Raw genomic sequence first — 72,089 nt, 5'->3', positions numbered from 1 at the left:
ATACTCTTGTAAGTATCCTGAACTCCTTGGGTGATTGCAATCATGCTACTAGACCACCAGAGCCTGTCTCTCGTTGACCCCTTCCTGTTTGCTTTGGGTAGTTCTACTCTAACATAGAAAAATCCAACACTTGAAGTGTATGTTTAAGATATATAAATAGTCCTCAGTAACACTGGGAAGAATCTGTTGAAAATAAAAAAAATAGTGTCTGTGGACAAATTATTTTATTTATAGCAAATAAGTTACTGAAATTTAGAATAAAAGTAAATTAGGAAAAAGTGTATTTAAACTGATTTAAACACATTTAGTCATGGTTATGAAAGTTATGTCAAATAAGACTATTAAATACATTTAGTTTTCCAAAATTAATTTTTATCACCAATACATAAACCTTTCTTCTATTATTGTTATATGCCCTCTCTAAACTTGCTTATTTTGTGAAAAATGAATATCAGTATATCCAAACCATAGGCTATTCAATGAAATGAAAAAGCCCTAGAAATCCACCAGACTCTACCTCCCCAGTGCTAGGGTTCCAGGTGCGTGCCACCATATCTAGTATTCTACGTGGGTTCTGGGAATTAAACTCAGGTTCTCATACTTGTGTGGCAAGCACTTTAGTCACTGATCCAGCTCCCCAGCCAAAATTCAGAATTCTGATGAGCTAAAATATTGACTAGATCCTAAAGTCTTCAGTGAAAGACTTTTTACAAATATCCATGAAGCTTTCATGACAACATGCTCCCACATCTTTGCAAAATGTTTTCTATATTATCTCATCTGCTTTCTTTTTAGTTAATAATTTATTCCTCAATTTATCTTTCTTCTCATTTTCGCTGAAAATAGCGAAGAGAAATTAATCCATTCTTTCCACACATTTTTAGCAATCTTGTCAGATAAATGTCCAATTTCACCATTTACAAGTTAACTTTCTATCCAGTAGTAGTAGATGGAATTCAGTTAAATTTTTAACTTGGTGAGAAAGATTTCCTTTTCTCTCATGTCCACTAATATATTTTTTTCCACATAAAACCTTAGGAAAATGTTCTTGGGAATGCATATTTTTTGTCAAAAATATTATCAAGTTAATATGGTATATTAGTCACCTTCTCATTGCTGGGACAAAATGCCTGACAAAAATAAGTGTAAGAGAAGAAGGGTTTATTTTTGCTTACAGTTCAGCTTTTCATGAGTTATCCATGCTGGGCGTGGGACTCTTCATTAGTGGGGCTGCCTATAAGTCACCCAGGGGACTTAGAGTAGTATAACTGTCATGCTTCTGTAAATAACCCCAATAAACTCACTGGCTTCCCAAACTAGACAGGGGCAGAATGTTTTCTTTGGTCTACCATGACTCCACTCCCTCTCCCTACCTCCCATCCTCTCACAGGGTGAACAGATGTTTCTTTATATCTTCTTAGGCAAAGTAACATGACATTATTTGTCTCAGGATTAGAAAAATGAAACTTAAAACATATTTTATACAGAGTACTCTCCTCTCATTTTAAAGAACCATGTAAACCTCACAGATATTTAAACAACGCTACTTTGTAATAATAGCAACATTATCACATGCTCTGGAGTACTGCAAAATTATATCCTTTACTGACTAAAGAGTTACTATCATGAAAGCACAAAAAATAAATCTGTAACTATCTCCCATTTTTAAAATTTGACTCACTTGGCATCCATTATTAATGAGCTCTTTTATTTATATGTTACTTACTGGTGGAAGATACCTAATGAAAAACCTTAACATCCTGGAGTTGGCACTAGTTGCCTTTGACAGGATGAAGGATATAAACATTTGGAGTGGAGGTCAGGTGAAGGTGTGGAAAAGTATGAAACTGGACACAAATGAAGTGTAACTTTCCTAACACAATACTAAGCACACCTCAACACCTGAATAATAATCTCTACAATGGCATAATCTGTTCTTGTGAGTTTCCAAGTGTCATTTTAACTTCTTTGCATTCTCTTCTTTCATAAAAGTATTTAATAATGTAAAGCAAAATTTGGAGCACCCATATCTAGCTCGATACAAAGAAATATAACAAAATTTGCAGCCATCAATGAGAAATTGAAAAGATCCACTGAACACCATTTTAAAGAGTAGTGTTATTGTGATTATAGAAAAACTCAATATGGAAAATACTGATCCTTAATGGTAACTGACCAATAAATTAAAACAGTCAGTTAAGAGTGATCCTATATGCATATTGACTCATTTAAGTCTCAAAACATACCAATCAGGAAACAGTATTATAACTATTTTCATCACATTTTATAGAAAATGAGTCTGAGAAGTCTTACAGCTAACTAGTGACAAAGTGTAATTTAAGTCCAAAAAATCAGGGTTCAAAGGCTGTGTCTCCCTATGGGGCACAACTATAAAGGACTCTTGACTCTTGTGGCTTTGAGCATAATTTCTGTCAGCCTCAGTTTCCCTCTTTACACTACAGGAATGACCTCATAAAGAGCTTTATCACGACTGAATAAAGTAGCTCACTTAGAGTTCTCAGCAGGATGATTATGCTAAGGAAGCAACGTTCTCTCTACTAAATAAGTAGTGTGAAAAACATTAAATGAGGGATAGCCTTACTCTTGTGGAAGGCCTGATGGGCAAAAAGGATCCAATAAATGAGCATGTCTTTTTTGTAAATATATACATATATATAACTTTTATTTATTTGAGAGAGAGAAAGAGAGAAAATAGGCACATTAGGGTCTCTAGCAACAGCAAATGAACAGATGAAAGTGTCACCTTGTTATCTGACTTACATGGGTCCTGAGGTATCAAACCTAGATCCTTTGGCTTTGTAGGCAAGTACCTTAAACACTAAGCTGTCTCTCCAGCCCATAAGTACGTATTTTAACACATGAACATTGTACATCCTAAAATGTGAACAGCTCTTGAAAACACTGTTCTGTACCTCAAAGAAATAATTAAAACAGTTTATATAAACTTAGAAGTTATTGTTCATATGATGTTTCATTGTCTGTTATGGCATTAGTAAAATGCTGCTGAATACATTAGATTTTTTTTTTTTCTGGTGTTCCCCTCACAAATCTGTACAAAGTATATACAGTCATGTTGGTAGCATTGTTAGCCTCCTCCCTGTCCTCCCTCCTCTGTGGGGAACCTCCTTGTTGGGGAATATGGATTGTGCATTGTGGGGTTAGCCATCACTTATGGGTAGGAGGCAATGCCTCTGTGCATAATGACCAAACATGTGGCTCTGACAATCTTTCTGCCCCCTCTTTCACAAATTTCCCTAAGCCTTTGTGTCTCTGGATCTCTGGTTTGGAAGGAGTTGAATGTTCTCTGTTTCCATCTCCTTCACCCTTGTGCTGGTGATACCAGGTTCACCAAGAAAGCAGCACTCATGCTCATTTCCCCAATTACTCTAAGTTTCAGCTGGGACCTTTTGAGGTGTGATGTGCTGGTTCTATCCTTAGGATATGCATCCATCTGAAAAAGAGAAGCAAATTCGCTAATGGAGAGTGAAGTTAGTGCCAGATAAATGGGATAACCATTGTTATTTTACAGAGAATTCTATGGGTGCATGCCCTCTTATAGCCCATGATTGGTGGGAGCTTGATAATGGAAAGTGAGCTCATTCTTTTGATATGGTTCTGACTTGTTTCCCAGTTCCAGTTATGGGTTCTGTTCCACTGAGAAGATCAGTTAGCCAAATCAAGAGTAGTTGGTTTCCCACCATGGCTGTGTGCCACTATTGCACTTGTGTGAGTATCATGTCAGGTTGTTTGCTACTGAGTAGCTTAGACCACAAGTTGCTTGGACAGATGTTGGTCATTTTTCCCCAGTCACTCAAGTCACAACTTCTGGCATTAGATGAGCTAACTGTTTGGGGACTGACTCTCTTCCAGAATCCAGCCAGATTACTCCATGTTCTGTACCAACAGCATATGATGCCCTCAGCAGTAGGGTCTTACAACTAATCTTGGGTGAGGGGGTCATAAAGTACTCTGACAGAAATCTGTCTTCTTTTGAGAAATTTTGAGGGTCTCTCTGAGCAGTAGCTCACTGTGGATGTTAGCCACAAGATGGTACTGGGAGTTATAGGCCAGTGCCAAAATAACAAAGAAGAAAAAGATAGGTAGTATAAAAGAGATAGAAGAGCGAGGGGGAGAGAGAGAGAAACAGGAGATTAAGGTCAGTCTTCATCATACCCTCTCCAGGGCCTTGTGATTCAGGTGTTCCCTCTAAGGACCTGATGAAGGCTCAACCATTTAGTCTGTCTTTTATGATGTAGAATTTTATGGTACCATTGCCATCTGGGTACAGTTTTGTGTCCTCCACGCTCATCCTTACCCTCCCTTCCCGCCCCACCCACCCCACTGTCCAGTCCTCAAGATGCTTATTAGGTATGTCAGCATCTCAGGCAGGTTCAGGTTAGGAGCCATAGATGAGTGAGAATATGTGATGATTATCTTTCTGTGATTGGGTGAATTGAGAATGATCTGTCCAGGTTCAGCCATTTTTCTTCCAAATTTCATTGTGTCATTTTTCCTTCCTGCTGTGTAGAATTCCATCATGCAGATATACCATATCTTGGTTATCCATTCATCTAATGATGGACATGTGGGTTGATTCCAGCTCTTACCTATTATGAATTGAGCAGCTATAAACAAGGTTGAGCAAATCTCTCTGAGCTGAGGCATGGAGCTTTTAGGATAAATGCCCAGTAAGGGAATAACTGGGTCTGTCAGTAACTCTGTAGCCAACCTTTTTAGGAGTCTCCATATTGCTTTCCAAAGTGGTTGTACCATCTCACATTCCCACCAACAGTGGACGAGGATTCCTATTTCTCTACGTTCTCACCAGCACTTATTTTCATATGATTTTTTTAAATGTTTGCTATCCTTACTGGGGTAGGGAGGATCTCGTAGTTGTTTTAATTTGAATTTCCCTGATGATTAGGGATGATAAACATAAGTGTGTGTTTGCCATTTGTATTTCTTCCTCTGAGAACTGCCTGTCCAGTTCTTTACCCCATTTGGTGAGTGCATTGTGTGACTTTTTATTGTTTAGGTTTTTGAGTTCTTTGTAGATTCTAGAAATTAGGACTCTATCAATTGTATACAGTAAAAATTTTCTCCCATTTTGTGGGTAATCTATTGGCTATGCTTACTGTATCTTTGTGAATAAATTTTTCAGCTTCATGAGATCTCAATGGTTGAGTGATTGTTTAAGATCCCAAAATACTGGGGTTTTGTTGAGGAAGTCTTTTCCCATTTCTATATCATGGAAAGTTCCTCCTACTTTTAATTACAGTAATAGCTGAGTTTCCTGTCTTATACTGAGGTGTTTGATCCATTTGGATTTGATTTTTATGCATGGCAAGATGTGTGGATTAAGTTTCAGTTGCATATGGTTATCCAGTTTGCCCAGCACCGTTTTCTGAAGATGCTGTCTTTTTCCCAGCCTATTTTGTTAGAGCTTTTGCCAAATATCAAGTAGCTGTAGTTACTTGACCCAAAGTCTGCATCCTTGACTCTCTTCCCTTGGTCTATACTCCTATTTTTATGTCAGTACCATGCTGTTTTTATTACTACGGCTTTGGAATATAGCTTTAGGCCAGGTATGATGATGCTTCCGGAGGAATTTCTTTGGCTGAGGATGTGCTTGGATATCTAAGGCCTCTGTATTTCCATATGAATTTGGAGATCATTTTGTCTATCTCTGTAAAGAACAATGTTGGGATTTTGATTAGAATTGCATTAAATCTGTATATTGCCTTTGGTAAGATTGCCATTTTCACAATGTTAATTCTGCCTATCCAGGAGGAGCATGGGAAGTCTTTCCATTTTCTCAAGTCCTCCTCAATGCTTTTTTTTTTTTTTTTTTGAATGTTTTTATGTTTTCATTTTGTAGGTCTTTCAAATCCTTGGTTAATGTTTTTCCAAGTTGTTTTACTTTTTTGGTGCTATTGAAAATGGGACATTACTTCTTTTTCTGTATTTTTGTCTTTTGCATATAGAAAGGCTGCTGACTTTTGTGCATTGATTTTGTATCCTGCTACTTTGCTGAAGAAGTTAATCACTTCCAAGAGTTTTGAGATTGAGGCTCTCGGGTCTTTTATTTATAGGATAACACACACACACACACACACACACACACACACACACACACACACACACAAAACATTTGGTTCTAAAAACCTATAGCAAGAAAAGACAGAGATATAACATGATGTCATATGATGGCAAGTGTGATATTTTTTTATAAGGATGTTGTATAGAAAATTCCTCAGGAGGTTCCAGAGACTCAAGAGGTAAAGACTGGGAGAAGTGAAACTTAATAGGTCACAATACCAATCCCCAAGGTTATGGGAGTGGAAAATAACTGTTGAGGAGAGAACTTTGATTAATGTTGTATAGCAATTTTCTCTGTATTGAAACTTCAATTCCCTCCTGTAGGGAGGAGGGAGGCTTAGGAGGCCAACAAGTCTGGGAAAGAGGCTGCAGGACTCCTCCCTAAAATTATATAAAGGGAAAATAAGTGCTTGAGGAGAGACTCTAGGACCAGCCAAGCTGCCTATAGGCTGTGTAGTTTCTGTGACTCATCAACTATGCCAGGGTGGGCTTTTCAGTTAAGTAAATGTCTTTGATTTGTTTGTAAATGCTATGGAGCACTGCAATAATATCTACTTCCCACAAGTGCTCAAATAATTTGTTAATATGCTTCCTATCCTTTTTTGAGAAAATTCCAATACTTTAACTCAGAATAATTAAGTGTCATTAAAGGCATCATATTGAAAAGGTTATGTGCCATTTCTTTTGTTCACCTAGACTCCTGATCTCCAGTGATTAATTAAAAAGGTCTAATTGACTGAAATATACATTTAACTTTGCATCAAATTGTTTCCATTGGACAGATTATTTGTTACCCAAAGCATAAAAGAGATTAACACATATTGCTGTTACATATAAATTTTATTATCAATAGATTAATATAAATTAATCTTTGATAATTTAAACAATGAATTTGCAAAGTGGATAATAGAAATATTTATTATTATCCTTCTGCTCCTCTGACATTTTGATATAACAATTCAGGGAAAAAAATGCCAAGATTAGTGTAATTGGTTTAAGTTGTTTATTTATTATTTTATTTACTTATTTTCAAGCAGAAAGAGAGAAGACAGAAAAAATGGGCTTTCCAGGGGCTCTAGCCACTGCAAACTCACTCCAGATGCATAAGCCATTTTGTGATCTGGCTTTATGTTCATACTGGGTAATCAAACTTGGGTCATTAGGCTTTGCAGGCAAGCATCTTAACTGCTGAGCCATCTCTCCAGGCTGGGTTAAAGTTTTTTTTAAAGAAAGGAATTTATGAGGAAATTGGCTCTGTCAAAGTGAATTTGCAATCAAAAGCAAAGTCCTAAAAAGCTTCATTTACATAAATGTTTACTTTGGTAAATATTAGTGTCCTTTTGGAACAAAGAATTGAAGTTAATATGAGTAATTAATGTAGGAAATTAATATAACTGTATCTTATTGTACCCCACTGAAAAAGACAGCACCAACAAGTTTTCTTATTGTACTGTGAAACTACAAAGTGTTGTTTATGCATGCTATTAAATGATATTCTCCAATTCAGAAGGTAGTTGTAGTGATCTCTTAAAGTGGATATGCCACAAGTAAATTAGCAAAAGAGAGAGCAATTATTTGGCAAACCCAATATATGAAGGATATTAAATTTATGAGAAAAAAAACATGTGAGGTGGTCACACAATGAAAAACAGAACTGAATTTTCTAAGGTTATGAGTAATATACAAAACTTTTAAACTATACCTTAAAGGATCCCTATGAGATGACAATGTAAATGTAGATTCACTCTGATGAAATAGATATGAATTTATTTTGGGTAGAGTGAAGAAAATCTGAGTAGACTGATAATTCATATGTACTGCCAAGGCTTTGGAACCAAAGACCACCAACATACTTACACAGCTGACCAAGTTAGGATGATTATTTGTTATGGAAATACAGAATGCTTATCATAGAGAATTGAGGAACTTTTAAATAAGACAGGAAAAATGAATTATTTTAGGATTAGAGTTTAGTTTTTGGGAAGGTCAAGTGAGACTGCCTTATATTGAATTCTGTCAGAATGCAGAAAACTTTTGGCTGTATCTTAGAAAATCTCATCCATCTACAGCGAACTAGAAGAAGGTTGAAGCCCTAAGTGGTAGAAAGGAATAGTAACTCCAAGAGTTTGCTTTCTTTGGCTTTTACACTGCCCATGTATATTATGACATCATCATAAGCAAGTACATGAACATATGTTACCTCATCTAGTCATTTTGTACGTGTGTATATGTGTTTAGAATACTTTAGATGTGGGAAATCTTTACTTTATAGAATAACAACAAAGCAAAGCCAAATAAAGTGCATACATATTTTTCACCATAACTACAAAATTTTCTCACAAAAATAAAATATGTTAGCCATAAGTATACAAAACATCATTTAAATAATACTTCATGTTTTCTCATTACTATCCTTTTAGTTAAAATTTACTTATCTTCTAGATGCCCATTTTCTTAGATCAGCTATAACCACAGACCCTAAAAAGGACCATATGCTCATCATCCACTTCCTTTTGTCTAATTTATGGAAAACAACCTGGCCAAAGTCAAAGTGCTAAATAATGGCCTGTCATCGTGAATCGGCACAGTCAACCTAAGTGATTTGCTATCTCCTAAGAGACAAAGTTCTGGGCAGATTAAAGGAAATTGTTTCCAGAGGCTTACCTGAGGAAGGCCCACTCCTGGTGTGGGTGGCACCCATGGGGTCCTGGATGAAGGAGGACTCACTTAACTGGCCGCTTCCTGACTGTGGATGCTACATGACTCTCACTGTCATGTTCATGCTCCTACTGCCACAGTCACAGCTCTCTTGTTGCTGCAGTGTGTCCATGTCTCAGTGGACTGTGTATGCAAACTGTGAGCGAAGATACTCCTTTCCTTACTTAACTTTTGTTGGGTATTTTGTAATAGTAATGAGAAAAGTAATTAATACACAGCCCAACAATAAGCGTTAGTGTCAATAATTTAATTCAGCCAGGGAACTGGCAAGAATGAGTTCTAAGTGGCCATAATTGGCATTTTTGGTGAGTCCAGTGGACAGTACACAAATAAGCACAGGGATGGTGGAGGGGGGAGAAATGAGCATGGGAAGATGGAGAAGAGGGTGAAAGAGAGCCCAGCAGAAAGAAGCTAGAAAACAGATTTTTAGGTGGCTTTTTTTTTTTTGTTGTTGTTTCTGAGAACTACCAGTGAGATGTCTCAGTTGCTGAAACCCTAAATCCAAACTACTTTAACTCATCTCCATTCTTTGGAATCCTGGGGACATCTGTGACTTTATAGTGAACTATTCCTTTTTGTACTTTTTTTGTTTTACTTAACCCAGTTTCTGTTAGTATCCTTGAAAAGAAAAAAAAAAAACATAGAATAAATACTAGGAAATGTATTTTAATAGCTTATCTATGTCATTTCACAGGGAAAGGGTAGAATTAAGGATACTAGCTAGCAAACTACAATTTTAATAGTATTCTTACAGTTTCTCTTATTGTGTTTTCTTTGACATGGCCACTTGAAATTTAACTTAGAAGTAGAAGAAGTAGTGAGATCACAGAATGCCACATCAGAGGCACTCCAAGCAGGGGAGGAGCTCACAGTGCTGGATCTGGCTCAGCTCGGGTCAGATCTGCACAGAGGGAGTAAAGAACAAAGATTTCTCTAGGGGGAAAGGACAACCCCTGTGATGACAGCTAGCACAGGAAGAAGCACAGTAGTCCTACAAGCTCATGGAATTAGACTGCCCACAATATAGGTCAGCTGGGAACAGGTTCTTGCTAGGGCCTCACAATAAAAGCACAGACAGGCAACTCATTTACTTTAGCCTGATGACATCCAGAGTAGGGGAACCAGTGGAGCAAACTTGGTATCTTACCTATGGACTTGGGAGATCATAAAGTTGTACTGCTTTAGGCAGTAAATTGTTATAGTAGTAATAAGAAATAAATGCATCATCTTATAGCATTTACCACCCACTGAACCTTTAGATGAGTACTGTCACATAAGAATTCCAGCCAAGCCTAGGCTATCATCAGTCTTCAGAATTACTTGATGTTTAAGCCAGTGATGTTCTGAGTTGTTTTTTAGGTAATAATAAATAATGGACAAGAAATATGTACTGATAATTGGGTCTGTAATATTAGAAATCTAAAGCAAACACCACTGGCTTTTGGATTGAGAAAAAGGAAAATTAAAAAGTAGAGAGGAGAAGTGGACATGGCAGTACACACCATAATCCCTGCAATCAGGAGGTAAAGGCAGGAGGATCAAAAGTTTTGAGTCCAGTCTGAGTTACTTTATATAATGTAAAACTTTGGTGTAGAATGCTACAGTGAAGAATCATGTGGCTAGAAGATACAACTCTATGAGAGTCACAGTGAGAAGACCATCTCTCGGTTAGATGACAGGGACAGTGAGAAGAACACAGGGAGGCACTCAGAGCACAAACGAGTAAAGTACACTAATATGCAGCATTTGAGGAAGCAAACAGGAAAACAGTGATCCAAACTACAGTTACCTTCTCATTGCTGGGACAAAACACCCAACCAGAGCAGCTTATGGGAGTCAAGGCTTTATTTCTGCTTACAGCCTCAAGGAGAAGCCTCATCATGGCAGGTATAGCATGACAAAGAAGAGAGGCCCCACATCTGGTCACATCAGCTGAGAGATTGCAGCAAGAGTGAGCAGGCTACTGAATACCCAGCAGGACGGGACTAAGAAACCTAAAGCCCGCCCCCAGCAACACACCTCCTCCATCAAGGCTCCACCTCCACAAGACTCTACCAGCTGGCAACCAAGCATGAGCCTCAAGCACAAGCATATGAGGCTGCCGCAGATACTTCATATTGAAATCACCAGAAAATCAATGCTCAGGGAGCGGTCAGAAAGCTCTCAATGAGATACTTGACTACATGTACTGTAAAAATCTACATGTAAAATACATATTATAAAAAAGGTTTCTAGAAAATTATCCTAAAGAAAATAATAGCATTATTAATAGCCAAAAGGGCTGGAGAGATGGCTTAGAGGTTAAACGCTTGCCTGTGAAGCCTAAGGACCCCAGTTCGAGGCTCAGTTCCCCAGGTCCCACGTTAGCCAGATGCACAAGGGGTGCACACGTCTGGAGTTCGTTTGCAGAGGCTGGAAGCCCTGGCACGCCCATTCTCTCTCTCTCCCTCTATCTGTCCTTCTCTCTGTGTCTGTCACTCTCAAATAAATAAATAAAAAATTTTTAAAAATTATAAAAAAAAAGAATAGCCAAAAGAAGTTTTAAAACATAAATGTATTACATATTGATTAAATAAATAGTAACAAGGTATATATACTATGTTTAACCATATAGTTATGATTGGGTTCTGGATATTCAACCCCAATATATAACACCTTCTATTTTAGGAAGCAGCAGAACAATACTCTCAAACTTATTCTGTCTCTTGTCCCCTAAAGCAGTATGTAAAATCTGACTGATCTTCCCCAGATGTGGGCCATGTGACTCTCATTCCAAAAGGGTCCTCTAGAAGAAAGGAACTGTTCTCATCACTGTTTAGGAGGATCTGAACAAACAGATTTTGTTAAACACATTTGATCACCAATAGGCCATACCCACTTATACTTTAATCATACAATCATACTGCTACATAGCTGTCCATAAAATACACAGATTTCTCTGTTTTGGTTCTTCAATACTGAAGACGCTCATGTCATAAAATTTGTAATCAGTGTGTGTGTGTGTGTGTGTGTGTGTGTGTATACATACATACATACATATACATATACACACACACTCTTTTCTTTCCTTTTTTTTTTTTTTTTTTTTTGGCTTTTCGAGGTTAAGTCTCACTGTAGCCCAGGCTGGCATGGAGTTCACTATGTAGTCTCAGATGGCCTCAAACTCATGGCGATCCTCCTACCTCTGCCTTGCTAGTGCTAGGACAAAAGGCATGCGCCACCACAGCCAGCTATATTCTTTTCTTAATCTCTTTTGTGTCAGCCATGAATCTTGCAATGAGTGAGAAAACAGCACTATTTCCAGCACTCGGGAGGCTAAAGTAGGAGGATTGCCGTGAGTTCAAGGCAACCTTGAGACTAAGCAGTGAATTTCAGGTCAACCTGGGTTAGAGCAAGACCCTACCTCGAAAAAACACACACAAAATAAAAAGAAAGAAGAAAATAACACTACTCTTTGCTCAGCTGTAAGAGAGTAATCATGTAATCACCTAAATAGTTGGATAATTATTGTTGTGTCTTAGCACTTTTGTTAGTGCTTTCAAAGTTTGCTATTATGTACATATATAAGCCACACTTTTTTTTTTAACATTCTTGAAGACAGCTTCCTCCAGAGTGCCCCAAAATTCTAAATACCAACCCAGCATTCAATAGAGAATTTATAACATAAGACAAACCATTTCCTTTGAATTAGGAGAGAAGCATGAACAGATGATCACATGGGAGCATTCACTTCCTAGATATGTCAAGAGGACTGAGCATTTAGGAAAACACCTGGGTAAAGATCCTGATCAATTCCTCATGCCTAATCCCAGAGTAAGTACTCAGTCAGTGAACACTGAGAGCAAGTACTACACAGAGACGAGTATCAGTCACTAGCACTCAAAACAAGTACTCCTCACAGAGTGAGCACACTCACGCTTGGACAATATTCATTTTTTGATTCACCATTTTGTGGGCATAAGCTAACATACCATTGTTCCCGATTTTCTTTAGTAGTTTACAAAGTTTCCTCACACTCATCACAAAATGAACAGGGTAAAAAATTTTTTAAAAGATGGTTAATCTGATTTTTTACAAAGTGAGCAAAAAAATTTTATGACCTGAGTAGTGTCTTATCCAAACACTATACCCCAGTTATTGCAAAGGTACAGATAACTTCACATAATCAGGCCTCAGTAATTTGAATGTCCATTTAATATAAACACTGTAGCATAGGCATGTTCTTGTTCCTTTACTTCTCCAAGTTACCAATTCTGAACACTTTTAATTTTGGAGTTGTGTACAAGGAACACCTTGAAGGTATTTTTGGCAGGTGCTTAGGCCAGCTTCACTGAATCTATTCATTAGTACAAGGAAACATTTTTCACTGGTTACAGACCAAACTGAAGGTAAAACTCACTTGGTAAACATTCCTGTTTACTTGTCTTGGTAAATTATTTGCTTTATGATTAAAGTATTTTACTATACGTAAATTTCCATGTGCCAAATCACTAACAAATAACACACAGAACCTTGTATGCTAGAGATCATATAAAACGTGAAGTCTTAGTAAATTACAATTTATATAGCTAAAATGCAATGATCGTCTTCATCATCAATACCATAATTTTTTTACTTTTGTGTGAAATAGAAATTTCTCCAAGAAAGTAAGTGTGAATATTGAATTTACTGTTCACTGAGTAAGTACTTTGGTCATGCCTCTTCTGCTAGTCAGGGTTTACCTTAGAAGCAATAGAGAAAGGTAGAAAGAGAGAGATAGGGATTTATTTTAAAGAATTGTCTCATGTGATAATGCAGGTTGTTAAGTATAAAGCTACGAGTGAGAGCTGGGAGTCAGAAGATACATGGTGAGGGACATGCACTGTAAAAATCCCTCTTGTTGAGAGAAAGCCAGACTTCAACTGAGGCCTTCAACTGACTCAACAAGGCCTACTTCAAGTTATGGAGGGCAAATGCTGTACACAATAGCGTCCAAGTTACATGTTAGTAACATACATATAAACTCTTAGAAACTAACATCCATAGCAATGTTTGACCAGAATTATTGTCATTTGATTTTTGAAAATTATTTTTGTATATATTTGCAAGGAAAGAGAGGGGATGGGAGAGGCAGAGAGAGAGTACTGGCATGCCAGGGCCTCTTCCTATTACAAACAAATATCAGATGCCTCTAGCTTACATGGGCACTAAGGAATCAAACCCTGGTCATTAACCTTTATAAGCAACCACCTTTAAACATTGAGCCATCTCTCCATCCCTGCCATTTGATTTTTTAGTAATAGACATTCTGATTGGGGTGAGATGGAATAGTTTTAATTTGCATTTCCCTAATGGCTAAAGATACTGCACATTTTAAAGAATATCAAATGGCCATTTGCATTTCTTCTTTTGAGAACTCTGTTTAGTCAGTCCCATACTACAATTTTGATTGAATTTTTATTTTATTTATAAAAATAAAATTATGAAATTTGTAGAAAATAGATCTGGAAAATATTATGGTAATATTATGTTATTAATATTATGTTAATTATGTTAATTAGGAATCAGAAAGACAAACCATCACATTTTTGTCTCTCTCACACAGATACTAACATCAAATTTTCAGATTTTTATGCAAGTTGGAGTAGGAGTCACATGGACCAGGAAGCTAGAAAAGAGCCACAGAGGGGAGTGAGATGGTAGGGCTCAAGGAGAATGGATGGTCTATATGTAAGCAGTGGGGCAGACTATTGTGGATCAAAGGTTAAAACTGGGTCATAGGAAACATAGAGAGAGAGAAATCAGCAAAAGCAGTTCAGTTTGCAATGGCAACCAAAACAATTAAACATCTTAGAATATTCCTAACCAAAGAAGTAAAAGACCTATACAATAAAAACATCAAAACTGAAAAAAAGAAATGGAAGAAGACGACAAGATAGAAAGACCCCCCATGCTCACGGATGATTAGAATTAATATAATGAAAATGGCCATCCTAATGCAATTCAAATTAAATTCAAATCCTGCAGTAGCTTTTACAGAATTAGAAAAAAATTCCAAAATTCATATGGAAGCACAAGAGCCCTCAAATAGATAAAAGTATCTTCAGCAAGAGGAATACCTCTGGGGCATCAACATACTTGATTTCAAGGCATATTATAAAGCCATAGTAATAAAAACAGCTTGGTACTGGCATAAAAACAGACACATAGATCAATGGATTACAATAGAAGATTCAGATGTAAGTTCCTCCAAATATACTTACCTATCTTTGACAAAGGGGCCAAAATGGACTTTGGAGTAAAGTCAGCATTTTTAACAAATGGTGATGGAAAGTTGGATAGCCGTATATAGAAGAAGGAACCTGGACCCTCTTCTCTCACCTTGCACAAAAATCAACTCCAAATGGATCAAGAACCTCAATTTAAGACCTGAAACTCTAAAACAACTACATTAAAAAATAGAACAGCACTGGAAAGATGGTTCAGTGGTTAAGGTGCTTGCCTGTGAAACTTTAGAAGCTAGGTTAAATTCCCCAATACCCATGTAAATCCAGATGCATAAAGTACTGCATGAATCTGGAGTTTGTTTGCAGTGACTAGAGCCTTGGTTTGCCTATTCTCTCATTCTATTTGCCTTTTTCTCTCTCAAATTGATAAATAAAATCTTTTTTGTTGTTGTTTATTTTTATTTGAGAGTGGCAGACGAGAGAGAAAGAGGGGGAACGAGAGAGAGAGAGAGAATATGGGCACACCAGGGCCTCCAGCCACTGCAAACGAACTCCTTGTGCATCTGGCTAATGTGGGTTCTGGGGAACCAAGCCTCAAACCAGTGTCCTTAGGCTTCACAGGCAAGCGCTTAACTGCTAAGCCATCTCTCCAGCCCGATAAATATAATCTCTTTGAAAAATAGGTAGGACATTCCATTATACTGTCATAGTGAAGGACTTTCTGAACAAGACACCAGCAGTAGAGGCAATTAGACACTCAACCACTAGAATCTCATGGGACTAAAAAAAAGTTAGCTATTTCTGATGATTTTATGAAAGTATATAGTATATACTTTGATCACTTCTTGCTATTTTTTCTTAACCCCTTCCCACTCCTACTAAACCTCACTCTTCTCTCCAATTCCAGTCCCTCTTTCATAATACCCAGAAAAATCAATGGTTCTCTGTTCCTTCCAGATGTTTCTATCCGTTTGTTAAAAAAACAGATGATTGGTATGCATGGATGAGTGTATATTATATTAATCTTTCTCCTGTTTAGACAAATAATCATGCATTATTTAATATTTTGTTTTATCAAAGACAAAAATTAAGACAAAAACTTGTACTGAAAACACACACACTTGTAGATGTAATAAGTTACCATAAAATGCAATCTCAGATGCTCATCCACACCTGAGTCATTCAAGTAAGCAAAATCAAACACAAGCAAGGCATGTCATCTCAGGCTCAGATCCATCACCACCCTGGACATTGCTGGGACTAGGCATTCAATATTAGTTTGTCTTCAGCTTTGCTAAAAACGTGCAGCTGGTAGTGTCCGTCTTGTTTTTCCACTCCTCTAGCCTCTTTTTTCACACTTTGGTTTTCTCCAATTGGGAGTTCTTAGGTAAAGGGATTCCCCTCAGTGGGTAAGACTGACTAGTTAGCTTGTGAATTGCTTGGGGTCATTGGCTCTGATGAGGTGTTTGATAACTGTAATATATGGCTAATAGTAAAAATGGAAAACAATAATTGCATATAACTCTTAACTGTGTTCATTCCTACACAGAGGTTTTGGCTTAATGTACAAAGCATTAATATATTTTGTAATTTTGAGAAAAAACATATTTAGTTAAAATTTAGTTTATTTGATCATACTCAGAAGAATACATTCCCTGAATTTTTAGGTTATGTATTTCAAATGAAGTACTGCTGATTACGTAAATGAGAAAGAAGATTGTTCTCACACAAGGTATCCTCGGGCTGACAGGGCAGCTGTACCACACAGAGAAATCAGTTCATCTTCCACCCCGTGGCTTGCTCATCTACAGGTGCTCTGATGCCCTACTGCTACCTATCTGAACTTCAAGTACAGTAACAAGAAAAGAATTCATAAAAGACACTTCCTATTCTTTTCAGGGTGCTACAAACAGGTGGCAGAGATTAGGTCTCCTCCCATTCTATTTTCTAGTACACAAACTTAGCTACTTTGATGGGAGAAGGGGAGCCTCTTCTTCAGTCTACATGGTCTTATGTCTGTTGCTATGTTAAAAGAGGGGAGACAGGACATAAAAAGCAGAGTTGATCACATATCTAAACCAGTGTAGTAATTGCTTAGCTGTGTGTGTGTGGGGGGGGGGGAGTAATGTGACATGTGACTCCTAAATCTAAATTAATTAAAATTATAACTGTCAACTATTATGGGAAAAAATTCATCTCTACCTATGTGGATTTCCTTTATGACATAAGGCTTACCAAATTCATTTTCATTAGGACATTTTGTAAGTACTGGAAAATTTTTATAACTACAAAATCAATTGTGTGGGTTACTTGACATAAGAAACAATTTCCCCAGAAATCCATATAAGCTATTGCTACAATTGTACTTAAGACAACCACTCCAGACTTAGGAGAATAAAGGAGCAATTATTTATTTTCACTCATAAATGGATAGGCTTACTAAGATGGACTTACTTAGATTGAACTGGGCTCCAAGTTCTGTGTTAGATTCAATACTTTTATGTCTTTCTTGGACCAGTGGAAATAGTGGGCTGCTCCAGACATAGTCTTCATTTGACAGGAACAGAAGCAAAGGATAGGAAGCTCAACTGCTATGTTATTCTTCAGGTTTCCACTCCCATCTTGCATGTAGGCCATTGCTATTCATATGTTTAAGTCTAAAACTGGGAGATGAAGAAACACTTTTGGACCACTTGACAAATAACAGTGGTGCCTATGGGTGTGTGTTATTTAATAGGCTAAATTCATGAATAAAGTATCTCACATCTTGTAAAATCCCATGGACCAAAACAAGTTATAAGATTGAGCTCAACATCAGAGAATAGTAAAGGAAGTGTGGCCTTTTGTTAAGTTTGGTTGGTGTTGGAAGTGAAAGTTACACGGTGACTGATTAAAAGGCAGAGAACTGAAACAAATGATTGTACAAAAGAAAAAAAAAAGCACACCCAAAATGGAGCACCCTTTAAAATATTAATTATTAAGAAATAATCAATTGTCAGACTGGAGACATGACTCAGCTGTCGAAGGTGCTTTGTTACAAAGCCTGATGGCCAGGGTTTGATTCCCCAGTACCCACATAAAGCCAGATGCACAAAGTGACACATATGTCTAGAGTTTGCACTGGCAGGAGGCTCTGGCACACCCGTTCTCTCTCTCTCCTCCTTGCAAATGAATACAAAATATTTTTAAAATTAATCAACTGTCATCTATATATCTAATTTCTACTTGTCATGGAATGCTGTGTTCTGAGCACATATGGTCATTGCCCTCTGAACTGTCACCAGCTATTATTACTCAAAGGTGACCTTTACAAGATTGGACCTATAACATCCCTCATTCAGTGGGGGAAGTGTTCCTAAAGCCATGACCCTCCCTAAGGACTTATAGAGAGTTAATGGTAACTCAGGAAGAGGTCCCATGAGTCTGCCCCACTCCAATGATTTATAGTTAACAGTTACTAAGGGAGAGGGTTCCCAAAGCCATTCTCCTTACCAGAGAGTTGCAGATAATTAATGGTGACTAGAGGGAGGGGCTCACAAGCCTCCCCATTTATAGAAGTTAAAAGTTGTTAGGAGGAGCAGCTCATAAGGTCATGCCACTCCCCAAGAATACATAGACAATTAACAGTTGCTAGACATTTTTTTCCAGTGGTATAACCACTGATAAGTTGCTTATGCTCCTGTAATTATCCCTATATTAAACTAATTGGTTCACTAAACTAGATTGGAGTGCTTTCTTTGGACTTCTGTTGGGGACCTACCTAGATTGAGTATACATTTGTTCCTCACACAGCACCACATAACAAGTGTTTATGTATATACATATGTATGTCTGTATAGTATATATCACTGGTTTTGAGTATATGAGCTCAATATAAAGGAGATTAAGATGGAAGGTAATATAAGACAAGAACAATTGATTTGTAAGATATCTCTTTCTCTGAGATATAATTTGAGGCTCTGTCCCTCCCTGATATTTATTAACAGTTAATGGCTACTAGGGTGCAGGGCTCATAACACTGTGACCCTCCATGATGAACTATAGTTAGTGGTTACAAGGGAAAGCCTCACAGGGCCCCACCCCTCCCCAACATATAATATGTAAATTTGAATATAAAGTATAGTTGGACAAGGAAAATTAAGATGCAGGCTATTTTTTGGTTTTATTCGAATTTGTGCTGATGCTATAAAAATTTAGTAGACTTTCCTAATTGAAAAGACCTTGAGATGATCTTCTGATGTTCCTTGATTTCTATTTGGCAGAAGTGAAGATGCTCTATAATTTGCTTTCTTACTCTTCTATTATTAATACACTCTTGATTATAATTCGAACTTACTAATGCATCCTACCTGCTATAAGGAATACAGTATAATGCAACAAGTCAGTGGAGACTTTTGGCATCACTGCTGTCAGGAATTCTATAAAAATGGCAGCCCACACTATTCTCAAATTAAAGGTTTTTGATGAGAAAATCTTAAGTGAACTTTTAATGAAATATATAAAGGCAAACCTGAGTGTATATGCATAGTGTCAAATTTAATAGTAACATTTAAATTTCAGGGCTGAAGAGAAGGCTTAGCAGTTAAGGCACTTGCCTGAAAAGCCAAAGGACCAGGTTTGATTCCCCAAGGCCCAGGTAAAGCCAGATGCAGAAGGTGGCATATGCTTCTGGAGTTTGTTTGCAGTGGCCAGAGGCCCTGGAACACCCATTCTTTTTCTCTCCCTCTCAGTAAATAAATCAATAATAAAATATTTTTAAATTTAACTTTTTAAATTTTTAAATTTAAATTTCAACAAAATTTTTAAAGTTATAGTCATACAGTAATAAGGAGTCAACTTTCCAACTGTCAGCCATCTTGCAAGAAGATTTAGGGTGGAAAATAAAGATTTAGAATTAAGACCTGAGAATCTAGGAAGACCTCCCCTCTGTTCAGAAACTAAGTAAACAGAGAATTGTATAACATACATACCCACCCCCACATATATATGGTGACTATTAAGGAAGACAAAATACAAAGTTCTTCTTTCATAACTGGGAGTAAGGAGATTGTAATACAAAGTAATTTATATTTCAACCAAGTAAAAATATATTTTGGAACATGCAGAGAGTAAGTAGATGTGAACTCAAAACTCAAAATCTGTTCTATCTGTCTTCCCAGGAAATCACTAGCAAGGAATGTGTTCTTCCATTGACTGATTTAATGTGGGATGGGACATCAACATGAAGCAGGGAAAGCATGTGAGACTGAAAGAATCAAGAAACACAGACCTCTTTCAAAACATGCTTGTAACAGAAAAGTATTAAAATGGTAACAAGTAGCTAATGGAAATGATTAAAAGCATCAAAAGATGAGCTAGACAGAAGGATACAGGACAAAATGGAGTGAACAAGAATAAACTATAAGAGGGATGGAGGGATGGCTTAGCAGTTACGGTGCTTGTCTGCAAAGCTAAAGGACCCAGGTTCGATTCCCCAGATGCAGGTGGTGCATGCTTCTAGAGTTCGCTTGCAGCAGCTGAAGGCCCTAGTATACCCATTCTCTTTCTTTGAAATAAATAAAATGAATAGTAAATTTAAAAAAAGGAATAAACTATAGGAAATATTCATTTTATAATCAAACTTCCACCTTTCTATAATCTTACTAGCCTAAAACCCATTATATACCCTACTTGAGGTCTCAACCCTTCTGTTGAGAAAAGCCTGAAGCAGGCAACATTTTGGGGCTGTCAAAACAAGATTGCCATCTAGTGCCAATGAGTGGTAATTACAGAATATCAGGGTATAAATGCATTTACATTTATACATATATATTTATAATACATAATAGGTATGTATTAATGTAAATTTTAAGTTGTCTTTTTTGTTCTTTCAAGAAACACTTATACAAAGTTCTATAATTAGTTCAGGCTTGGAAATTCAATTATGGGCAAAAATATTCTGGGTAAGATGGTGCACTATAAGTTTCTTCTATGTGGCCAGGTGAAGAATGGGAATAAAAACTCACATATATATTCCAGAGAGAAGAGAGCACAATTGAGTAAATAATTCACAAAGGTAGTGCGGGGATGGATACCTGAAAAGAGCAGAAAGGAAGTAGAAGCTTCATCCAAAAGAGAAGACCAGCAGCTGTGCTGAAAGCATTGGCCTTCCTGGCCTCCGATGAATTCACAGCCCTCAGGAGCCTCCCAGCTGTGGGCTTGGGTGAGACAGCAACTTCCCCAGTGCTAGGTCAGCAGTAAACAGGAATCTATTTTCATTACTCTAGGAGACTCAAGGGCAATTGATGCATGATTTAGGGGTTCAGTAGGGATCCCCAGAATTTATGAACCCCAAGTTTTGGGTTCTGTCCTACCTTTAATAAAAACAGACTCAAGAAGGATAAACTATGAAGTATTAAGTTTATCAAGGGGAAAATCACAAACTGTGAGGTTTAGGAAACATGGTCTCATGTGGAAATACTATAGTTTATAAGGTCCATTTAAAAGAAATTGAGGTCTTTAGGAAAGGACTAAAACACAGTTTTAAGTATATGGACAGCAGAACCTAGATGTATATGTAGAGAGACTCAGAAAACACATATGGCATCCTCTTTGTGATTGCCTGAAGAAGGAAAATATCAAAGCAGGAGAGAAATTTGAGGATCTTGAGGGAAAAACTAGAGTAGAGCCGCAAGTTCTGAGTCTTTTGAAGAGAAATTAGGATGAAGAGGCTGACACATGAAAAGCAGAATCTCGAAGCCCGTGTAGAGGAACCTGGGAGGAATCCACATGGCAGTAAGAGGATAAATGGTGAATCAGTTCAGGAAAAATATTAAGAGGGCAGATATCAAAGCAGAGGCCAAGAGACTCAGAGGGAAAATGAGTAATGATGAGAGAGAGACTCAGGGTGACTCAGAGTTTAAAGTAAGTACACAGTTAGCAAGTCTACAGTTGGTAAGAGCACCCACAAAACAGATTCAGAAATCAGGAAAAAAAAATATGCATACAATTAAAGTGAGAAGTTACCCCAAACTATAAAGCAGAAGCAAGCGAAAAAGTTTACATTAGCCAGGCATGGTGGTGGTGTATGCCTTTAATCCCAACACTTGGGAGGCAGAAGTAGGAGGAGTTCCAGGCCACCCTGAGACTACATAGTGAATTCCACGTCAGTCTGGGCTAGTGAAACTCTACCTTAAAAAAAAAAAATGTTTAGATCAAGAAACAATGCAATGCTCTTCCAAGAGGATAGAGGCCAGACTCAAGGGTGTTGGGGCCAGAGGCGCACACTGAGGGTCATGTCCAGACAGAGGAGAGGGAGGGAGGGACTAGAAGGTCTAGCCTTTATAGCATCAGGTTCAGATATGTAAGAGAAAATATCTGATTTGCTGGTAAATTTGGAGGATGAACTTCAGGGCCAGCCCACCCAGGTAGCACAGTAGACTGTGGGTAACAGAAGGTTTTGTGGATCAGTCTCAGACAGACATTTTTGTCAAGAGTTTCTGGTGCCAGACCTAGCAAGCTGTCACCTTCTAGTTCTCCCGAAGCCTCAATTCCTAACTGAAACTGCCTAAAAAATCTAGCTTTTATCCTGTCCCCCTTCACAGTGACCAGTGCCATCTAGAAAAGAGACTTTGGGACCTGGGAGCAACCACAAGCAAGGGAGCTTGAATTCAACCTGCAGCACATTGCGGGGGAGGGGGGAGGCTGCTCCAAGGGGCAATAGTGGAGAATGGGAGGGCAGGGAACTGACAAGGCAGTGAAGTGCACAGGGAAAGCCTGCCCCATCTGGTGTCTGGGAGCAGATCTCAACTGAAAATTACTGTGCTAGGTGATATCCCTGAGCCCGAAATCAATGGTAGATCGGCCTCTGGAGTCACCCATCTACTTTATGCCAATACCAGTTTAGAACCCAAGAACTCTGAAGGCCCCCACCCAGGTCAACTTCAAATCCATAGCCAATACCCCTCCAGCAGGGTGATTAGAACTGAGAAGGTCTTGTTCACCTGTAGAGAACTTAAGTGTCATGGTTGTTTACCACAATCCCATCACCTGGGTGTGACATGCCCAATGGGAACATCAACCACCCAAGGGAATATGTCTAGAGTCTCTGGAGGGTGAGAGAAGCTGCCCAGCTTGCAGACTGGAAGGCTAAGTGAGGCCCGCAGAGGCCTCAGTATGCAAGGAAAGTAACTACTCAGCTAAGGAGAGCTCTGTAAGAAAATTTGTCCAATACAGATCCAACTCAAGAATAAATCAGAGGAAAGACAAGTGATCTTAAGTGCAATGCCCTCACTCTGGAAATGTAACTGGCTTTCCTGAACTTCCAAAGACCCAGAACAAAAGGTGCTCTTACATTTTATACATTTTTTGTTTTATTGTTTTTTTAATTCCTTGTCTTCCTCTCTCCCACACACATTTTTTTTTTTTTTTTTTTTTGCTACACTTTTAGCAGTACTTTACCTTGAGGTCACGAATTAAGCTAGACTAGTCAGTCAGCAAGCCCCAGGGATCCTCCACAAAACTGAAATTACAGAAGCACACTACAACACCTTTTTATGTGGGTGCTGGAGATCTGAACTTAGGTATTCAGGCTTGCAAAGCAAGCACTCATCCTCTGAGCCATATCCTCAGCCTTGAAAAAACTCATGATTTTAAAATTCTCCTTCAAACCATTATCTAATTTTGCTTTTGAACTATCTCATTATTGGGAAATATTAAACCAAGAAAAAATAAACATTGTATACAGACTCACCACAAGTAATAATACTGAAGGACAATAAGAAGTTTTTGAACAGATAAAAGCCCAGTACAAGATGCATCCTCAGGCACATTCTACTAAGAACTAGGAGAGATAATTAGAGCCCTCCAAACTGTTCCCTAAATATAAAGAGGGGTGGACAATACCGAACTCATTCTACAAAACCAACCTTGCCCTGACACCAAAACCAGTGAAGTGAAAACAACACTAAAAACCAACACTAAAAACTACAGATGTGGACTGTAGAAATGGCTTAGCAGTTAAAGCATTTGCCGGTGAAGCCAAAGGACCCAGGTTCGACCCCCTAGACCTATATGAGCCAAATGTACAAGGGGGCGCACACATCTGGAGTTCATTTGCAGTGACTGGAGACCTGGCATGCCCATTCTCTCTCTCCCTCCCTCCCTCCCTCTTTTTCAATCAAATAAATAAATAAAATTTAAAAACCTATAGATGTAAAAATTCTCATTGAAATTCTTGCAAGTTGAACTCAAGAAACCATTAACAAAACATACTTTTGACAAAGTTCAACATCCTCATAAAAAAAGGAATTCAAGGAATGTATTTCAACATAACCATGGCTCTATGTAACAATCCACTAAAAGGAGAAAAACTGAAAACATTTATTTTAAAACCAAGAGAAGATAAAGGTAACCACTGTCTTTCTGTCTATGCTCTCATTTACTACAGTGCCTGAATAGGGAAAGAAGTCAAATTATCCCTTTTGTAGATGCCATGATGTTACACTTAAGAGATCCTAATGAGTCCACACACACAAAAAAAAAAAAAAAAAAAAAAAAAAAAAAAAAAAAAAAAAAAAAAAAACTCTTGGATATGATAAACTCTCTCAGGAAAATAGCAAGATATAAAAATCAACATACAAAATCTTAACAAGAAACAAATCATAAAAAATACTAAAACCAAAAACAATTAGGGATAAATCGAAAATTGGAGATAAAAGATCTCTATGCTGAAAACTTGAAGACACTAAAGAGACTTCAAGAAGACACTAGGAGATGGACAGACATTCTGTCTACATGAATTGGCAGAATTAATACTATAAAAAATGGCAATATTATTGAAAGCAATTTAAGATTCAGTGCAATCCCCATCCAAATCTCAATGACATTTGTCAAAAGACTAGAGAAAAAAAATTAAAAACTAAAACTCAGATGGAAGCACAAAAACCTCTGAACAGTTCACAAAGCCCTAATCACAAAGAACATTGCTGGAAGTGTCACAATATCTGAGTTGTACATTACAGAGCCATAAAAAAAAGCAAACAAAAATGCACGTCAGTTACACAAAACCATGATGTAATAGAGTACCCCCAAACAAATAGTTACAGCCACCTACTTTGTGACAAGGGTCTCAAAAATGTACAATGAAGGAACAGGGCTGGAAAAGCTGTGCATTTATGTACAGAAGAATGGAACTAGAACCCTGTAATAGTTAATCTTGGTTGTTACCTTGAATAGACCTTGTAGCAAACAGCTTCAGGTTCACTGAGATGAACTTTCAGACCAGACACAGTTATGGAGGAAGGGATATTTACTGAAGCTTACAGATCCAGGGGAAATTCCATAGTGGCAGAAGAAGCTGGCCTGATTTCACAGGGCCAAGCAGAGAGAGAGAGAAACACAAGCCAAAAGTCAAATGCCACAGCACACTTCAGGAGCTCCAGCTAGGCAGGCACACTTTACATATCTTTAGATTGTAATCTGAAACCCACCACCACACCTTAAGATCCACCCAGTGACACTGCCTCCAGCCAGGTGGCTGTAGATGCAAACTACAAACAAATAAAAAACTGAATATATTGGGGCCATCTAGTCAAACCACCGCAGACCTAGAATCTGAATCACCTAGGAGATAAGTCTCTGGGCATGTCTGTGAGGGAGTTTCGCAAGTAGCTATGTTGATAGGAGAAGGTTGAACCATCCCATAGGCCATGGTTACAAGCTGAATAAAAAGGAGATAGCTGAGCATCTGTTTTCATCTCTCAGTTTCCTGGCAGCAAATGTGATCTGTTGTCTCAAGTTCCTGACACCGTAACTCCCCCACTTTCAAACTGAGCCAAAATAAACCCATCCTTCCATCCTTGATTTGCTTTAAGGCTTTTTGTCAGAGCAATGAGACACCTAACAAATATAATCCTTATCACTTACCTTATACAAAAATCAAATGAATATGGATCAAATGACCTTATTTAGGTCCAGAAACTCTGAAATGGTAGAGGAAAACATAGCCAAAATACTTCAAGATACAACAGGCAAAGTCTTTCTGAGAAAGACTCCAGTAGCACAGAGAATACTCCCAAGAATGACTAATGGAATTATGTTAAATTATTGCTTCTACATAAGAAAAGAAAAAAAAAAATCATCAATGAATCTTTCAGTTGGTAAGTGTGCTCCAAGCAGAGGTAGCAGTTCTCAAAAGAAGAATCACAGATAGCTAAGAAACACTTGAAAAAAGTGCTCAACATCCTTAGCCATCATAGAAATACAAATCAAAACTGTTTTGATATTCAATCTAATGCCAGTCAGAATGACTATCATTAAGAAAACCAATGCGCTGGGCATGGTGGTAGACACCTTTAATCCCAGCACTCAGGAGGCAGAGGTAAGAGGATTGCTGTGAATTGAAGGCCATCCAAGAGCCATAGAATAAGTTCCAGGTCAATTTGGGTTAGAGACCCTACTTAGAATAAATAAATTTTTTAAAGTAAATTTAGGCTGGAAAGGTGGTTCAGTGGTGAAAGGTGCTTTATTGAAAAAGAGTCTGATGACCCCCCCATCAAAGAAGTGGGAAAACAGGAATTAAGACACTGCTGGGGGATTGGGATTGTAAAGTGGTATAGCCATTACAGAGGTTTTTTGTTGTTGTTGTTGTTTTTAAAAAAGAATAAAGGTAAAATGCAAGCCAGTGACATCATTTTTCTGAGATATACTTAAAGGACGCCAAGTCACATACCACAGAGAAAAATGTACATCCTTTGTATTGAGCGCTATTCATTATAACTAGGAAATGGAACCAGCCTAGATGTCCATCAAAAAAATGAATGAATAAATATCATATAGTAAATATCCACAATGGAATTTTATTCTACTATAAAAATAAAATCATGACATTTTCAGGAAAATGGTGGAGCTAGAAATTACTAAGTTTGGCAAAGTAAGCCAGACTCAAAAGGACAACCACCACCTGCTTTCTCTCACATGCAGAACCTAGAGGTAAATGCCTATGTTTGTGTGGGTCCAAGTCACAAAACTATGAGGAAGACTATGAGGATTAAGATTTAAGAGAAATAAGATAGGCAACAAAAGGGTAATGAAATATTTATGCCATGAAAGCAAAAGGGGGGAGTAAGGGGACCAGCAAGAGGTGAGTAGAGAGGGCAGGTAAAGGATTCTATGGAGGAAAGGTAAGGATAAGAAAAAAGTATGTCACTTATATATAAAAACAGTAATAAAACCCATTATTTTGTATACAGTTGTAGTTTGAATGTAATACATCCAACAAATTCTTCCAAACTGAAATATTCTCTCTTGAAGAGAGGAAAGTCAAAAGGCCAAAAAAGTATGGGAAAAGTGAAATTTAAAGGGTCACACGACCACTCCCCAAGGTTACAGGAGTAATAAACAACTGTGGACGATCAGACTGTGACCAGTGTTGTGTAGCAATTTTCTTTGAATTGAAATATTCCCTACTGTGGGAGAAGGGAGGCTCAGGAGACTCAGATTAAGTCTGGGACAAAGATTGAAGGCCAAACCTAAGGCTGTATAAAGGATAAAACAATTGCTTGGGAGGATACTCTCCAACAAACAGAGAGCTGTTGAAAGTGGTGCCACCTGTTTTGTAATGTGTTAAGAGATTCCCTGACCAGCAGGGCTGCCTAAAAGTCATGCAAGCCAGCCATGGTGGCACACACCTTTAATCCCAGCACTCTAGAGGCAGAGGTTGGAGGATCACCGAGAGTTTGAAGCCACCCTGAGATTACATAGAGAATTCCAGGTCAGCCTGAGCTAAAGTGAGACTCTACCTCAAAAAAAAAAAAAAAAAAAAAAAAAAAAAAGTCATGCAATATGCTCCAGAGGTGTAGGTTCCTTAAGTTATCAGCTATGCTGAGGTATGCTTTTTGGTGGCACATCTGTCTTTGAGTAATCTATGCTGTGTAAGCAAACCCTCCACCCTATTCTATAAGTAACCTCTGTAAACTCATTGGTTCACCAAAACTGGCTTTGGGACGAAGGTACTTTGGTCTATTATCTGAGCTCTGTCTGGAGTGATCAGATGTGTGCTTGCATCTCCCTAGGGGAAAGTTTCCTGACAGTTCCCCAGATGTTCATGTGTTTTAAGATTTCTCAGCTGGTGGCACTCTTCAGGAAGGTTGCAGAACCATCTGGAGGTCAGTCTTGGAGAAGGTGGGTCACTGAAGGGTGGTCCTTGAGGTTTTATAGCCTGGCCCCCACTTGCTGTTCCTAATTCCTGACTGTGGACACAATGTGACCAGTTCTGCCCCTGCCACCATACCTTTCCACCATAAAACCTGCCCTTCAACCTGTAAACCACAAATAAACACTCTCCTTTCATAAGTTGCTTCCTGCCAGGTATTTGTTTATGGCAACAAGAAAGTAACTAATAAAGAAATTGATAGAGAAATACAATTGTTGCTGTTATAAACTTGACCATGGGGTTCTTAGGCCTTTGAAACTTGTTTGAGAAAGGAATATGAAAGAGGCTGGCTCTTTGGGGAAAAGAATCCCTAGATTGCTGTCAGCAGAGCTTACTGGGCCATGCTGGTGGGAGTTTGGAAGATCAGAATGCTGAGACCAGGCTCATGCAGTTTCAGAGGGAAACAAACACTCTATCAGGAACTGATGCAATTTGTGTGTTAAACACTCTAGCAAAGGAACTGGCAGCATTTTTAAATTCCTGATGGCAAATGTAGTATAACCAGCTGCTTCATGCTCCTGCTTCCACATGCCTTCCCCACTATGAAGATTGTATCTCCAACCACGAGACAAGAAATAAAATAAACACATTTTTCCTGGAGTTCCTTTTGTCAGGCATTTTGTCACAGCAAGGAGACAAGTAACTAACAGACTTGTTAAAGTAAAACAAATCTGCGTTAGTATGAGGCTTGGACTGAAAATGTATAGGGGTTTTGTTTAATTGGAAACTCCAAACTTAGGATGAAGGTAGAATGCTGTGCCTGAAAATGAAATATCGGAAGCTCTGACATGGGAGGAAATCAAAACGACTTCTCTATCAAGTCTCTAGACAACGGTGGTATGCTCTCATCTTACCAAAATGATCTCAATAACAAAGTCTCTGGGGCTGGGGAAATGGCTTAGCGGTTAAGTCGTTTGCCTGCGAAGCCAAAAGACCTGGGTTTGATTCTCCAGGAACTTACACGTAAACCAGATGCACAAGGTGGCGCATGTGTTTGGAGTTCGTTTCCGTGCTGGAGGCCCTGGCGTGCCCATTCTCTCTTTCTCTCTCAAATTAATAAATACTTTTAAAGTCTCTGGCCCGGCATGGTGGCGCACGCCTTTAATCCCAGCACTTGGGAGGCAGAGGTAGGAGAATCACCGTGAGTTCGAGGCCACCCTGAGACTCCATAGTGAATTCCAGGTCAGCCTGAGCTAGAGTGAGACCCTACCTCGAAAAAGAAAAAGAAAAAAGAAAAAAAAAAAAGTCTCTGACACAGTCTGTGAAACGTGGGTTACAGTCAAGTCAGAATACCATCTACCATCGATCAAAACCCACGTCTTCCACGTACTAGTTGTGTAAGGAGCTCTTTATGCATCAGTACACTCAACTATAAAATTCCCATGTAGGATACTTAAATTTATGTATATGTGCTTACATTAATTTGGAGAATTCTTGCGATAAACCAAGGCGTGCGCTGCCAGGCTATGGCGTGTTGACTGATAAGAGAGAATGGTTCTCTGTCTTTTTTGTCTCTTACACCGTGTTCCCCGGCCTCCGTGGACCATCCCGGCATGACTCTCAACCCGGCCGCCTCCGCATTTGCCCGTTTTCACGTTCTAAGAACACCGGGGAGTTTCAAAGGGAAGCTCCCCAGGCAATCCCCGGGCAGGTTCGCTTGGCAAGACCCGGATTAAAAGTCCAGAGAGTGACAGCGCCTAGCCCCGCCCCCTCGCACGTGCGCAGTACGGAGTCCGCGTCCTCGCACGCGCAGCCGGCTTCCTCCACGCGGCTGAGAGTCCTGTTTGATGACCACTTTTGCCTTCCTGGGAAACATTTGAGCCTCTTTGGACCATTTTATGACTTGAAAAAACCTTCACCGTCACCCGGAATTTAAACCACCGCTTTACCTTCCCAGCGGCACGCCCTCGCAGAGGCTGAGGAAAGAAGGCGTGTCCACACGGCTGGCCGGCCCTCCGCGCGTGCTCTCGCGATACGCCCAACTCTCGCGCTACTTCCTCGTTTCCGGCAGCCTTAGCGCACAGCGGGGAAAACCTCTCCCTCCGCCTGTGCGGACTCCGCGGGAAGATGGCGGCGCCCGAGCAGCCGCTGCCCAGAGGCGGCCCGAGCTCCTCCTCGCTGTCTCCGTCCCGAGGCGACCGAACCCTCCTAGTCAGGCACCTACCGGCCGAGCTGACCGCCGAGGAGAAAGAGGATCTGCTGAAGTACTTCGGGGCGCAGTCGGTGCGCGTGCTGTCGGACAAGGGGCGGCTGGTAAGGGGTCCCCGGGAGGGGTTCGGGCGGGTGGTGGGGCGGCCGGCCGGCCGGGAACGCGAGTGCGCGCCGCTGGTCGTGGACCGCGGGGCGGGTGGGGTGCTGCGGGCCCGCGGGGTGCTGCGGGCGGGTGGGATGCTGCGGGCCGGCGGGTGCTGCGCCGGGCGGGATGCTGCAGGCCGGGCCGGGCAGGAACACTTAGTCGCAGAAGAGAGCTTGCTCCTGTTTCCCTGCCTGCATCCATCATCCCCGCATCCGGAGCTCTGCACAGTTCATTACATTCGTGCGGGGTAGATAACCAGGCGATCTTTCCAAGTCCTCACCTCTTCAAAGTTCTGCAGAATTAAGATACAATTCTAATGAACTTACCAAAAAAGCATCAGAATAGAGAACGTAGTATTCAAACATAAGAATCATTTAGACGTCTTCTGATAATGAGGTCATCCTAAATATTTTGGAACGGAATCTTGTAGGAAAAGATACTTGTAACGCTTAAAGTTGCTGCACAGGAATGGGCAGTTACCTTATTTAAAGCTTTCTTTTTTGTTTTCATACGCCCAAATGTTTTGTTGTTGTTTTCATTTTTGCGGTCACTGGAATATTCATTGGTAATATTAAGTTTATGCAAGGAGGGTTTTGATGGGGCCAAACACCGGTGGTTTTAAAATTGCAGGATCGAGGCTAGAGAGATGGCTTATGATGTTGCAGTAGTCCCGGAAATAGCCCTGGCACCAGTATTTGGGGTGGTCGTTGTAGTCCGCATCATAGTTACAGACCACCGACGCTGTGTCCAGCACAAAGCCTGTCTTCACCTTTTCGTCCATGACCATGCCGTCTGTGAACACACGCGTACACACACCATCATTCTTTCAGACATGTTGAAGCTTCGAACCTCCTGAAGGATAGTTAATGGAGGCTGGTTTTTCCTGTTTGGAGTTGGACATTGTAATGGACTGAACTGTGTCGACTTTAAAATTTACTTGTTGAGAGGCTGGTGAGATGGCTTAGTGGTTAAGGCACTTGCCTGTGAAGCCTAAGCACCCAGGTTTGATTGCTCAGTGCCCACCTAAGCTAGAGGCACAAGGTGGTGCATGCGTCTGGAGTTCATTTGCAGTTTCTGTGCCATACAGCCAACACATTTGTATTATTAGGTTCAATTTAACTAGACTCCAGGTCATCTTGGATCTGATTGGACAAAATTAAAATACATGGTATAATTACTCAAGCAGTTTCTGATCAACATTAACAAGAATTTCGTAATTTGGTGATTTACTTGAACCTTTAAATGATACTTTTTAAATATATATACAAAAACACAATTTAAAAATAGACTTGTTCAATTAAAGCTAATTACAAAAAATAAGGCCCATAGCAGCCATACAGCTAAGGATTGATGTTTCTGTGAAAGTTTACTAATTTTGCTTTGGACTATACAGAGGGAAAGCTTTAAGATCTTTAAGTGAGTTACAGGTGGGGAATATGTCTTATAAATGTTTAAGATGGATGCTCTGTAGGGGTTTTTAATCTTTTGGTCTGTTGCATTGTTAATATTTATAAACATGATATGCTTGTGTTTGTACATGTGTATGTTTAAAGACTGAATAGCTTTACTATTATCAAATTTTTCTACTGTTAAGTTCCAGTCATTTTTGAAATGAGAAACTGGAATTTTATTGGAAATAAGATATACCTTAATTCTGTTTCAGAAACATACAGCATTTGCTACTTTCCCCAATGAAAAAGCAGCAATAAAGGTAAGCCTTTTTGTTAGTAACCTTATCAGCAACTTCTTATCATCCAGTCTTGGAATAAAAATGGGTGGTCTTATTAACCTGTGGGTTTTAAAGGCAAAACCATTTGCATTCTAGAGTTTGCCCAACAGGCTACAATTGGCTTGTGAGATGAAAAAACAGTAAAGTCTTTAGATATAAGAATAGGTCATTAAATTTAAAACAAAATATGATTTTAAATCTTACTTAAAAGCTCTAAAGAATTTAAGATGCATAATCAAATCTATGTTACAAAGTACAATGTTTTGAGTATTAAAAGGTATAAACTCAGAGAATCCTTTGGAAAGGCTATCATCTTTGAACTAGACCTGTATTCTTTTTTTTTTTTTTTTTTTTTTTTTTTAGGTTTTTCAAGGTAGGGTTTCTCTCTAGTCCAGGCTCACCTGGAACTCACTATATTGTCTCAGGGAGGCCTCAAACTCATGGCTAGACCTATAATTCTTAATTAAAATTTGAGAAGAAAACAAAGGGAGATTGCTTTCCTGGATTAGGATGGTTACTTGAAAAATAAGAGTGTGTATATGTGTGTGTGTGTGTGTGTGTGTGTGTGTGATTTAGAAGTATTGAATTTTGTTTAGTAGATGTTTTAAAGGAATGATACTAAGCTGGCTAAAATATATAATTAGACTCATGAGAAATACCTGGTAGAGTCGGTGTCATTGATTAATATTGAAAAATATGTAGAGTGGGAAGATCAGAAAGCTGCTTTAGAAGCAAGGGCAAGCATAAGTATCTGAAGAAAGCAGGTGCATGTGATTTCATAGGAATTAAGTTTGTGTCTGCACAGTTGTAGAGTGCTTCCGTGTGCACAAGCCTGACTTAAATCCCTTGTTCTGTAAAAACAAAGCAAAAGTTCATAGGTCTTATTGATGTAGGGTTTGAGACCAAGGGTTCAAGCCTTCTGTCTGAATACCTTGCATGAGGAAATGGAATATGAGTGCTCGGGTATTTAATGTATTTTTTTATGTCATCTGTTAACTTTGAAGAGATTTTAGGTGATTCGATTGGAATGTAAGAAGTGTTAAGGATGGTTCTAAGATTTTTGACTAATTAACTGGAAGATTTAAATTACTATTAAGTTAAATGAGACAAGACTCCATATAGAGCATATTGGGGCATAGGAGATTAGTGGTTTGAGTTTGAGATCTTTGACTACTAAAGGTAGCTATCCATCATTTGAATATTTGTCCCTGGACTTACAGACTGAGTTCTGGGATGAAGTTATAAACTGAGGAGGCACCAATACATGACTGATACTTAAATTTAGTGGGTCAGACCAGCAAGAAGAATGTATTAGATAGGAAGGCTAAGAATATAGCTCTGGAACATTCCTACTTACGTGTGAAGAGTGTGACAAGACATAAGCCAGAGAAATGGAGGAAGAGAGACCAGTGAGCTTAGGGAAAAACAAAACAAACAAACAAACCACTACAATAAAGACAGATGTTTTGAAACTAAGGGACTGACTGTCATGGAGGGGTGCTGGCCTGTGTTAAATGGAGTAGTGAACATTTAAGCATGGACAGTTAGCGTGGCTGTACAGACTATAGCTGTGTATGCCAAGCAGTTTCAGTTGATTTGACATGCAGATAAATGGGTCTGACACAAAATGGGAGAAAAGTTTTGAAGAATTCACATAATACTTAAAGAAGTTCTACTGCAAACATGAAAACGGGTTGTGGTAAGTGGGATCATAAAGGAATAAAATAAATTTTGAATGTGAGAAATAATAGTTTATATATAGTGGCCCAGTAGGAGACAGAAAAATAAAAGTGTAAATAATAACACTCCCTCTAGATTCCTGAGAGTAGCTGAAGAAAGATGAGTAAAGGAGAAGGTCAGATTTATTATGCAAGTAGCTGGATTTAGATAAAGTATGTATCGTTGGGCTAGAGAGATGGCTTAATGGTTAAAGTGCTTACCTGTGATGCCTAAGGAACCAGATTCACTTCCCCAGTAGCTAAGTATGCCAGATACACAAGGTGGCCTGTGTGTCTGGAGTTTGCAGTGGCTGGCGGCCCTAGTGCACTCATTCTCTCAATAAATAGAGTATTTTAAAAATATACATAATTTATAATAACATAGAAGATGCAGATGTAAATGCTGGTTATAGAGAGCTGTGGCAGGAGATCAAAGTACTCTTATCAAAATAGAAACCAAGGTGCTAGCATAAAAGAAAAGAACAAGAGAAAGTATTGTGAAGTTACAAATAAAGCAGAAAGTATAAAAATTCTTTTAGAGATCACTACAAGAAAGGGACAAAGATTGTGACGTGTAATTTGTGGCACCACTAAAGGACATCCTGATTTGTAGTTGAACTTCAATTTAAGACCAGGCGGATATGTTAATACTTGTTTTATTACCGTTTTCAGGTGCATAGTTCTAAGCAGAATTGTCTGTAAGATGGAGTCAGCCAAATTTTGCTGAAGTATAAAAGGTCATTTTTTAATTTTTTTTATTTATTTGAGAGCGACAGAAAGAAAGAGACAGAGAGTGTGTGTGTGTATGTGTCAGAGAAACAGAAAGAGAATGGGTGTGCCAGGGCCTCCAGCCACTGCAAATGCACTCCAGATGCATGTGCCCCCTTGTGCCTCTGGCTAACGTGGGTCCTGGGGAATCGAGCCTTGAACCGGGGTCCTTAGTCTTCATAGGCAAGCACTTGACCACTAAGCCATCTATCCAGCCCTAAAAGGTCATTTTTGATAAATAATAAAGATTTGGTAACCTGAGTTGGAGAGATGGTTCAGTGATTAAAGATGCTTGCTTGAAAAATCTGATGGCCTGGGTTCAATTTCCCAGTATCCATAGGAAGCCAGGTGCACAAAGTGGCATGTGTGTCTGGAGTTCATTTGTGGTGGCAAGAGGCCCTGGAATGCCCATCCCTCCACTCCTGGTGTGTCTCTCTCCTCTTGTCAATTACTAAACCAAATATATATATATTAATGTGATAACCTGAGGTCAGAAATCGCCAAGGAAGTGTTCACAGTATTAACGAGAAAAATGTGAAAATTATATTCTTATGATGACAACAAGCAAGTAATTTTGGTTGTCAAATTTTGTCATTCTTTCCTGACTAAAGGCATTGACAAGGCTCCATCAGTTGAAACTTCTAGGTCATACCTTAGTTGTTGAATTTGCAAAAGAGCAAGATGGAGTTCATTCCCCATGTCCCACTGCAAGCACAGACAGGAAGAGAAGGTATGTGCGGCAGCTTTGCCTACCATGTGTTTGTTAAAGCCAGTTGTGTTGTGACAGATTGCTTGCCACAAGCAAGTAGATTACCTGCACAGTAAGGACACTACTGGCTCTTTAATAGTAAAACTATTTCTTTCTGGTTGTGAGGACCTGAATGTTGATATAATATGAAAGATTAGTACAAGTGAAGAAGAAAGAAAAGCTTCCATTTTTAGTGGAGGTAAGATAACTATACATTGATTATTAACCTTTATCTGAAAGGTTTGGAATCAAAAGTATTTCAAAAAACATTTTTTGGATTATTTTCAAATAAATAATTATCTTGGGAATGATACCCAAGACAGGTTTCATATATACTTAGTACACAAGGCAATTTTCCTACAATATTTTCAGTATGCTCATGTTTTGATGGTGACTTGTTACATGAGATCTGGTGTAGAAGTTTTCACTGGTGGCATTAGGATGCTTCTTAAAGTGTTTTGAATTGTAGCATAAAGTTCATTTACTGGAGATGGCAAGGTGTCCTAAATAGACATGGCCTTTGAAATCAGCAACCAGTATTTGGTTTCAGGCTGTGGCACTTTGTAACTTTACCAGCTTTACAAAGTGTCTTTACACTAGCAGTCTCAAAGTATAGCGTCTTCACTACCTTCATCACCCAGGAACATGACAAAATACAAAGATATAGGCCTTAATTAAGAATCAGTCTTATTAGTGTCAGATATGTAATGAGGAGAAAGTGGCCTGACAAACTGATTTTAGCCAGAAGTCTCCCTTAAAGAACTGGACTTCTGCTGTGAACCGTGTGCATACAGGGTGGCTGGGTTGGTTAGTTGTCACTAGGAATTACCATGCCATGTCCATAAGCTGACTGTAAATGAAAATAACTCCCTGTTAGAAAAGATAACTTATCTTTTCAATATGCAATATTTTTTCTACTATTTTCAACTTTGAGTGTATATATTTTATTTTCTAGGTCTGATGACATTATGGAAGATGATAAGAAAGAGCTTGATTTTTTAACAGTAGATAATGGAATTGCACCAAACCATGGGTTTGTACATTTTTTTGTAATTTTTGTTTCTCTGTGTGTATGATTTTATAAACATGTACACACACACACAAATATTTTTAAAGCCAAGAATACTGTAATACATATTGTGTGTAATTTTAATGTATTGAATAAACATTTTGAGATAGATATTTTGTCACTAAATTTAAAACTTATTCCAAAAGACAAGTGTCCTTGTAAAAGTACTTACTCATATTATTAATAAATATGGTAAACACACAACTACCATGTGGGCATTTTGTATGTGATGAACCTGAAATGAGGTATTGATATGAAATTACTGAAATATAATAACCCTTATATTTTTGTTTTTATAGGCTGACTTTTCCTCTAAATTCATGCCTCAAATATATGTACCCACCACCTTCAAGCACAATCCTAGCAAATATAGTAAACGCTCTTGCAAGTGTGCCCAAGTTCTATGTACAGGTATGCAGAATAAAACTTAATATTCTCAAAGTGTGGGTTTGTATAACTTAATACTTCATTCTCTGCAGACTGTTGCACTTAGAATGATATGAACCTTACCAGGTCCAGACAGGCAGTGATGTTTAAAATGTAATGAAATAGTGCTTACTGCTCAAGTAAAGGCTGTCATTAATGTAGTATATATGTTTACTGATAAGCTAATTTGGAAAATGTAATTTCTGATACTTCTGTTACTGAAAAATGTAGTGTTGACATACAAATTCTTAGAGGAAATGATATGATTTAACTTAATTACATAAACGCTTCAAATGCAGTTTATTTGGAAAGAACAATACAAGTTGACCCCTTAGCAAATGATTGAAACTTTTGACAGTCACTTTCTTACAAAATAACAGATTGTGTGTGCTGTCTTCATTATATTCTGATTCCTATTTTTATAATAATTTGAGCATTATCACAGTGTTGGTCATGGGAATTTAGCTGTATGTAATTAGTAAATATAAGCACATATGAACAAATTACTACATAAAATATGTGAGTTAAAACGTTATTTTAAGGCAAGTGTAGTGGCATATATCTTTACTTCCAGCATAGGTAGGTAGAGAGAGTTAGGATTGCTGTGAGTTTGATGCCAGCCTGACACTACATAGTGAGCTCCAGATCAGCCCTACCTTGAACAAAATAGAAAAAAATAAAAACATTATTTTAATTCCTTGTGATTTTTTTAAAAAAAAATGTATTCTCATTTGAAGGTACTTCATCTTATGAATAAAATGAATTTGCCAACTCCATTTGGACCAATCACTGCACGACCACCTATGGTAAGAAAATTTTTAGCATTTTCTGATATCAAAATTTCTCTTTCTGCATTGGAAATTATACAAGTGTTATAACAACTAAATCAAAATAAAGGAACATCAAAAATAAGGAACAAAGGTAATATAAATGTAGTGATTATAAAGCTTGAGCTCTGCATGTGAAAAAAAGCAAGAATCTGAAATAATTTTGTTAATAGAGGCTAAGATGTCTTTCTTAAATGTTCCTCTTCCCTTTGCTCCAGAATACTTTGTCATCCTGTAAGATAATCATATTTTAACATTATGTAGACATTGCAAAGAGAGTTTAATTTAGGAAGGACAAAACGATTGCTAGGTTTTTGCTGTGCAGTTCTGAATAATTTATATAATAGGCTTTGCCTGCTCTTGAAATCACTTCAGTACTCTATACTTAGCAATAATAGTAATGCACTTGTATCCATACCACCCTGAACATGCCCAGCCTTCTTTGATACTAGTGCTGCCAAGCAGAGGACTTTCTTTATTGCTGACTAGTCTGTCCTGTGTATTGTTACTATCATCGTAATTTTCCTTTGTAACACTACCACCTACTCAGTGCTTGTTAGAGTACAGTGTTGTTAAGGTAATGTCAGACACTAAACAATACCTGGTTAAATTCGCCATCCTCATAAAACAATGAAAGTTACCTTTTTGTCAGTGTGTTCTGTTCAACAGTAGGAAGAAGAATATTCTGCCCCACTGAGTCATTCAGAAATCCTCACCATGTGCCTTCCTGGTCTGATTAGGGCATTGCTATATAGCCTGAGGATTATGTGTGGGAGTTTTTTGTGTTTTACTACATAGACTAATTGCATGTGGAATGCAGGACATGTTTGCAGACTGACTATAGTTGAGGGCAAAGAAAAAGAAAACCAATTGTGATCCCCTAGTAATGTGTCATCACAGGTGCCCCTGCTATGTGCTGAATGGATAAAAGAATTTCCTGAGCTAAAGAGGAAGAACAGTATTTTGTGGATGAGCTTTTGCTGATAACAATCTAGTATTTACATGGGAATAATCTGTTCTGGAACGTCATAGATTGCTACAGCATGTGTGTGTTGTTCTTTTGATTAGTATGAAGACTATATGCCTTTGCATGCACCGCTTCCCCCAACTTCTCCTCGGCCACCCGAGGAGCCACCCTTGCCTGAGGAGGATGAGGAATTATCTAGTCAAGAATCAGAGTACGAGAGCAGTGATGATGAGGGCCGACAGAGGTATGTGCAGTGTGTTGAAACGCTGAGTCACTTGACACAGGAGTTTCCAAGTGAGACCAAATAAAGGAACTGCATTCCATCATCATCAAGACATAGTTGAGATAAATAGCATAAAAAGAGAGACATTTACTTTGATTTCTAGTTCTTTAGATTTAATTCCATGACAGTCAGTTAACCGTATAGCTTTTGGCCTGTGCTTGGGCATCACATCATAGCAGATGCACAGTAACAGCACAAAGCTATCACCTTGGAACCCAGAGACCAAGGAGAAAGGGAGCAACCATAGACCCATAGGCCCCTCTGAAGGCATGCTCCCAGTGACGCAGGCCGCTCACTAGGCTCTGCCACTTCCAGGGATCTCACCTGCTGTAGATGGGCCACTGGGGATGTCCAGCATGCAGCAGTAGGAGTGACCCTTTGCTTTGTGGTTCAGCTCATGCTGTACGTACATATTCCTTTTGTGAACTATTTGGTATCGTGGTTTTTTTTCACATTTTAACATAATTTATTGGTGATTTTGCTGTTCATGCTTCTTCTAATCCATAGTATTAATGCTAACAAGAAATCCTAGTGTAAGAGAACCATACCTTGGAAAAACCCTGAGATACAGTTGTGACTAGTGGTTTTGGAACTGTTCCTCCATGGAAGATACACAAATACTTGTACAAGACGTGTTATACATATTATCTAGTCTCTTAACAAATGAAATGTATATGTAAGGTGTCAGTTGTTCCTAATTTTTATTTGTAAGCAACATCAGTGTAGTATTTGGAAACATATTTCTTCAAGGAGTTAGTTACCTTTCTTTAAAGGAATGTGTGTGTGTGTGTGTGTGTGTGTGTGTATTTGGGGGGGGGTTCGAGGTAGGGTCTCACTCTAGCTCAGGCTGACCTGGAAGTCACTATGTAATCTCAGGGTGGCCTTGAACTCATTTCGATCCTCCTACCTCTGCCTCCCAAGTGCTGGGATTAAAGGCATGTGCCACCACGCCCAGCTCTTTAAATGATTTTTGAAAATTTTTATTTCTTAATTGGCAAGCAGAGTGGGTAAGGGAAAGAGTGGGCATGCCAGGGCCTCACTGCCAATGAACTCTAGATTTATCCACCACTTTGTGCATCTGGCTTTACCTAGGCAGTGGGGAATAGAACCTGAGTTGTTGGGCTTTGCAGGCAATTGCCTGAACCTCTTAGCCATCTCTCCAGCCCTAGCTACCTTTGTTAATATGCTTATTTGCAGTAGTTTTATAAAGAGTGCTTTTTATTGAGATGCTTCATTATCAGTTTAGTAATTAAAAGCTAAAATACTTGCACTATTTTGGTAAGGTCTTTTGAATATTGGTCAAGAAAAGAATAAAAAGTAACATTGTATTAGTGTATCATGTTCAGTTTAGCATTGCATTTGGGCTCCTAATATTTCATAAAAAATATTTTTTTAAAGTTATCCTTACTCCATATAAATACACTCACATTGTAGAAGTAAATTGTGTTATAAACGTACACAAATATAAACTTGAGCTTAACAGAAACCTCTTCTAGAATGAAAGTCTTGTTTTCCTTCAATGTCTTTAACCTAGAATGACCAAACTGATGGAGCTAGCAAATCTGCAGCCCAAAAGACCCAAAACAGTAAAGCAGCGCCAAGTGAGGAAAAAGCGAAAAATAAAAGATATGCTGAATATCCCTTCATCTGCATCACACAGGTAATTTTCTGCAGGATTCTGCATTGAGGGATGGCGTAGTTCGTTTGCTTGCTCAACTTCTGGAGGCTCCTTAGCCCTGCAATTCTGCTGTCACTTTACATGGCTCACTGCTGGCTTTCTGCTTGCCGTACTCAAAAACAGTCATAATCCTCAGTTGATCACCGTTCGATGGCACTCAGCACTCACTTTATCTGACCATCTTCTGTCGTTTGATTACACGTAAAGCATTAATTACAGTTTTAATGTCATTTAGTTCTTTTATGAGGCATATTTCCCGGAACTAGTAGTAATCAACTATAAGTTAAGATGTTTTGCAGAATTATCTCATTTTCTATTTTTAAAGGATCAGGATTTTAATATGTAGTATGTAATCTGTATAAATTATAATGATACCTCACCTTTATCAGCCTTGATATTTTAATCCCACCCGTTAATGCCTGAAGCTGAGCTTAATAACAAGCAAATATTGAGAGCCATTAATCTTACCAATGATCACATTAAAATTATAAAAATGACACAAATGAGACTAATTTTAGACTACTGAGTCCATTATACCTAAAATATTATGTTAGCATATACTCAGTATAAAAAGCTGTTCACCACATTTACTAATGACTACTCAGTTACACAACAAAACACCAATGGCAGTAAGTAAAATGTAATGTGTTAGAATTGCTTACATTGCTGGATGAGGTGGTTCGTTCTCTTCTGTCATCCAATGCTTGGGAAGTGGAGACAGAATGAACTTCATCTCCACTATGGCAAGGTTCAGCCCAGGCTGTGGAACAAACTTGTTTTGAACATCAAGATAAATCTCCTGGGGTTTCAATTCCATACTTACTGCCTAACTTGCTTATCTACCTAGTGACTTAAATTATAAACTCCCAGTAACTTCAGTCTCCTCACCAGTAAACTGGGTGCTTGATAAGTCCCCACATTAGTGTACTTGTTGGGTTTAATCAGTTTGTGTAGTTCTTTAACATAGTGAATGTTTTGCCAGTGTTCCCTTGCTTAATTTAAAGTAAATCTGTAATAGTGTTCCAGAATTATATCTGAAATTATAAACTTGTGTTGTGATTGTTTATAAATAGCAATTCACATCCTGTGCTATTACCTTCGGATGTATTTGACCAACCACAACCTGTAGGTAATAAGAAAATTGAATTCCATATATCTACCAACATGGCAACAGCATTTAAGAAAGATTTGGAAAAGGAACAAAATGATAAGGAAAAAAATTCTGGTAAGAATATTTTCATTCTTTCAAATACTGAAGTTAGCTTTTATCTTATAATCAAATTTTATATAAAATGCTTTTATATTTTAATACTTGTCAACTTTAAAGTAGCAGTTATGAGCTAAGGATCTAGTCAATCATTAAAGTGCTTGCCTAGCAATCACACAAAACCCTAGATTGAATCTCCAGCATCACCTAGAGTGGGCATGGTGGTGCATACCTGCGATTCTGACACCCGGGAGATGGTGGCAGGAGCATGGGAAGTTCTCCCTCACTCTCAGCCACATGGTTGGAGGTCAACCTTACTTGCAGTCCTGTCTGAGATAGGGGAAGGAGCAATTACACCTTCCCCAATATCACAGAACCGTACCATTTTCAACTTTCTGATGTAACTTAAGCTAACTGGCAGGATTGTCACTATTGCTTTCTGTTATTTGTGTTTGTGTGTGTGTTTTGATATAAATAGGAGCACACTTGTTATGGTCCTTTTTTTTTTTTTTCTTTTGGTTTTTCGAGGTAGTGTCTCACTCTGGCTCAGGATGACCTGGAATTTACTATGGAGTCTCAGGGTGGTCTCGAGCTCACGGTGATCCTCCTACCTCTGCCTCCCCAGTGCTGGGATTAAAGGCGTGTGCCACCACGCCCAGCTCTGGTGTTTTGTTAATGTACTTGATGATAAAATATTAGAAGAACTTCATATATTGACTTTTCATTACTTGTTTAATGAGAAGTTCTATGATTTTATTAGCATAATTTTATTATTGGAAACAAGCAGTATGTCCTGTGAGTTACACATTTCATATATGCATACATACATATTTTATCCAACTCATAAAATACTGGTTATGAAAGAAACTTCTTAATTAAAATATAAATTACAGATTTTTTTCTTCCTGTTTTAACATGTAACATATTCTTCATCATTTTCATAGCTCAGTTTTTAGGTTTTTTTTTTTTTGATTTTTCTTAGGTTAGACTGTTTGTAGTAGTATTTGACCCTACCCTTCTAAAGATTTCTGTCAATTCAAATTAATTCTTATAATTTATAAATTTAGCTTATTTCCATCTAAAATGAAAATTAAATTTAAAAAAAAATCTTTCTACAAAGGGCTGGAGAAATGGCTTAGCAGTTAACTTGTTTTCCAGTGAAGCCTAAGGTACCAAGTTCAGTGATCCCTAGTGCCCACATAAGCCAGATGCACAAAGGGGCACCTGGGTCTGGAATTTGTTTGCAGTTGCTGGAGGCCCTACTGTGCCCATTCTCTATCTGCCCCCCGCCCTCTCTGAAAATCAATAAATAAACTTTACATATATAATGAAAAGTTAATAGGATTTTTAAAAAATTTACTTAGTTAATTTCTTAAGTGTAGAGGTATGTATTCTTGTCAGAACAAGATTAAAATTGGCTTTTTCTCTTGCTGTTATGAGGAGGTTAATGAATTTTTTTAGCATCTCTGGTAGAAATGTCTTTGTTGTTAGCATTATGTAATGGCAGTTTTGTTCAGCCTAATCTGTTGATTTTTAATTACGTCTGTTGAGAAGATTAAGGTTGTTTCACAGTTGTCTGTTGTAACACCATAAAGTGTTTATAACTGTTGTACATAATCTTGAATGACTATATTCCATTAGCAAAATACTCTTAATGGCATATTTTAATGATTGTATTTCTTTTTTATGCAGTTATTTGTATTTCATGGTGGGTAGGTCAAACAAAATATCAGTTCCTGTCCCCCAGTGCACATACACTATCTCACCCCTGAACATGTTCACTTTTTTCTCATTTCAAACAAGTATATAGGAATGAATTTTTCTTTACTCTTTGCAGGCCCTCTAAATATCACTACCAAGCAACCATTTGGCTCTTTAGCTATTTATTGTTCTTGGCTTTTTTCATGTTACAATAGCAGAACTGAATAGCTAGCAGAAAGTACTACTGTGTGGATTATTACAGGAAAGATTTGGCTAGCCCTGTTCAAATACTTGAGAGACACCAGAGTTCTCATGTCATATGATACCTCATTAAATATTACAGGAGGAAAAGAAACCTAAAAATCTGTTTTAAAGCCAGAGGATTTTTTTTAATAATAATAATATTGTTGGACTCTTAGATTTACTGGCCACTGAGGTTGATTCTTCGAATATAGGATTTGGAAAAATCTTCCCCAAGCCTAATTTGAACATCACAGAAGAGATTAATGAAGACTCTGATGAAATGCCCTCAGAATGTATTTCTAGAAGGGAGTTGGAAAAGGGTAGAGTTTCAAGAGAAGGTAATGTGAAATAAACCTGCTCATAATCCTTTTTATATTGTTTTTCTTTTCAGGTTTTTAAAAATACTTCTAATTTTTTATTAGGAAATTTTTATGGACAAAGTCCTGTATTAATCCCATTTCCCTCATAGTATCCTTTTATATCCTCTCCTGCCTGCCCCCATTCCACCGAGAGTCCTCCTCGGTGAGGTTGCTGGTATTCACCTTGGGGTTATGAGTTAAGAATGTGGGCTGGAGAGATGGCTTAGTGGTTAAGCGCTTGCCTGTGAAGCATAAGGACCCCGGTTTGAGGCTCAACTCCCCAGGACCCACGTTAGCCAGATGCATAAGGGGGCGCATGGGTCTGGAGTTCGTTTGCAGTGGCTGGAGGCCCTGGCGTACCCATTCCCTCTCCCTCTCCCTATCTGCCTCTTTCTGTCCCTCTCTGACTCTCTCAAATGAATAAACAAAAATTACCCCAAAAAATTGTTTTTTATTTATTTTATTTATTTTTTAAAAAATTTTTTTTATTTATTTATTTATTTGAGAGTGACAGACACAGAGAGAAAGACAGATAGAGGAAGAGAGAGAATGGGCGCGCCAGGGCTTCCAGCCTCTGCAAACGAACTCCAGACGCGTGCGCCCCCTTGTGCATCTGGCTAACGTGGGACCTGGGGAACCGAGCCTCGAACCGGGGTCCTTAGGCTTCACAGGCAAGCACTTAACCGCTAAGCCATCTCTCCAGCCCAAAAAATTGTTTTTTTTTTTAAAAAAAAAAGAGCATGTCAGTCCTGGTTGGCTGGGAGCTGGGCAGACAATGTCTTTGGATGCTCCTTCCCATCCTGTGGCTTTTACGCTTTGTCGGCCCACCTTCCCCGGTGCTCCCTCAGCTCTGGTGGGTGTGTTATAAGTCTGCATTAGTGTTGAGCTCTGTGTAACTTTTGTATTCATGCTTTGAGTGTCTAAAGCAAATCACTATGTGTTCCATTTACATGTTTCTAACTACAAAAACAAATGTCTTCATATCATTACAGTCACACAAACTCTTCACTGTCATTGCAATCAGTGTTTGTTACCACCTGTTTTAGGTTGTAAAGCCTATATATCATACACAGATAGTTCCTTATATACAGACAGTGTTTCCAGCCTGCATTCACTTGAGAATTTTTTTAACTTCCTAAAACTTATTTTAAAGGCCTTCAAAATGAACAAATGTGTTCTACAAGACTAAGGTTATGTATTTTAAATAAAATGCAGGTTGTTAGACCACAGAGTATCTAAGAGGTACTCAAAATGATTATTTAAAGAATGTGTGATTAAAGCTGGTCATGGTGGCACATGGGTTTAATCCCAGCTCTCTGGAGGCAGAGGCAGGGGTAGGAGGATTGTTGTGTATTTGAAACCGACCTGAGACTCCATAGTGAATTCCAGGTTAGCCTGGACTAGAGCAAGACCCTGCCTTGAAAAACTAAAAAAAAAAAAAAAAAAAAAAGTGTGTGGTTAGGTTTTGCACCTTAACAATTTTTTTCATATCTAAAACATTTTTATTGCTTTTGTTTACATTAGAAGCAAAGCACCCCCCCCCTCCTCAGGTAGTGTCTCACTCTAGCCCAGGATGACCTGGAATTCACTGTGAAGTGTCAGGGTGTCCTTGAACTCACGGCAGTCCTCCTACCTCTGCCTCCCGAGTGCTGAGATTAAAGGCGTGCGCCACCACACCTGGCTTGCAAAGGGCTTTTAAAAATATTTTATTTTTTTGCCACACTTGGTGGTGTATGCCTTTAACCCCAGCACTCAGGAAGCTACAGGTAAAAGGATCACTGAGTTCAAGGCCACCCTGAGATTACAAGATTACATTGTGAATTCCAGGTCTGAGCTAGAGTGAGACCCTGCCTCAAAAAAAAAAAAAAAAAAATTGTACACACACTGTATGTGTGCACCACATCATGTATCTGGCTTACATGGATCCTGGGGAATCGAATTTGGGTCCTTTGGCTTGGCTGGCAAATGCCTTAAGTACTAAGCCATCCTCTCCAGCCTGCAAATGGTTTTTGATTGATGTGTAGCAAGTGCCTTTTCCATAATCATGAGAATCAAATTTCCAGCTAACATCTTTGTATATAACATCTAGTTGTCTGAAGCAAATTGCTGGCAGCAAATATGAGGAACTGTAAAAAAGCTAGAAGTTGTGGTCTGTTTGAAGTACCTAATTGTCGTTTTTGAGTATTGCCTTCTTACATTTGAGTATGGAGGGAGCTAGAGATTTGGGATGGGAAATTGACTTTAAGCTCAATAATTATACAAATAATAACAGGTACAGTAAGTATTTGTATAGCTATTAGTATATTATTATATGATGTTAACATTTTCAGGAAGCTTATTTTTACCTAGGTAACAGTTATAATTGAATGTTGTTATAATTTTCTTTGAAAACATGTCAACAATGTTTAATTTTTTTTTTTTTAAGAAATGGGAAAACTTTCAGTTTTCAGAAGTTATGATCCTGGCGAACCAAACTGTAGAATTTATGTAAAGAATTTAGCTAGACGTGTTCAAGAAAAGGTAAGTCCAAGAAGAGGTAAAATGAAATGTATAAATTTTGCTATTTTACATTTTTCCTCCTGTCTTGCTTATTTGTTTTTTTCTTCCTTGAATTCTAGGACCTTAAGTTTATCTTTGGAAGATATGTTGATTTCTCATCAGAAGCACAGCGAATCATGTAAGTGGCAGTCCTATCCTTTTTTTGTTTTATCTATTGCACATTTACCCATTTTTGTAGGGCTACCATTTTCCTTTAGAGATAAAAATGGTATAAATTGGTCCATTTTATTGCATGAATATCCTTCTAGAAATCTAGAAATGAACTATAAATGGGAGAATAGGAAAAATTTAATATTTTTACTGGCCATAAATCTGTTGTAGCTATTCAGTTTCATAATCTTAGTTTGAAAACAAACTTACATATATATGTAAACATACTAAAAATGGGCCTTGTAGCTGGTTGTGATGGTATACACCTTTAATCCCAGCACTCAGGAGACAGAGGTAGGAGTATCACTCTGAGTTCAAGGCCAGCTTAGAACTACAGAAGTTCCAGGTCACCCTGGGCTAGAGTGAGACCTTACTTGGAACAAAAAAACCCAAAAAATGTGCCTTGTAACAAATTGTTTTGACATTGCCCAAGCATTACCTGGAGAGCTTGATTAAACAGTTTCTAGTGCCCATCTCCATAGTCTAGTTTACTAGTTGTGTTAGGGCTTATGGACTTCGGTTTCTAGAAAGCTCTTCAATGATGCTGAAAGCTGCCAGTTCAGATGACTCTTAGGAAAGGATTGTAATGACAAAAATCTTACATTTTAATTGAACTGCCTTAAGCAAAGCTCCTAGTTCTGTAAAATCAGAAAAGAGGGAGACAGTCTATAAATTACCTAGAATCTAATGTTCAGAGTTATGATTTCTTCTTTTTTAATTCTCTATTAGTTAAAACCTAACTAAGAGAGGCTCTTGGTCATATTATAAATTGAAGTTAAAATGAATTAGGAAAGAGGAGAGACTTGGGTAGAAGTATAATCTAGACATGACTTTAGCTAATTAATTTTTACTTAATTTTCAAGTGGAGAATACTTTTAAAATCTAATCTTATCTGTGTGTCTTTTTAGATATGTATGTACAGGAAGCCCATAGCTTAATATTTTCCATTTATATTCACTAGTTGCAGAGTTCCTTAAGGAAGATACACAAGTTTCTTTTTCTCGCCATTTGAAATGTTTGTTCTTTGTCTTTGCTGTTGGCAGTGGGGTATGATAATTCAAATGCAGAAGATCTTTGAAATAAATAAAATATTAAAAAAATAAAAAAATCCTATATGTCATATACATATATGCATGTGTATATAAACAATTCTAACTCCAATACTGCTTTTAAATAGAATTTGAATTGAAAATAGAGTATGTGGAAAAAGCCATAGATAACCAAAGTGATTGTTGTTTCTCATGAGACTGGCCCTGTAGTTATAATTGGTTGCTCTTAACCTTTTATTCTTAGCTATATATGTATATTTTGTCACTTAAACATGTAGTATTAATGCTAAAAAATCTTGAAAAAACTGTAAATTTTCTTTGCTCATGGTTGTAGAGTCTTGGAGTTAATCATAGGACAAAAAGCAGAGTGACACTTGTTTTCATCCTTGCCAGTAACGTAACTTATTTCTTCTGGATTTCTAGGTTCGACATACGCCTGATGAAAGAAGGGCGCATGAAAGGACAAGCCTTCATTGGACTTCCAAATGAAAAGGCAGCAGCAAAAGCCTTAAGAGAAGCTAATGGCTACATTCTTTTTGGAAAGCCCATGGTTGTTGTATCCTTAATTCAGTCCGTGCAGGAAGATATAAATAAGCAAATTCTCAAGCTGTCCTTTATTTTTTTAAATATTTTTTTTTTTTATTATTTATTAAAGAAAAAGGCAGAGAGGATGGGTGAACCAGGGCCTTGAACCACTGTAAATAACTTCAGATGCACGCACTGCCTTGTGCATCTGGCATACATGGGTCCTGGGGAATTGAATTTGGCAAGGCCCTTAACCATCAGGCCATCTCTGCAGCCCTCACGTTGTCTTGTGTAACCATCTCAAAACCCCACACTAGCTTAAGCTGTTCCCCTACGGAGGATGCTATCTCAGCTGCATCACACGGCAGTCCTAGTTAGATTTTCATTAGCTAGTAAGGCAACTTGAGCATCATAAAGTTACTGATTTTCAGCCAATTTTGCACATTTATGCAGTTCAAAATTATATCCCCATACAAAGCCCAAGAGAATATAGTATATTGGAATACATTTGGAGTTACTAAGACTTTATTATTGTAATTCACAATTCTGTGTGAGTATACTATAATAACACAAATACATCATTGAGTAACCATCTTTTAGGAGTATTCCCAATATTCATCTAGAAATTGTAGAGTAGATAACATGTGCAGAGATGTAGATTTGGAAAGTAATTTTAAAGAAAAGGTAATTTTCTTTTTACTTGTCTTCCAAATTGCAAAGAACAAACTGGAGTTAGGAAAAATAAATTGAAAATCTATTTGCTACTCTATATTAAAGTACAGCTAATTTGTATTAAAAAGTTCTTGATAGTTATTTAGAGAAAAAATTACTTTTGTGTTCCTGAAGAAAACCTTAATTTTTACATATAGCAATTTGCTCGATCTGCTAGACCAAAACAGGATTCTAAAGAAGGGAAAAGAAAATAAGATTGTGTATAGGTAAGTATGGATAAAAGATTTAAAAAGATTGGCATTTTCCTAAAACAAAATTAAGGGTACATAAATGCGTAATTTAATAAAAACTTAGAAATGTTTTATTATAAGGTTTATAAATATTTTTGTATACCATTTGTTTTTAATAAACCTCAAAATTATACCTAGAGAATAAAAGTATTTCTTATGTAAAAATAACATTAAGAGACAAATTTATAAAAGGAATATGTCTTATATTTAACCAAAGAAGTAACTTTTAAGCTCTAACAATGTATTATCAGTAGAGAGCTGGATAAAGCACAGATTGCCAACTCTTCCCTCACTCTAGAAGTTTAGGAGTCAGTCTGAGGTGCATGACCAGGAATTCTATTTTTGCTATTAGTGAGGGACTTTTCAACAGGCAGTACTTCCAGTATCAAAGGGGAAGAGCCTTGCAAATCAGGGCAAAATTGTTTACTGCTGTTGGCACCAGACCACTTACAAATCCAATGAGTTCTAAGATAAAAGTGAGGCGTGCAAAAATAAATTTTGTTACATTAAGTCATTTATAACAAGTAATATCTAAGTAACTTTATGCCTAACAAGGGATAGAATTAAGCATTTTAAATTCTGAAGTTTAATGTTGTTACCCTTGAAAACTGGAAGAATATGAAATAAAATGTTCAGAATTACTGTTCCTTAGCTGAAAAATGTTAACTTAAGAGAAAAATTTGCTGAGTGTTCAATCTCCGTGTGAGAGGTTTTGAAATATTTGCATTCTGTTTCCACATGTCTGTATTAGTATAGTTAGATATCATAAATACTGTAGGGAAACTTGAAGAATTTCACTTGTTGTCTGTATTGGTATAGTTAGATATCTCATAAATACTGTAGGGAAACTTGAATTTCAGTATGTATTTCAGAAATGTATTTATTTACAAAGCTATTGCTGAAAGATGAGAAAAGAATTAAACTGCACTCTGCTGTTCTTCCTTAGAAGCGCCCTGCGTAAACACTGCTGTAAAACTGTCATGCAAGTGTATCCTTTCTTGTCGTATCCTTTTGTGGGGCAGTGCTCTTTGTGTTTTCTTTTTTCTAGTCATGCTTTGTCCCTTTTCTGAAATCCATTGATCCAGATTAAACTGAGATTTTTTTTTTAAAACATTCTAGTGAAGTATTTCTAAAATTGTGTAGCCGGAGGAAATATTTTATGTGTATTTTAGATTAATTGTTGAATATTTTTATGTCATCATTTAGGGGATATGCTTTCCAAGGAAAGTTAGTGAATCAGGTCACTTAGTGTATACATTTGTTTATCACAAAATATTGTCTTGTTTCTTCTGTTTGTATGTTTCCTAAGAATAACTCAGTGACAGGGTCTTTACTTCATGCCATATCTGATTTAGGTGTTACCTGCATAATATGTTCTAAACCCTAATTGGAACAGGACTTTTTTCTTTTAAGCAGACATGTTGAAAAATTGAGATAATTGGATTTCTGTGATTTCACATCTGAGGTCCAAAGTGTCCTTGAAAGGTGGAAGGATCATTCTACTCTTTGTCTTTTCTAAATAAAAACGAAAACTTAAAAAAAAAAAAAACAAAACATGAAAAGAGTAGGAAGCAGGACAAGACATACTGTTAAAGCAGCTCAGTGAGTGAAAAGAAATGACCCTGTAGGAACATAAGAACAGTGATTCCCAGACTGGGTGGTGACCAGAGTCCTCAAGCTTGACATTTGAATCATCAGAGAACTTGGAAAAATGTAATGATTAAAACAGATTGATACCTGTGTTCCTCCCTCAAAACTTTACTATGATTGGCTAGAGTAGCTGGGCTGAGAATTTGTCCAGATATTCAGAGGGAATCTAACTGAGGTCAAATTCACCAAAGAAAGGGTTACCTTTACTGATCTCTAGACTGTCCTCAAACTAATGACTTAGAATCCCTATGAATCAGATCAAGAATCTGATTTGAAAAGGTTGCCACAGTAATCTTAATGATGGGTCAGTTTGGATACAATGCTAAAGTGAGATGATTGAGCACTAATACCATGTCAGCCATCCAGTATTTTATAAGTAAATAAAAAGGTACAACCTTAACCTCCTCTGTGGTAAACTCCACTATAATAAGTAATATGAAACCACTCACAAATCTCTTAAGTATATTTCCCTCGTGAATTAAAAACAAACCTTATAGATGTGTGATCATTTGATATGTACAATTAAAATATTTCACTCTATAGTATAAGTAATAGGTATTTGCATAAATTGTGTAGTGACATGATCCACTAATTTTCCAAATATAAATGTTTTTGCTTTTAGCTATGTTTAAGTTAACTGTTGTATAATGATGATTATTTTGATGGATCTCTTGTTATTTTAGGTCCCTTTTGAATGTGTCTCCTTCAAGTACTATCCATCCAGCTTTGAGGAGGACTAATTGACCATCTGAACAATGGAACTGTGCGTAACTACCTTAAACATATGCTTACAGTTTAAATCAGCTTTTAGGGATAAATGTTTTAATGGACTGTTGCATATATATAATAAATTATTTTCACCTTGACAATGCATATAACTGATTATATTTGTTTATAAGAAAGCATAATTTAATTACTTGAATTTTTATTATGTAATTTTACAGTACTAGTTGCACATATTTTTAATATCTAAATTGGTGTTTTGTTTTTAAATATTTTATTGTTTGTTTATTAGAGAGAGAAAGAAGCACATGAGAGAATGTGTGTGCTAAGGCCTCTAGCCACTGCACATGAACTCCAAAAACATGTGTCACCTTGTCTATCTGGCTTAGGTGGGTTCTGGGGAATTGAATTCGGGTTCTTAGGCTTCACAAACAAGTACTGTAACTGCTAAACCATTTCTCCAACCCTTATTTAATTATTTAAGAGAGAGAGTATAGGCATGCCAGGACCTTCTGCTGCGGGAAAAAAAAAAAAAAAAAAGACTCTAGTCACTTGTACCACTTTGTGCATCTGGCTTTGTTTGGGTACTGGGAGTTTAACCTGAGCAATAAGATCCATGTATCTAGGCCCACATTTTCTTTTCATTATTTTAAATGTTTCTGTTTTTTTTTATTCTTTCATGAATACCATGTACTCAGACAGATATTTTTACTATTTACTGTAATTATTCTGGGGGTGGATTAAGGGAATATCCTTTTTTTTTTTTTTTTTTTTTTTTTTTTTTTTTGGTTTTCCAAGATAGGGTCTCCCTCTAGCTCAGACTGACCTGGAATTCACTATGTTCACTATGTAGTCTCAGGGTGGCCTCAAATTCAAAACCTCTGACTCCCAAGTGCTGGGATTAAAGGCATGTACCACCATACCTGGTGGAATCTCCCTCTTTTTGCTAAAGGACAATATGTGTCAGTTTAAAGTGATTTTTATACACCAAAATCTGCTAACTATAAAAATATTACTAGGCAGTTATTTTGTTCCCTTACTTAAAATCAGGTGTATATGAGTATGAAAACTTTGTGTTGTTTTTAATTTTGTTTCTATTTCTTGTCTCCTGTAGGTATATAATAGCCTTTACCTTAGGCCACTGCCCAAAGGCTCAGGTCTTCACGGAACATGATTCCTTATTTGTACTTAGAGTATTACACAGTAGGTAGAATAGCAAAATTGAGGATACGAGCAAGAAGTATAGAGAAGCGAACCCTGAGTGTGCTAATAATATCTTGCTATTACAGAAGGCCAAGGGAAAAAATGCTGATACCAGTTAGTTTTAAAGATAAGCATGCAAGACAGCAAGTAGCAATTGGATGAACATCAAATTATGTAAGCCTGTTTTTATGGCACATTGTATAATTTTTTTCTTGTTGTTTCACATACTTGTGAAAACCTAAAAGACTTATTTTGTCTCATGGTTTCAGAGGACTTAGTCTAGTTATGGACCCCATTGTTTGTGCGCTCTTGTCGAAGCAGTACAGTGTTGTGGAAGGGGATAGTAGAGCAGAGCTGCTCATTTTTATGGCAAGAAAAAGATAGAAAGTGACTATGGCAAGATATTTCAGTGACCTACTTCTTACAGCTATGCCTTGTCTCATGAAATTGTCACCATCTGGGGACCATGCCTTCAATCTGTGATTTTGTGGAGGGATAAAGTAAGAGTACTGAAAATGGTTTTGCATTGAAATATGAAGTAAGACCATGACAAAAGAATAGGTCATGAAATATTAAGGGAAGAACTTAGGAAAGTATAAAGTATAAAGATATAAAATATTTTTCTAGGCTGATGGGGGAACTAATTGTCACTCTTTTTTTTTTTTTAATTGTCACTCTTAGAACTACTGCACGGTGGCACCTAACGTGCCTGCTTGCACTTGAGCCTGATGGTTATGTACTGAGACCAGTCACAATGTTGTTGAATTTCTAAGCTCTACATGTGTGCCATCACAGAGTCTGAATTTAACCAAAGTTGAGACCTTATAAATGAGTACAACAAAGTTAGAGAAGGGCAAAATTGTTGATAAAGGCCAGAGAATGATCATGAAGGAGCGACCTGAGAAATAATTTAAGGAGCAGAGAAAAAGATAATAACAGAAGACAAGGCACCATGGAAAATTACATAATCATTCAAATACAATATAATGGAAAGAAGGTGTGTTAAGAGGTCTTAATTAGAAGTAGGATCCTTAAATTTGGGACTCTGACATAAGAGTAAGGTGACTGAAATTGAAAATGTCTTGCAGAGTACCATAGTGACTGACATTTAGGGTTTTTAGATGGGAGTGTAGTGGATTCAGGATAATGGAAGTTGAATTTAAATCTTTGAGGTACATATTGAAGAGGTTAGCGGAGGGGATATAGGAGTTACCATAGGAACAGGGGCCCAGTAGGGAAATGGTTATTAAGAGCATATGAAGGTCAGTTTTATGAGAGACAATTTCCTTGGGTTTTGGAACAGGGTGTCACTCTACAGACCAGGCTGGTGCAGTGCTCACTGTGTACACCAGGATAGCTTCCAACTTCTTTCAGTCTTAAATCTACCTCTTCAGTGCTACAGTTCTATGTGTGAGCTACCACAAATGGCCAAATAGTGACTTTGGTTTTGCACTGTGTAGTCTCAAGCTGGCCTCAAACTCACAGCAATCTTCCCACCTTAGCCTCCAGAGTTTCAGATTTACAGGCATGTGCCACCATGTTTGGGGAGTAGAGGAGGATGAAAAAAGAGAGATCCTCCAGCCACTGCAAACAAACTGTGGATGCATGCACCACTTAGTGCTTCTGCCTTTTTGTAGGTACTGGGAATCAAACTCAGGTCATTAGGCTTTACAAGTAAGTGCTAACTCACTTCCCCCACCCCCATGCAAGTCTGAGAGTGTGAGGGCTAAAGACTCACTTAGACTAGGCAAACACTACCAATGAACTAAACCCTTATTCTTCAGTTTATTTTTGACAGTTCACCTCTTCTTAACTCCCTCCAATTCCCACTCACCCCTTATTCCCAGCTAATCCTTTTCTTTCTTTCATGTATGTTTATTTCTGTGGCTTACTGTATTGAATTATGGGTGCTTGCATAAGCGTGGCTGTAGTATGAGAAGCTTACCACTCTGAAGAACATGACTCTCCTACCTACTCTCAGTATCTCCTTTCTGATGAGCATGGTCGCAAGCTCTGCCTCTGTCCATGATGGGCTCAATCTTGGCCAGAAACCACAGCTGCTGTGTGTTGATGAGTATACTGGCCATGTTGTGTCCAGATAACAGTGCACACTGGCACGCCTCCTGGTCCTGCAGCTCTTAACGTTCTCATCCTCTTCTGTGATGTTCCCCGAAGCTTTCAGGGGATGACACATGTTTGTCTTGGCACACTAGTCACATGTTCTTAATACTTTCACCAGATCTGTGTCTGCATTAGCCTGCCCACTACAAAAAAAATAACTTCTGTAATCAAGGTTGAGGATCCCGAGACTCTAGGTATAGAAATACATACTTACCAGGTAGTTCCTTACATCCTGTGCATTTAGCATAAACAGTGGCAGATTATCATCCCCCCACAACCCACACACAGCCACAGACTTATGACAAGATTTACTTATGCCAGACATGAATTTCCTTTCTGTGCTGTTGTCCTCAAATCCTTTTCTAGAGCAGTTGGTTACCTGTATAGCTAATAGTGTACCAGTGGGCACATCTTGCCTGGCAGATCAGTTGTGAAGCACATAGGTATGGTTCCCAAGTGGGTAAGATTATTGGTGACATATGAAAGAGTACATGCAACAATTCTTTTTCTGGGTTGGGCTTACCTCAGTATGGTATTTTGCATTTCTACCCATTTTTCTGAAAGTTTCATAATTTTACTTTTCTTTATGACTGAATAAAATTCCATGTGTAAGTACTACATTCATTATCCATTCATCAGTTGATGGACATTTAAGCTAAAGTATTTTTAATAGAGCAGCAATGAAAATGATTCTGCAAATTTCCCTGTTCTACTGTATGCACAAGTGTGGTATAACTTAGTCATGGTAATGCTACTTGTAGCTTTTTATGTTTTCACATAATGTTTTCTTCAGATAATGTAGAATAGTCCCTTAGCCTCTGGACAGTCTTGAGTTACATCCTCAGCTCCTGGAATGCTATCTCCTCAGCTAGAAATTCCTCTGGGATAGGTGGTTTCTTCCTTTGAATTACTAGATTGCCAGTGCTTACTCTGCGCAGTGCTTCAGAGGCAGTCTCGGAACTGGCTGCTCTGCACATTCCTTCCGAGCTCCACTTGGGAATGCTAGCCACACTCTTGTGCAGCTCTTGCAAATGTCCTGTGTAGATTTGGATGCCCATCTGGTTTTGATCTTGCCAAATGCTGTGCAGATCTGATTCATGTTCTTTTCCATGGTCTTGCAGTGTTCTGGTTGTCAGGTTTCATTGTTACAGTCTGTGACACTTCCCCAGAGTGCAGCTTGCAGAGAGTCTTGGGCTGTTTGAGCCACCTATACAGATGTCTTTTTAAAATGGCATCTTGTTCTGCTTCTCAGTTTTCCCCAGCTTACTCCCTGGAGAGTCTGGCAGACTGTACGTGAGTGTTGTATATACATATTTGTATGTGTTTGAAACAGGGTCTTAATCTGTAACCCAGGCTTACTATCAGCATGTGGCTCTATTGTCTCAACCTCTCTAGTGTGAGAATTACAAGCATGTTCCACCAATCCTGACAGTAGTGATTTTAATGAATGTGGGCTTTGAATTTCTGTGTCTCATTTTCATATGGATGAGGTTAGTATCTACTTTGAGGTAGTAAAGATGATATGAATATAAAATACTGAATATATGTAGTAAAATTTCAATGAGGTCATAGTTCTGAAGGTCAGGAGTTCTCTGGGCTCTGAGGGGGTTCACAGTGGAGAGCATCATCACAGTGGGAGTACATAATGAGAGGGAGCATCAAATGGTAAAGCAGGAAGCTAGAGAGAGTAGGTGGTTTGGTATTTTATTACCAGTTATTTTCCCAGGAACTGCCTGGGCTCACATGAGAACTACCCAGTCCCTTCCGTGGGTGATACCCCTGTGTCAGTGAACTAACATGAGACCTCACTTCTTCAAACACCACCCCCAACACTGCCACACTGGCAAATCGACAATCATAAAACCAGTTGTCAGGCAAATAGAACCCGTTTTCAAACAGGCTTCTTCCCAACTCAGTCCTGAATTTTGTAAGACTTGTGAAGTTAGGGAAGCAGCCCGCATCATCCTTCCAGCACACCCCTGAGGTCCTAGCGTCCTGCCACTCCCTTGCCATCCAGGATGGAGGAATCATGTGCCTTACCGCCACTTTGTATGTGAAATTTGTATGGACAAATGTCAAAGTGCAGGATTCCTAGACTTCTACAGAAACTGCTTTACTTTACAGTAACCCTGAAGATAGTTCATAATCACTGTCTTTGAATCATCTACCAAAGAATCATGGAGTACAAGTATTGGTGATTTGAGGCTGTAGCAACAGCTTTCGGTTTCTTTAAATACTGATTTCGATTTCTTCTTACTGGTGGCATTGGGCTTATAACTGGATAATAGGGTCAAGTATATGACAGCTGAGGTGAAGCATCCTCTAAAATACATGAGATCAGGAGTTTGTTCTACAAGTGAAGAATAGCAATGTGAAATTCAGAGAGAAAATAGGTAATAGGTACCTACCTTAGCCGCTCAAGTGCTAGCATTAAAGGCATGGGCCACTAGCCCTGCTCAGTTACTTTTAAAGTTATCAGTTAGATGTTAGAAAAAGACTACTTGAATGTAGGGATTTTTATTAATATTATTAGATAGCCCAGAACTTTTGAAAATCTAAAAGTTGGAAGAAATCTGAGCATTTGTATGTAACATTTCAGTGCTTAGAAAGAGATGGATGCTCAGGAGTCTGCAAAGCTAATGCAACAGTATCAAGTAATATCACAGCATGCCTGAAGGGTCATACCAACTCTCTGGGACATGGATTTCTTTCTGAAGGGAAAGATTGTGGGTTAGTAATTCTCTACATAGTGTGATTTTTATGTTGGAAATGATACTTGAAACACCAACATAGGAACATGAGTTTGTGTGATACAAGTACATCTATAGTAAGACAGCACTGCATATCTGTTTAATAATGTAACATAAATTCTGGTAGCAGCAGGAATTATTTCAAGAATATAGTGCTGGGGAGGCAGCTCAACGGTTAAAAGCACTATGTGAACCTGGTGACTGGAGTTTGGGTCCTAAAATCCATGTAAAAGCTTGATAGAGGTAGTGCATGCACGTCCTCCCGCACTGGCCTGTGTCACAGGAGGCCAAGTCAGAAGAATCCTGAAGCTCCTAGGCCAGTGCATCTGGCATTTGCAGCAGCAAATGAAAGACCCTGTCTCCTGCCTCTAATGAGGCAAAAGATGAAGACCAGCTGCTGTCCCCTTTTTGTTGCTGGTACATAATGTCTATTTGACTAGAATCAGCTGATGGGAAGAAAGGATTTGTTTGGGCTTGAAAACTTGAGGGGAAGTGTCATGTTTGCAGGGGAAAGCATGGGGTGCACAGAAACTGGACATCCTTTCTTGCCACAGCAGGTGCCAAGTAACAGTAAGAGAATGAGCCAAGCTCCTGCAAAGGGAAGCTGACTATAGCACCCCTAAGTTTCCCCCCATAACACCTCCTCCAGCAAGATCCACCTCTCAGATTGCTACCAGCTGGGGAGCAAGCATTCAAATATCTGATTGAAACAACACATGAGTATTGCCTGACTTTCATTTGTACACCCATAGACACTTACTGCATGCATGAATGGGCACACACGCGAGCAACTAGAATTCTTGCATTGCTCTTAGAAATGCAGTATGCTAGGACCATATTTCAGAATAATTGTGGGCAGTTAAATGCTTAAGTGTGAGTACATCTTGTGTCCTAAGGATACATGCAAGAATAATAAAATCTTTTCATGTGAAAACCCGAGTGTTGTCATGGCTTTGTTTATACCTCAGAATGGACCCTAATTCTTCAACTGTTACAGTACATCTTTGGAAATACTGCTGACTAGTCCACAAAACTCTTAGTATTAACACCTTTCCAATACAGCATGCTAGGTAAAGAAAGCGAAAACTTCCGTACTGTTCCTCATTTTCATGAGAGAAACTGTAGAACATAGAAAACTGATTCCCAGCATCAAATTGAGCTTTTAGAATTTAGAATTATCCCGAGTCACAGTTAATGCTGAAACTATTCTTTTGAGCTGGGTGTGGTGGTGCATGCCTTTAATCACAGCACTTGGTTGGCAAAGGTAGGAGGATGACCATGAGCTCAAGGCTACCCTTAGACGACATAGTGAGTTCCAGACCAACCTGGGCCAGAGCAAGACCTTACCTTGAAAAGCCAAATATATACACATTTCAGTGTACAGGTATACTTAAAATTTTACAATAACTGCCCCAAAGTATAAATGGAAAACCAGTGTGTATAAGTCCTCTGTAAATAGAATTTCATGTGCATCAAAACAACCAAAAACAGTGCATCTTAAAGTTTCTGAAGTTATGAACTAAAGTAATATTTCTTAAAAACTTAGGTATTAGTAATTTAAAAATTAGGTATTGTTATTTGTTTTAAAACAAGTCAGACTTAGAAAAGGGAGAAGAGATGAAGAAAAAAGCAGACTAAGAGACAGTTATACTGCATTATAGTGAATCCACATGCGTATTTTAGAACTCTTGGGGGAAGAATGGCAGAAAACATTGGGATAAGTGATGACTGAAATGTCAAATGTGAGGGGAAATAGAATCGGATACTTTTCAAAATCCAGCTAGCCTAAATATAAAGAACTTACAACATTTCACAGAACTATCTTAAATGTAGGTGGTTTCAAAACAGCACTTAAAAGACACAGATTGAATGGATAAGAACTAAGATGCTATTCTGTCTACAAGCCACATCCTTTAGACCTGAGGACAAACATAGGTTTAAGTGGGTGGGAAAAGATATTCATAGTGGAATATATATATGACAAAGCAAGAGTGACTAGTGAGACAAAGGACTTTAGGTAAGAGTAAAGCATTTAACTAGGATCATGTAAATGTAACTATCAAAGCACCTAAATATACTAAGAGAACATTGGCTGATGGAAAAACAGTGGATTAATTGTAACAGGTGGTTTTACGACTTCACATTCTGCAGTGCATAGAGCAACCATATTGAATATCAATTAAGAAAACAACTTTAGCCATATTCTGGAGAATTTGGAGCAACAAAGCATATATATAAAGAAAGAGAATGAGAGACAGTGACAGACTATTCTTGTCACCAACTTTGGAATATTATCTAAGATAGATGACATCTCATGAAATGAGTAATGAATTTGGAAAGTTTTAAGAGGACAAAAAGTGTCTTTGACCATAATGAAATGTAAAATTTCCTTTAGAAAGAAAACAGGAATATCCATGGTATGTGAAAATTAAGTTATTTCTCGTAAGCAGTCAATAGGTCAAAGAAGATATGTTCTTGGAAACTTGAAAATATTAGGACAAAAGCAAAGACAATAAGCTATAAAAAATACTATTCAAAGGAGGCAGTTTCTAATGCTCAACACCTACTGCAAAGAAAGCTGTAACACTGAGCAACCTAAGTTTAGACATTAAAGAACCGTAGGTAGAATGGACTATATATATACAGCCATAAGAATGAAATGAGGTTGGAGAATAGGTACATGAAGTAAAATGAAAACATTTAAAAAGTTACACGTAACTTTTTAAAGATAAAATTTATGAGTTAGTGTCAAATGCTGTAATTACCCACAAGAGATTATGATTGATGTCACTGAAATAAAATGATTTATGATAAACTAAGTTACATACTAACAAATTAGGTGATCTGGATTAATTATCTTAAAAAAAATCTTACCAAGGTGCTGCAGTTTCCTTCTTGTTGCTTGCATGAAGCACCTGACCAAAACAGCTTGTGGGAAGAAAGGGTTTGTTTTAAGTGTACTGGCTCAAAGGAACAATCCATGGTGGTGGGGGGAGCAGGGATGGTAGCATGAGCAAAGCCTTGCCAACATCAGGTGGACAACAGCAGCAGTAGAATTTGCAAAACACTGGCAAGGAGAAGCTAGCTGTAACACCCATAAACCTGCCCCATTAACACCTTCTTAGCAAGGCTCTTAATTCCCAAATTCCCATCAGCTCGGTACCTAGCATTCATAACCCAGATTTATGAGGAACACGTAAATAAAATCACACAAGGGGTAACTTGCACATAGTGAATCCTTAAGAAGTACGAAATAACAGACTGAGGAACCTGTAGTAGTAAATACCTGCCAGAGAAAAGCTCAGGATCCCATATCTCTGGGGAATCCAACAGAACATTAAAAAATGAACACCAAACATTTTTAAGTCTTATTAAGAAATTAAGGGGATACTCCCAGACTATACATAATAGACACAAAAAATGGATTAAGGACCTGAATGTAAGACCTGAACCATTAAAATCTTCAACAACAGAAAACCTCTGCTACATTATATTTGTCTGATTTCATGTGTAGTATCAAAAGTAAAGACAAGTGTATTGACACCAAACATTAAAACTATTTGTCAGAAGGCAATAGAAACAACTGAATCATGGATCTGGTAAGATGCTTTTATTCAGAATATATAAGGAATTTCTACAATTCCACATCAACCCAAATTACCTGACTTAAAAAAAGAAAGCCTCAAGATCATATAAATCAAATTCTAGTATGGAAAATAGAATAAGAGGTCATTAGCACATGGAGTTGATTTCAGTTTTACTATTTAGCTGTAATATTCATATACAGTATTTGATTTTACACATTATAGCATCTCCCAAACTCATGTGTAATGGCAGGAGTAATGAACGTTACATTTTCCCTTTGATTTTCAGTGCTCTCACCCTAAACTGCCTCAGAAGTATCTCGCAAAAGTCACATGTAGCTGAAATGCAGGAGAAATGGCTAGATCCTAGAAATGACTCCTGGGATCCTCCCTGCCTCCTTCTACTGAGGGGTGTTGATATATCCTTCACTCTTAACTCTGGGCTGACTATCCTGACAAGCTGCCTAAAAAATGGTTCCTAATCTCTCAGAGAAGTCTCCCAAGGGCTTTGGCCCTCCTTTACCTGTGACCTCACCAGCAGTAGCCGCACACATGCCCTCTGCCATAGGCTGGTACTTGTGCATGAATTCTCTTGACTTTCCTTGGTAAGCATTGAACTAGAAATGTTGGGAGTTCCTCACCAGTATACATGAGTGCACCAGTGAAGTTGGGATATCCCCAGATTCTTGTCTTATGAAATCCACAGACCAGAGGGCAAATTTTAGAGCAAGTATTAGAGAAGGAAAAAAGAAAATACAGACAGCAGCTTACATGTGGAAGGAGGAGCCTGCTCCTTGTGACCCAAATGGGGGTCATTCATAGATTCTGAATGAGGGCTGGACTAACCAGCTGTGATGCCAAGTTCCAGGGCTGACCATAAACAATCCTAATACCAGGATCAGATTTAAATCGTAATTTTTGAAAGTGAAATTCCTTCCCAGAAGGAGGGAAGAACTTGGGTTTGTATATGTATAAACAGATCTAGGTAACTATTAAACATGAGATGAGAAGTCCTATCCACTGATTTCTAGCAAAATGGAGATTGCAAGGACAGTCTCAAAGACATTTCTACTTTTTACTTTCAGAGGCTGAATCACCCTAAACTTTCTCAATCCCCCATCTGAAGAAGAAGCCCTGTCATTGGAGTTTGGGATATTGGATCAATCTGGCTTCTTCAAGCTAAGCAGGGACATTGGGTGTGTTAGTTGGGACACTTCTTGAGTGGGTGTATGTAAGAAATGCCTAAAGTGTATTAGCAAAATGCTGGAAGACAATTCTGGAAAAAAAGAACTTCAAATTTTACTATGTCTAATAATTATTTCTTAATATTGAAATAAAGATACATGAAGATGAACACGCATTAAGGCAATTTATGACAACTAAACCAGTACTGCATAAAATGATATAAGCAATAACGATGAGTAAGAAAATCTCTAATCCACAATAACACATTAAAGAATACCTAAGAAAAGAGGACAGACAAAAAAAGACCTGGAAATGAACCATGTTCAACACAGCAAAATAATAAATCCCCCAAATTAATTAGAGATGAAAAAGAAGCACCAACTGCCCAGCCAACCAGACATCACATGTAATAGAAAAGAGTCTCTCAATAATAAATATAAATGGCTTCAAGTCACAAATTTTAAAATAATTAAAAGGGGGGGGCTGGAGAGATGGCTTAGTGGTTAAGGCACATGCCTGCAAAGCCTAAGGACCCTAGTTCAATTCTCCAGGTCCCACATTAGCCAGATGCACAAGGAGTTGCATGCGTTCTGGAGTTCGTTTGCAGTGGCTAGAGGGCCTGGCACATTCATTCTCTCTCTCTCGTTCCCTCTGTCTGTCTCTAATAAATAAATAAATAAAAGTAAAATCTTTTTAAACAAACAAACAAAAAAAAACCTCAACTATCTGTTTTCAAGAAACTCACCTTGCTAACAAAGACACTCACAAACTGAGCATCAAGAGAAGGAAATCATGAACTTGCCAAACAGGAAAAGTGCAAGCAGGAGAGGCCATTCTTAAACCTGGTAAAGTAGACTTCAAAACAAAGGAGGTCAAAGTAGACAACGTGAAACACCACTTATTAATAAAGGAACAATTGCCAAGCATGCGCCACCACTCGGGAGGCAGAGATAGGAGGATCACTGTGAGTTCGAGGCCACCCTACATAGTGAACTCCAGGTCAGCCTGGGCTAGAGCAAGGCCCTACCTCCCAAAACAAAAACACATAAAAGGAACAATTAAGAATATATAATAATTGTAAATATCTTTCCACCAAATATTGGGGCTTCCACTTTCACAAAACAAATTGTGTGGTATATGCATGTGTAATAATCAACTTTAGTTGTTGAAATGAACTTTGGAACCAGGCACAGTTATGGGAGGAAGGACATTTATTTGAAACTTAACAGGAAATTCCATGCATTGTGTTCAGTTCAAATTCAAAGGTCCCCACAATCTTTTCAAATTTAACAGTTTTAAAGTCCCAGTCTCACCTGAGATTTAGGGTAGTCTCTTGGTTGCGAGACCTGAAAAGTCAAAACAAGTTACGTATCTTTAACGTATAAAGGCACAGAGTAATCACTTTCAACTTCTATAAGGCATAGCAAGGAGAGACGGGAACAATGCAAACTCAGTAACTATCAAGCTAATATCAAACTTCAATAGTTCAAGTCTTGATATCATAACCAGTGAGGAGTCTGAATTTTCCAATTCTGCCCCTCTAACTGGCTGAATAGTGAGGGAAAACTTCCTTCCCTAGCCAACAGCCCCCATGATAGCCCTTGCACACTCCTTGTTTATCTAAACATTCTTGGGTCTTCTCTGCAAACTATGGTCCATCTTCCAATGGCTTTCCCAGCCTATAGGGCCATCACCCCCTGCCTCAGTGTAAGCACCAAGTTTCCCTTTCCTCCAGCACACAAGTTCCGAAAGACCAAAATTCACATGGCAAGGTTCATTCAGCACCTCACTCCTGGTGCCACTTCTGTAGTAATCACCTTCAGTTGTTGGAAGGAACTTCCAAACCAGGCATAGTTATGGGAGGAAGGAAGGAAGTTTGAACCTTACAGATCCGGGGGAAATTTCATAATGGTAGAAGATGTTTGCAAGACCAAGCAGAATAAAAAGGCCATCAACAAACCAGCACAAGCAACCACACTTCCAGAACTCCAGGCAAAGTGTAGGCACATTGCGTATCTTTACACCAGAATTCCAAATCCAACCCCACATTTTAGGGCTGGACCTTAGAATCAACCCAATAACACCTCCTCCAATGAGGTGGCTGGAGATCTAAGTTACATCCATTCAAACTACCACAGTGTGTGTGTGTGTCCACAAATGTACATGTCCTGAGCTCACATACAGTGGCCAGAGGAGACTCATCAAGTGTCCTTCCTCCACTCTTCCATGTTTCATTGAGCTTGAATCTCTCCTGTGATTTTGGAGCTGCTGTTTATGAGAGCCCTACTACTACCATCCCCCCCCCCGTGTGTGTGTATACATACATGCATACACACACACACACACACACACACACACAAATAGCACTAGCCAAGGAAGTGAATGACCTGTATAATGGGAAAAGAGAGAAACTCAGAATAACCTGAATAGATGGAATGATCTTCCATGTCCTGGACAGGTAGAATTAATATTGTGAAAATGACAATTCTACCAAAAGCAACATGCAAATTCAATGCAACGTCAGTAAAAAATCCCAGCATCATTCCTCACAGAGATAGAAAAAATAATCTAAATTCATACGGAGCATCAGAAGGCCTTGGCTACCCAAACATATCCTCAGCAAAAGAAACACCTCTGGAGGTATCACTATACCTACAAAGCAATAGTAACAAAAACAGTATGGTATTGGCATAAAAACAAACATATAGATCAATGGTACAGAATTGAAGAGCTAGCCCTCAGTTCAAGTGATTATAGCTACTTGATCTTTGACGAAGGAGTCAACAATGTTCACTGGAGGGGAAAAAAAAAAACAGCATCTTGAACATATGATGCTGGACAAACTGGACAACCACATGTACAAAAAACCTCCTGTCACCATGGATAAAAATCAGGTTTAAGTGGATTAAAGACATCAATATGAGACCCAAAAGTCTTAAACATCTGGAAGAAAACAATGGGAGAAACTCTTCATTATATAGAAGTGGGGAAATATTTCTGGAACAGTACTCCCAGTAGCCCAAGCAATTAAGCAATCACTCAACTTGTGGGATCTCATGAAAAGCTAAAAAGATTTTGTACAGACAAGCATACAATAAATAGAGCCCATAGGCTACCCACATAATGGCAGAAAATTTTCAACAGCTATACCATTGAAAGCAGCCTAATATGGACAATCTACAAAGAACTCAAAAACCTGAGCAATAAAATATGAAACAATCCACTCAAAAAGGTTCAGGGGGGCAGAGAGCTGAATAGGGAATTCTTATAGGAAGAAATACAATTGGCTAATACTTAAGAAAACGTTCAACATCCTTAACCACTGGGGAAATGCAAAATAAAACCTGTATGAGATTCCACCTTACTCCACTCAGGATAGCAATCACTAAAAAAATAAATAAATAAAATGTTGGTGAGGACATGGGGAAATAGATAGGAACCCATATTCTCTGCCAGTGGGAATGCAAATTTGAATATCCACTATGGAAATCAGTGTGGACACTCCTGAAAAAGATGAAAATAGGGCTGAAGAGACGGCTTAGTGGTTAAGTGCTTGCCTGTGAAGCCTAAGGACACCGGTTCGAGGCTTGATTCTCCAGGACCCATGTTAGCTAGATACACAAGGGGACGCACACCTCTGGAGTTCGTTTGCAGTGCCTGGAAACCCTGGCCCACCCATTCTCTCCCTCTCTCTTTCTCTCCCCCTATCTACCTCTTTCTCTCTTTGTCACTCTCAAATAAATAAATAAAAATGAAAAAAAATATTTAAAGATGAAAATAGAGCTATCAACTGAGCCAGACTGGACATCAACCCCTTTAAAGACTCCATTCTTGACTGCAGAGATATTTGCCCAATCATGTGTATAACTGCCCTATTCACAACAGTGAAGAACTGGCATCAAGTTAGGTGCCCATCATTTGATGAATGGATAATATACACAATGGAATTTTACTCAGCAGTAAAACATGATACAATAAAATTTGTAGGCAAATCAGCAGACTTGGCATAGATCATACTTAGGGAACTCACACAAACACAGAAAGAAAAATATCACATGCCCTCCCTCATATTTGGTTCTTAACCTGGGACAGACTAAGTTACAGGCATTCCTGTCAGGCAATTTCAGAGACAGATGATAGGGGATGGAAGGAATTGGGGAAAAGGGAGTGGGAGACCCTGGGGGGGGGAGGAGTTTAACTAAACTAAAGCCAAAATAAATTGGTACCATAGAAGCCTTCCTCCTGCATAGAAGACTAAAAGATATAACCCTCAGTGGGAGTATGGGTAGATCTTCTGTTAAGAGGAACTCTGGAGATGTTGGGGAGAAACGTATTCCTAAAACAATTAGCTCTGGCCTGTAACTCCCAGCACTAGAAATTAGTTACAACCTACATTGAACTGTTCATTAGAGAGATCTATGAGGTCCCAAAGGCAAGACATGCTTCTGTCAAGTACTTGATTATCCACTTGACGTAAAAGGTAAGACCCTATTGCTAAGACACCATATGCTGCCAACACAGAATATCAAAAGGTCTGGATGGAAGCCAGTTCCCAGATGGTTATCCTGTGTAGTACTGGAAATTGCTACATGAGCTGCAGGGGACTAAGAGCCAACAACATTAAAAAGAGATAGGAGTCAAGGAACCAGTAAGTAATGAAGTTTATTAGTCATCCCATAATTAAAAGCCAATTGTGGTTGGAGAGATGCCTTAGCAGATAAGGCCCTTGCCTGTGAAACCTAAGGACATTCCCCAGTACCCACCTAAGCAAGTGGCTCTCTGATTGGCTAAGAGATCCACTTAGTAGAAAGGAACCCATAGCTGGAACTGGTATCCAAGTCAGAATCCTGTGGAGAACAAGTTCATGCTCTCCAATGATAAGTTCAGAACCTGCTGAGGGCTCAACACTACAGTCGAGTTAAAATATACCCAGCAAAGCTCAGGGAATTTTTCAGAAAAGGAGGTAGAAAGGTTGTTAGGACCATAGAATGGGAAGGACTATCCAGAGGCACTGCCCACCCCACACATACATATTGACTGACTAAAGTTCTCAGAACTCCTAACCCACAACCGCATGGTGAATAACAGCAATTCCACTGAGAAAGGTCCTCAGTAAAGCAGGGGCAGGCAGGAGGGTAGTGATGGACACATGTTGTGCCCATACAAAGTTTCTACTTACAGCTGGGTGTGGTGGTGCATGCCTTTATTCTCAGCAGACGGGAGGCAGAGATAGGAGAATCGCCGTGATTTCAAGGGTACCCTGAGACTATCTTTTTTTCTCTCTCTCATAGGTCGCATTTGAATATATTTAAATGTCAACATTAGAAGTTATTAAAACAAGCATATTTGAGCACGTTTAATTAACAGAATGTGTATATGTATATGTTCTTTCTGCAGTTGTCTTACATGGAATCAGAAAGTAAGTTTTCTAAATAACTCTAACAGGACAAGATTCTCATACATTAATTTGCCTAAGACCATGCAGGAGACATTAGTTCTATCCTATAGAACCAATTTTTGTTAAAACAGCACACCTAGTTCCAGAGATTTGCTATTATAAAAAAGTATTAGCTGGGCATGGTGGCACATGCCTTTAATCCTAGGACTTGGGAGGCAGAGGTAGAAGGATCGCTGTGAGTTCAAGGCCACCCTGAGACTACATAGTAAATTCCAGGTCAGCCTGGGCTAGAGTGAGACCCTACCTCGGGCAAAAAAAAAGTTTTAATCAAAATCTGTGTTCATGTCCCTGTATGAATAGGTGAATAATTCTGCAGACTGGCTAGTCTAGACCACATTTATAAGTGGAATTTACAGTATGTTTTAAATTTCAGTATACCAAATTGCCCTTACAAAGGCAACAGTTCTCTCTGTTGTTTATATTTTCTCAGTTGGCATTATTGTGTATACCATTTGCCATACTAAAACAAGAAAAAAAAAATACTTAGCTAATAAGTCTCTAAAGTTTGCATCTAAAACATTTTTTCACAATACATTGCCAAAGCAAATTACATGGACACTCTCAAATTCAGTAGGATGATTGCATATTTTATGCAGTTGGAAGAATACCAAATGTTCATGAACACTCATATTTTCTCTAGGTGTGTGAAATTATTTTAAAAAGTGTAACAATGAAAGTAATTTTATATGCTAGAACATTTGAAAAACAAGAAATTTTAAAATAATATTTCCTTCTGTGATTTTTCTGATTCTAGAAACCAAACTTCCTACATTCCAATATACTTTTTACAGAATCTTTGTGTATGCATGCATCTGTGTATGATGGGTATGTGTGTGTTTGTGTGTTTGTGCCTGCATTCAGGTGTTTGAGCACTGGTGCACACATGTCATGGCATGTGAGTGGGGCAGAGAACAACCTCCAAACTCCTGTGAAGATCCTGCTTGTTTAAGAGAGTCTCTTGTTCATCACTCTGAATGCAGGGCGAGCTGGCTCATGAGCTTCATGGAGATTCGTTTTCCTCTGCCTCCCATCTTGTAGGACCACTAGGGTTACAGATGCATGCTTCTGTGTCTACTGCATCCAAGTTGTTTTGAATAACTGTGTGTGTGTGTGTGTGTGTGTGTGTGTGTGTGTGTGTGTGTACATATATTTCATCTTAACTCAATAAAGGACATTGCATGAGAAAAGAGCTTGCTGTGGAGTCGGACCCCTTGTTTTTTTTTACAAAATTTATTTTATTTATTTGAGAGAGAGAGAGAGAGAAAGAGAATCACATGCCAAATCTTCCAACCACTGCAAACAAATGCCAAACACATGCACCACCTTGTGCATCTGGCTTACGTGGGTACTGGGTTTCACAGGCAAGGGCCTTATCTGCCAAGGCATCTCTCCAACCATAACTGGCTTTTAAATTATGGGATGACTAATAAATTTCATTACTTACTTGTTCCTTGACTACTATCTCTTTTTAAATAAATTAACAATGTCAATTTTACCTGGAAGAGTATGTGCAGGTGTTGAATCAAAGTGATCAAGCAGTGTCACAAAACAACATTCAGTATATGTTGTTAGTAATTTTTTGAAGTTTTATCATATGACTAACATTACCACCCTCATTTTGTCAGTGAGGACCTAAATGAAATCTTTATGCATTAATGTTTTCTTTCAGCTACACATAGTAGGCGACGATCTGTGACTTCAAGTTAAATCTTTGATGCTCTGGTTTTGTTGACATTATTGTCTCATAGACTGATGATATCTTTAAGGGTTTTTCATGTATATTGATATAAATGCCAGAGGGAAAAGATCAGTTGAAGGTAGAGAAGGTTACTGTGGAAGGAGAAAACAAACATGTTGAAAGGCGTGGTGAGCTGAAGGCCCATGCAGGGTTGAGGAGGAGGGAAGACAGTGTGGTTTGTCAAGGACAAGAGGATGGTAGCCAGTCCCCCTGCCGTTGTGGAGCTCGGATTACAGCCTTTGCAGAAGTTAGATTTGGAGAACTAGAGCCGTGCTGCTGAAATGAAAATGCTGTAGAAAATTACCACAATTTCTGACTTTCTCTTTCCACTGAAGAGTATTTGAAATCAAAACTGAGATTTTTTTTTTTTTTGTCACTTTATACTTGGAAAATCCTGGATGGTAGGTTTGGAAGACTGCTGATTTAAATGTCAATGCGGTAAGTTACTTTTTATTTTGAATTTTAGACAGGGCCTCCTCCCCTTTCTTTTTTAAAATAAGTGGTTTCAGTCACATGATTTGATATATTCAGAGTTTCACAATATTTTTTAGAGTTTGTTGACAGATCATGTTTGTATAGACTAGCAGCACAAAATGTACTTTGTGACTTGGCTCAAAATGCCTGCTAGTTTCAGAGACCAGGTAGGCAGACCTGATAAACTTTCTCTTCGTTCTCTTCCCTACGTGTGCCTCCTATGCTAAGTATCATTTTATGTTTTCCTTTGATGCTATCTGGTAATACGACCTGGTGGGTGAAGAAATAATATAAAATCCAGTATAGTATTGAGAGAAATTATGAGTAATTTTCCATGAAAGCAACCAGTAACTTGATAAAGTTCTATACTAGTAGTATTATCTAAAGCATATTAAAAACTGGGCAAATAAAAAAATAGTTTCAGTACTTAGAGATTAGTATAAATCTTAAAATTGCATTGAGGGATGAGACATTAAGGTAACTACCTTAATAGTTTTAATGATGCTTCTACTGAGTTATTTATTTTAAAGATACTCAATTATGACGCCTCCAGGCCAATCACTACAAATGACAAGATCAATGTTTCTTAGCTTGATCCATGTTACTTCATTTGTTACTTATAAAACCTGAGTATCTTTCATATATAGTAAAGAATAAATAGTAACCTGTAAAATATTTGTATCTTGAATATTTTATAGGCTACGATTTATTCCTAAACATTTAAATACAGTTCTTTAAATTTCTATAACTATCACTTTGATGCAATTTAAGTAGAGCCTAAGCTAAATGACTAAATTTATGGTACTGGATGTATTAACAGAAATTCTGAATTGAGCTTGGAGTTCTTCCCTTGTAATGTTATTTATATTGTGAACATTAAATATAATAACAAATTCCTATTAATGTATCATGATTTGAAAAAATACTTTTGAAAACACTATGTATAAGTTTGATTACTGTTATTTTAAAAATTTGTGTTTCGTGCTAGAAAGATGGCTTAGTGGTTAAGCGCTTGCCGGTGAAGCCTAAGGACCCCGGTTCAAGGCTCGGTTCCCCAGGTCCCACATTAGCCAGATGCACAAGGGGACGCATGCGTCTGGAGTTCGTTTGCAGTGGCTGGAAGCCCTGGCATGCCCATTCTCTCTCTCTCCCTCTATCTGTCTTTCTCTCAATGTCTGTAGCTCTCAAATAAATAAATAAATAAAAATGAACAAAAATTAAAAAAAAATTGTGTTTCTTTTTACTTATTTTTCTTTTAATTATATGTGCTCATGGAGTACATTGTAATAATCTGGTAATTCTACAAAGTGTAATTGCCAAATCAGGTCATCATCATCCCTATCTTCTTAAAATATTTTGATAAATGCTACCAAGATTATTACATATTTATATGGGATGATTATGGTCTGTAATCATGTATTAACTAGAGAAAAGAGCTCAAATGGATCAAACATGAAGTTATGATAAGGACAAAGAAACAGTAAATAATCTATTTATATCAATATATGATGCTTATGTGTATATTCCATCATATTTCATAAATATTGGATATGTTTCATTGAAATTTCAAGTATGGGCACTCCTTGGGGACTATTGTTCTGTTGTTAAGACATTGTCCTTTGTCCATCATCATAGTTTGTATGTATGTGGTGCTGGGACCCAAACCTAAAGTCATATATATGGTAAACACATGTTCTACCATT

General features: G+C 38.1%; 1 protein-coding gene across 3 annotated transcripts; it reads left to right on the top strand.

Moving 5' to 3' along the window:
* The first annotated feature begins 30,099 nt into the window (after positions 1 to 30,099).
* Positions 30,100 to 52,016, top strand: Rnpc3 (RNA binding region (RNP1, RRM) containing 3). 3 transcript variants are annotated; one of them, XR_006634263.1, is made up of 16 exons: positions 30,100 to 30,489; positions 32,196 to 32,243; positions 35,359 to 35,477; positions 36,451 to 36,528; positions 36,864 to 36,975; positions 37,728 to 37,796; positions 38,886 to 39,028; positions 40,602 to 40,727; positions 41,819 to 41,970; positions 44,073 to 44,234; positions 46,681 to 46,775; positions 46,874 to 46,932; positions 48,437 to 48,569; positions 49,408 to 49,476; positions 50,447 to 50,985; positions 51,834 to 52,016. XR_006634263.1 is itself a non-coding variant. In XM_045138069.1 (15 exons), exons 1-14 carry the CDS (start codon positions 30,304 to 30,306, stop codon positions 49,462 to 49,464), a joined length of 1,539 nt encoding a protein of 512 aa, XP_044994004.1. In that variant the 5' UTR covers positions 30,100 to 30,303; the 3' UTR covers positions 49,465 to 49,476; positions 51,834 to 52,016. The 3 variants fall into 3 exon arrangements, 2 of the variants coding, with proteins under 2 accessions (XP_044994004.1, XP_004659128.2); XM_045138069.1 differs by lacking the exon at positions 50,447 to 50,985; XM_004659071.2 differs by lacking the exon at positions 51,834 to 52,016 and having other exon boundaries at positions 50,447 to 51,049.
* The last annotated feature ends 20,073 nt before the right edge of the window (positions 52,017 to 72,089 follow it).

The sequence above is a fragment of the Jaculus jaculus genome, chromosome 19 (genome assembly GCF_020740685.1).
Source record: "Jaculus jaculus isolate mJacJac1 chromosome 19, mJacJac1.mat.Y.cur, whole genome shotgun sequence".
Lineage (NCBI taxonomy): Eukaryota > Metazoa > Chordata > Mammalia > Rodentia > Dipodidae > Jaculus > Jaculus jaculus.
This window is presented reverse-complemented; position numbering and strand designations above follow the sequence as displayed.

Excerpts from the sequence above, each read along its gene's own strand:
- Rnpc3 (XM_045138069.1), top strand. The coding sequence starts at position 30,304 with ATGGCGGCGCCCGAGCAGCCGCTGCCCAGAGGCGGCCCGAGCTCCTCC. Across the intron at positions 46,933-48,436 it reads TCAGAAGCACAGCGAATCAT|GTTCGACATACGCCTGATGA; the intron begins GTAAGTGGCAGT and ends CTGGATTTCTAG. Across the intron at positions 48,570-49,407 it reads TTGGAAAGCCCATGGTTGTT|CAATTTGCTCGATCTGCTAG; the intron begins GTATCCTTAATT and ends TTTTACATATAG.